The 72,089-nt window shown below is 36.8% G+C and overlaps 2 protein-coding genes across 3 annotated transcripts; one reads left to right on the plus strand and one right to left on the minus strand.

Annotated features, from left to right (window-relative positions):
• Positions 1-14,474: 14,474 nt before the first annotated feature.
• Positions 14,475-43,152, plus strand: LOC149822640 (dihydroceramide fatty acyl 2-hydroxylase FAH1-like). 2 transcript variants are annotated; one of them, XM_089981182.1, is made up of 9 exons: positions 14,475-14,638; positions 17,293-17,364; positions 40,541-40,633; positions 41,077-41,273; positions 41,354-41,459; positions 41,551-41,697; positions 42,244-42,359; positions 42,764-42,896; positions 43,000-43,152. In XM_089981182.1, the coding sequence occupies exons 2-9, from the start codon at positions 17,314-17,316 to the stop codon at positions 43,051-43,053; spliced, it is 897 nt and encodes a 298-aa protein (XP_089837308.1). In that variant the 5' UTR covers positions 14,475-14,638; positions 17,293-17,313; the 3' UTR covers positions 43,054-43,152. The 2 variants fall into 2 exon arrangements, 1 of the variants encoding a protein (XP_089837308.1); XR_016426081.1 differs by lacking the exon at positions 43,000-43,152 and having other exon boundaries at positions 42,244-42,413; positions 42,764-42,893.
• A 3,396-nt stretch (positions 43,153-46,548) lies between these two features.
• Positions 46,549-51,185, minus strand: LOC149822641 (tubulin beta-7 chain-like). Its single transcript, XM_089979938.1, has 3 exons — positions 50,702-51,185; positions 48,193-48,462; positions 46,549-47,390 (listed from the first exon to the last, which is right to left on the minus strand). The coding sequence occupies exons 1-3, from the start codon at positions 51,093-51,095 to the stop codon at positions 46,711-46,713; spliced, it is 1,344 nt and encodes a 447-aa protein (XP_089836064.1). The 5' UTR covers positions 51,096-51,185; the 3' UTR covers positions 46,549-46,710.
• Between the last annotated feature and the right edge of the window lie 20,904 nt (positions 51,186-72,089).

Consider the following 72,089-nt stretch of genomic DNA (forward strand, 5'->3'; position numbering starts at 1 on the left):
ATCAAAGGCTCGTGAAAACCTCAATGAATTTGCCGATTAGTTAAATCATCGAACATTTGGTATGCAGCATGCAACACCAAGCAAACTACAACAAAATTATGAGATGCCGACAGAACTGAAAATTTGTGGTTTTGGACAATGGGAGCATTTCAAAAATTATGGGATGTTTCGAGAAACACATCATTTTTGTTGTAAAGTACGGTCATTTTTTATTAAAAAAAAACCCTCCAAGTTCGGCTTATAACCTATTTGAACAAAAAAAATAAAAATTTCAATTATTACATGCAAGATCCTGCTTTTTCCTAATCCATTCTAAATACTGCTTAAAATTAAATATATCATTGCTTATTTGCCCTTCATCCGCAGAATAATACATCTTATGCTTTTTGGAGAAGAAATAGTTGTTGAAAACAATCAAATGCACGTTTTGAGGATCAAGCATGTGACTGAGGCAAACGTGCCGACAGTTAATAAAAAAATGTAATAACAATACCGTTAGTGGTTTGAATGATAGTTAAGCAGTTTTATCTAATCTAACATATTTTAATTAAAAAAATACATATTTATTACTTTTTTCAGCTGTCATAGGAACTACGTCACAAAGATATGCGGACACCAGAATGCGTGACACGGGTTTGACTCGTAAATTCAATTTTTTTTGGAAATAGGTCACAAGTACAATATTTTTTATTTTTAATCAATAAAAACTATTTGATATTTTAATATTTAGAATGCACTTTTATTGAAAAAATTAAAACATTAAAATAACACTAAAATATTAATTCTACATGTCAGCATTCGTGTCCATGTGTTCTAGAGTGTCTGCTCGTGTCACCTAGGACACACTACACCACCAAAATAAAGTGTCCCTGTATGTCACAGGAACCCACCATTTTGGGTCCTGTGTCTAGAGGACACCACACAACACGTGGACATGTACGTGACACATTATGACACGAATTTTGTACATAAAAAAACCAATGCCCTCTTGTCCGATTTTTAGAAAAATTGTCTTTACCTTGTAATGAAGTAGGCCTCAGTTCGTATTCGTGTCTATGTGACATAGCTGTTCAAAAGATATCAGTATATAAACGTTCAACTGACCGTTGAAATGGATCTTCTTTTTACAAACAAGACAAGAGCTAAGTTGGAGCCTTTACCCCCAACTCACACCAGACATGGGCTCCAAACAACATTGAAAACTCAAAAATTGGCAAGCTTCTTAGGATACTGTGGTCATAAACTTTCATGCAACATATAACGGACTGTCTGTTCAGTAACAACTATATTAAGGTCAACGTTTGTTTCGACTGTTCAAGAAGTGGTGTCAACCTTGTCTGCGGCAAGATAAACGCACATTGATAATGGGTCGAATAACTTTATTTTGGATCTGATGACTCCATCCACCCAACCATATGAGTGTTTTAACATGTTCATTATGGATTTTAGCCCCAGATATGGATCTCAAATTGGATTTAAAAATTAAAAAATATTTAAAATTTGAGTAATTCAAGAAAAAAATAAGAATTTATGATTTAATCAATGTCATATTACACCTAATTATGAAAGTTTATCATAACCCATAAAATTAAATAAAAAGGCCCTAATTCAAACCCTAATAAAAAAAAATAGTTATAATCAAATACAATAAAAGCCTTAATCAAATTAACTATAAAAAGCTTTAATTAAAAATTTTGATTCAAAACCCTCATTATAAAAAACCCTAATCAAATTAACTATAAATTTAAGAAAATTGATTTGAAGCTCTAATCATAAAAAATCAAATAAAAAATCGTAATCAAATTAATTACAAAAGCCCTAATTTAAGAAAATTAATTCAAAGCCTTAATCATAAAAAATCAAATAAAAAATCCTAATTAAATTAACTACAAAAAGCCCTATCACCAGTGTCGTCTAAGCCCATCACCGATCGCCGATGGTCACTTCGGCCGCTAGTAGCCTCGCCCCGCCGTTGCACAGGGGTGAGAGAGAAGGTCGGGGGGTAGACTCCCCCTTTTTTTTATTTCATCTTTCCCCAATCATGTTCTTTTCGTAACAAAGGGGGTGAAAAAATGCTCTGGATATACAATTTCAACAAGCGTTCCAACCATCCTAAATTGGGCAGGGGACGGTGGATCAAACGTACACTAAATGAACAGTATTGTGGCAATGTTTTCTAATAAAAAAATTTATTTTATAGAGTGAAATAGTAGGTCAAGCACCCTCTTGATATACTTATAGCATTTATGGCTATTAACACATAGTTGTTTTTTTAATTTTATAAACTGTTTTATTTTCTCCTTCAATAATGATTAATATCCTTCGCATTTTTTTCACAAGATCATGTTTCCACAACTTTGCATGAAGTGATTTGTCCGAGTCTTGGTTAAATCCAGGGTTAATCATACGTGAAAAGACTACTCTTCATCTAGGCTATTGACCATGTTTGATAAACCTAGGGTAGGTTGTAACTCGACTAAGTCATCTTGTATCGAGCATCCCAGCCAGTCAAAAGCTAAGGTTGACTTGGTTTTTCTAAGACTTGGGCAAGTTTCTACATTTGTTTCACTGGTCTTAGACTTAACCCATGACTCAGCTAAGTCTTGTCAAAACACACACTCACATATGGAGAGAGAGAGAAAGAGAGCTTAGACATTCCGAGTCAAAGTTTAAGGGGGGCGTTTGAATGGCATACAACAGAAGACAGGTCAGTAAATCCTATCCTATACTATCCACAGACAAGACAGGATAAGACGTGATGTGCCACTCTGTCCATGCACCTTAAAATGCTTTTTGTGTCCATCCTCTACTGTTCAGCGGACGGAACAACGACATGACGCGTATTGCCTTGGACCGGGTGCAGTGTCTGGTGTCCTTTGTAACCCCCTGGACCCGATTCCAGTATGGACTAGGTCAGGGTGGGCTCCTCTAGTCGTTCAATCGCATGGCCTGCGTATCCTCTTTCCATTGCCGCAAGCTATATATATTAGGATAATAAAAGTTTTCAGAAATTTTTTGGATATTTCATGTTTTGGTGGTGGCTCGAGCGTTCTGTATACATTGTCCAACAGCCCTGGTTTGGACACTTGGCACAGTCAGTGCCTTGTCTAGACACATGGTCGGTGGCCTTATGGGCCACAATAGGTGTTTTGGGTTTTATCGGCACATCGTGCCTTGTGCTTGACACAATCGGGTAGCCGGATGTGTGTTGGGCCCGGTGCAAACCCCGTGGCCCTCCGCTGTCCCGTCTTGGCAGCGTTAGTGTGAGTTGTTGGGTGAGCAGTACACTGCCCACACGTATATAGAACTTTTTCTTCGTCTTAGGTTTTCGACAGTTTCATAAAAAACCATCATTTTGGCATTGTTGGTTTCTGCAAGCGCGACGATCAACCGTGGAAATGCTAATGTAATTTCCATACGTATGGAAATATTCTAGATTTCAATCTCAACACATGAGTGTATCGAAATCATGGATCTTTCTTATGAAAGTGGTCTCGCTATGCGAGAATTTGCCAATATATGACATTTGAGGTCTATTTGCTTGGAATTTTAGTTATGGCTCACACTCAAAAACATGCAATACTTGACAATTTTGATATATATGAAATTATGATGAAGTTAGGCTTTGTGAGTTTCGTATCACTTAAGAATGTGAATTGGTACACTCACTCGCACACTGTCACTTGTTGAAATGTGTTTTTCATAGTTATGCATATGTACCTTGCCTCTGTATCATTACTTGTGTGAAGGACTTGAGAAAATGTGGCATTTAGCTTCGTATATGCATATAGCACATCTTGACGCATGTACTATTTAGTACGTACCTCGAGATGTACACTTTGGTCTCGTGCTTGAGGCATAGATGAGTGCACGAAGTGCACATTGCACATGTGATTTAAAGAATGACAAAAACTTGAACACCATAGGGTATGAGCAATACACTTGTGATTTTTTTACTCTGCTGGAGTCTTTGGATCATGACTCCATGTTTGTGAGTGGGCTCATATATGTCTATACCCGAGAATGAAAATGATAAAATGGTGTTGTATCGCCTTCACATGCGATGTGCTCTTTGTTGGCCGTGTGAGGCCGAGCACGTGAATGGGCATGCTAAGTCCTCGTTTGGGTACCCTGCGGGGACCACGAAGCATATATACGTCGATAGGAGATATGTTGTCAAACGAAGCTTAAGAAAGATAAACCGCTGCACCTTATTCATAAAACGGTTCACCTTAGAGAGGGTGAATGGTACAACCCTGAGTGACTAGTCGTTACTACGACACATGTTTTTATAGGAGCTGAAGCATCCTTTGACCTCCAGTCACTCAAAGTTAAGGAGGTCGAGGTGACCTTTTTAAGGTACCTCACTACTGCAGTAGTATGGATTACAATCCTTTACTTATGCATGAGTTTTCTCTCAGTTGTGGCTGCCCACATGAGGTTTGACTCAGTCTGTAGCATTCTCAATTACACACTCAAATTTTGAATAACAGACGTCGGGTGCATGTCTCACAGAATGTGAGGTTCTTTCGTGTACCCGAAGGAGTAATCAGAAGAACATAAATACTAACCAATCGCAACTAACTTACTTTAGTAGTTCCTTTACTTGCTCACTTTGTTATCGTTCTCGTACTGCTTTGCTTGTTGCTACTTAGTTACTTGTCGTTCAGTGGTTGTTTAGTTCCTTGTTCTGTTACTACAATCTGTTGCACTTGTTACATTCTTGTACTTAGACTTATAGCACGTGCACTTACCTGACACATGCACATATATATGATGCTTCACATGTTTCCATGCTACATGCTTTTCCCTTAAGAAATGGATATATGATGTTTTTATTCTTCACTATCTCGCAAGAGTTCTGACCCCATTTTATGGGGATGTAGGTGAAGAGTAGGCACAACTGTGATGCGATGGCGCACGGTTTGGAGGCTTGGGGACCCACACTTAGCTGCAGATTCTGACTCCTTTTGGGTTTTGGTGTTTAAGAGGATTTTCCCCTCTTATTTTGAGAGACTGTGAGGATGGATGTATATTGTCTTATTTTGTAAAATTGAAACACTTGAGTTTTGTACATTTTGGACTTTGATGTATATGTATCACTTGTTGTGGCCCGCTCAGACTTGCGGCCTTTTTACCCTTGTTTACCCCTTTTATTTGTCTTTCCGCTGTTTGTCATAAAACTGACTTTCTAGAAAAAAACTTCAAAAATCAAAGGTTTTTTTCAAGGTCGAAGTTTGGGGGGCCACAATCACCATCAATCAGAACATTAGGAATCATCACCTAATGTTGGGATATTAATGAAATCATCATCCATTGGCGTCACTTTCTTAGTATACCAATAACTACAATTGAGACAACACCACCTGCAGGCAAAGTGACTGAAAGTAGTCTAGAACCATAGCCGAGAACACAAACTATACATCAGGATCTTGGGATAACAAATACACACAGTATTTAGTATCCTTAATGTTCTCCACAACCGCCATCCATGGTTCTTAACCTTTCAGAGGAACACTAAAAAAAAAAAATTATTACACAATTTAGTCTCTTTTACCATCTTAATTAATTAAAAGTCCTTTATACAAGAACAACTATGCACATCATCATGCAATAACAAATTTGTGCCCTTGCCCTATCAATTTTAAAGTGTAATTATTTTAAAAGCAATACCAAAATAGCTTTGCAATGCATTTTATAATTTACTATTGTATGAGCAACACATGCACTTGGCCTCTAAAAGCCCATATGTGATTCACACGTAACTACCATGCAAATTAAATAGCATTGCACATCTCACAGTAGCAACAATTATCTATAGACGAAAACAATTTAATGTTCACAGTTCATAAGACATGATACCAAAGTGTATTCATGGCCAGCGAGCGAATGCAAACACAATCAGATCTATCATATTGGTCTAGAATCCAAACTCTTTGAGACCGACCAATTTCAACACTTATTAGGTTTAGATTCAATAAAATATCCATGACCAACCAGATTTCATGATTTCAAAAGAAATCAGATTTTTTGGATAACATAAGTAAAATTTTAGTTTTTTCAAAAACCCCCTTCAAATCTTATTTCTAATTCATTCAACAAAACGATAAGGAAGCATACCTTATACATAAAACAAATCATCATATATGCAATGCCACAATTACTATAGTCATATTTCTAAAGGCATGACATACAAAAATACTAAAATCAAATTTGTAACACAATAATTCACATGATTAAATTTGAGCATGCCAAGACCAAAACAGAAAGTTAAACATGTTATTCATAACCAAATTATTGGATAAAGAATCATACATCAAAAGTTTTTTGCATGTATTAACTGCAACACTTTACACATATACACATATATAAGTATATATATACACTTGTTGATGTGTGCATAATATATGAAAATATATATGTCTAGATTAGTATACATGCTGGTATATATATATTTCAGTTTGTTATATATATATATATATATATGTGTGTGTGTGTGTGTGTGTGTGTGTGCGGAATAATGTATGGAAATATATATACCAGATCAGGGTACATATAGCAGTTTAAGCACACGCAATGCCATATCTTTATTATGAGATTAGCGTTAGACTGTTTTCTTTATACAAACTGACACATGTTGGTCAAAACAAAAAACAGAGTTTAAATTTTCAGATTTACACTATGATTCAATCGTACTCAATCAAGTATGTAAAAATATGATAGCAAAAACAAAATATGCATAGGATTTTTTAATCATCATCAACAAGGCAATAAACATATATAATTTTTTTAGATACAAGGCCTTCAAAGTAAAATATATGTCATGATTCCAAATTAAAATAAAATGCAGTTTTAATCATGAAATATGTATCGACTTTGACTGTAAGGTTGTCATGATATCGGAGAATCAATTTGGTTTTATGCCTGGAAGATCAACTATGGAAGCTATACATCTTCTTAGACAACTTATTGAAAGATATAGAGAGAGGAACAAAGATTTGCATATGGTTTTTATTGATTTAGAGAAGGCATACGATAGAGTACCTAGGGACGTTCTCTGGTGGACATTGATGAAGAAAGGTGTTTCTCTCAAGTACATTAGTATAATTAAAGATATGTATGAAGGAGTAGTAACCAATGTCCGCACTTGTGGAGGGGTGACAACCAATTTCCCGATAACGGTTGGGTTACATCAAGGATCTGCTTTAAGCCCTTTCCTATTTGCGATAGTGATGGATGAGCTTACGAGATCAATTCAAGAAAATGTACCGTGGTGTATGTTGTTTGCTGATGATATTGTTTTGATTGATGAGTCTAGAGCTGGGGTTAATGCTAAGTTAGAATTATGGAGACAAACATTGGAAGCTAGAGGTTTTAAGTTGAGTAAGAGTAAGACTGAATATATGGAATGTCGGTTTAGTAAGCAACGAAGTAGTGATGGGAGTGTAGTAAAGCTTGGTGAGCAAGATATACCGGTGAATGATTATTTCAAATATTTGGGATCCATCATTCAAAAGTATGGAGAAATTGATGGAGATGTAAATCATAGGATAAAGGTTGGGTGGATGAAATGGAAAAGTGCTACTGGAGTGCTGTGCGATCGTAGAATGCCATTGCGGTTGAAGGGAAAGTTTTATAGGACGACTATTAGACCCGCTTTACTATATGGTACAGAATGTTGGGCTGCCAAGAGACATCATATTCAAAAAATGAGTGTAGCTGAGATGCGGATGCTTAGATGGATGTGTGGAAATACAATAAAAGATAAGATTCGGAACGAAGAGATACGTAAGAAGGTAGGTGTTGCACCCATTGAAAATAAGATGTGAGAGAATCGTTTACGGTGGTTTGGACATATTCGGCGAAGGCCTAATGATGCTCCAGTTAGAAGGTTGGAGAAATGGGAAAATATATTAGTTAAAAGAGGTCGGGGTAGGCCTAGGAAGACTTGGATGGAGATGATAGGAAAGGATATGAATGCTTTGAACCTCACCGAGGACATGGCGTTGGATAGAAATGATTGGAGGAAAAGGATTCATGTGGAAGACCCAAAATGAATTTCTTTTTTGGTTCATATCGCTGACCCCAATTGTTTTGGGATGAAGGCGTAGTTGTTGTTGTTGTTGTTGTACATAAGCACTTATCCAACAAATCGAGCTTCAATCAGTGTGTACCTCATTCAAGAAAAGAGACAAACTATATTTAAAAAAATAGAACTCAGGTCTGTTTAAGTGTAACCGCAAACCCTCTTATCAAAACTCGAGTTCCCTTATCACATTAGAAATTTGTTTGCATGTTGCTTGATCAAATCCTTTGTCAAACCTAACACCAGTCCAAAACAGATTGTAATCGTACCTTTATTTTTCTTAAACTGAAAAAGAAATTGACTTTAAAATAGCTACACATATTAAATTAATGTCAATTTTTAACGGTGAATAAAAGTCATATTTATAAGCATTAGTTAACAAGTCATAAAACCTCTATCTTGAACTCGATTTAATAACACAGATTTAAAATAAAATTGTGTTTATGCTAACTGGGAAAAAACATCATTTAGAACTAACAACATATATATATATAGGTTGAAGGAAAAATTGACTCCATCATAGTTCCCGATTTGATAAAATTGATAAATCTATATAAACATATACAAATTTAATTTCTCTTTCAAACCCATACTTGATCCAGTCCATGCAAATCCCTCTACTCATCGAAATAGAGAGAGAATCTTGTATCTTGTTCTTCGGATTATAAAAACGTAGAGGAGGGAGGAAACATAGAAATACTCTTATCTCTCTCTTTTCTTTCCTCTTTCTCTCTTTCTCTCTAATTTTTTTTTAGCTTGATGTTTTTTAGAGAGGTTTAACGTCTCTGTTTTTATAATGAGAGAAGCTTCCACATTAGGTGGTGACCCATGATCCAACCTCTCTCTTCTAGATAGGTATTGTGTGGGGGTAGAGTTCTACTAAAGGTAAAACCCTACCCTATCATAACCTCTCTTATATAATTATTTATATAACTATACACACACACACACACACACACACACACACACACACACACATATATATATATATATATATGTATTTTGAAGTTTTAGATTTATTTTGTTTTAAAAGGTATGGATGGAGTATGGGTCCGAATTGGACCCATGATCCAAATCCATTTGAATTTTAGCTCATTTCTGGTACTAGTCAATATGGATCCTGGACTAAGTCCATATTCATATTGATGTCAACCCAAATGTAAATAAAGCGAGTTGACTTTGATCTAAATAAAAAAAAGACCCAAAATAGAGGTTAGTTTAATTAGAAAAATGCATTTTCTGAACCAACCCATGTCCAAAATTGCCAAATCAGATCTCCTACATGATCTACATTCCATAATGGATCTAACTATGGTCCTAGATCCATTTAACTCATGATTTTGTTTGAATTTAACCTGATTTTAACCTAAATTTCAATAGAATTTAAGAGTTAAAAATAATAAAAATTTGTAGGTGTTACATATCATATATAGATATCTTCAATGGCCCCTGAACTAGGTCCAAACTCCCATTGACGTTAGCTATATTTATTATTTTTCAATAATTTTTTATATTAAATATGACTATTTAATTAAAAATTATATTTTTAAGCTTAAAAATATAAAAAAAAGTATGAGATATTACATCTCTATGCCCTTAAAAAAATTTTGTCCATGAAATTTAGTACTTACTCGAATAAGTAAGCATACCTTAGGTTCCCATATACGTTCCTCAATACCTTGTTATTTGATTTGGGTTGAACATGCTGATAAAATCCTCCATTAATTTCTAGACTTCTTTAAGCTATTTCTATATTTTGTCGAGTACATAGGTTATCAATATTTATATATAACCTAAAGGGTTATAAATAAATGGGTTACACCACGCTTCCGCTGCACACTCTGATAAAATAATTTATCCTCAAAGATCAAGCCTACCCTCTAATGATTGATCTCGTTAAAGTAATACAATCATATCAAGCATACAATTTAAATCATCACACATTCATTTAAGTATAACTATCTATACAATCAGAAATGATTTTTTTATAATTTTAAGATAATAACAAAAAAAATTACAAGATACCCTTTACCAGTGATGTAGAGGCTGCTTTTGAAAAATGAGTTATGATTGTTATGGTGGTGGTTCTGATTAGCTCTAATACCAACTCTGTAACGACCTTAAATTGACCCTAAAAAAATGCAGATTTTTTTTAAACAATTGTAGAAAACCTCTCAAGAACTAGGAACACATTATAGATTTAATATTCACAACCTATCCACCATTTCACACATAGAATAAATTTAAACCATGCACTGAAATTTATTTATTTAATCAAATATTGTCAATAAAGTTCATAAACTCAAAAATCAACTCTAGACAATCCTGTGCACATTAGAACCTAGGCCACTAAACCATAAACCTCGAGTCCTCCAGTTAGACAGTCCTAACATCACAGAGCCTTAGTGCCTAAAAAACACTTTTAGAAAATGAGTAAAAACTGAAGTTCTCGTACGGTATCCTCTAACTTTCCAACAGTAAGAAAATTAGCATGAAGTAAATCAAGCATAAGTTTAAGAGAAATCATATGCAACATATCATTAGAACAACTTACCATCTAAGCAATTCAAGCAAGCATTCAACAATTTCATACTAAATCAAACACATCAAACATTTAGGGATGCATGAAATTAATGTTAAACATTTAGGGATGTATGAATCAATGCAACATACATGAATAACTTTTAAGTTAAATTATCAGAATTGCTTTTGCATGCATATCCCTATTTAATGCACAAAAATTTAATTTTCACTTTCTTACAAACTCATGGATACTCAAAATGGGAAAAGTTCTCAAGGTTAAAGACAGTTACTAGTTGTAGCTTAACACATAATTTGTATTTTAATTATTGGGTTCTACACTTATTTCTCCGACCGATATCAAGAATCATCACCATTAATTAGAACATTAGGAATCACCTAATGTTAGGATATTAATGAAATCATCATCCATTAGTGTCACTTTCTTGGTATACCAATAACTATAATTGAGTCAACAACATCACTCCAAGACAAAGTAAGTGAAAGTTTCCTACAATCATAGTCAGAAACACGAACCACACATCAGGTTCTTGGAACAACAAATACACATTGTGTTTAATATTCTCACGGTCCCCTATGACCAACATTCAAGGTTTCCACCTTTTCATAAGAACACCAGAGAAGAAAATTATAACACTGTTTAGTTTTTTTTACCATCTTAATTAATTAAAAGTTCTTTACACAAGAACATTTATGCAAATCATCATACAATAACAAATTTGAGCCCTTGCTCTATCAATTTCAAAAGTATAATTATTTTAAGAGAAATATCAAAATAGCTTTGCAATTTATTTTACAATTTATTATTATATGAGCAACACATGCCCTTGTCCTCCAAAAGCCTATCTATAATTCACACATAACAACCACATAAATTAAATAACATTGAACATCTCATCGTAGCAACAATTATCTATAGACGAAAACAATTTAATGTTCATAGTTCTTAAGACATGATACTTAAGTGTATTCATGGCCAATGAGCGAATGCAAACACAATCGGATCCATCATATTGGTCTAGAATCCAAACTCTTTGAGACCGACTAGTTTCAATACTCATTAGGTTTAGATTCAATAAAATGTCTATGACCAACCAGATTTCATGATTCCAAAAGAAATTAGATTTTTGAGATAACATAAGTAAAATCTCAGTTTTTTCAAAAACCCTTTTCAGATCTGATTTCTAATACATTCAACAAAACAAATTACTCATATTTAAGAAAGCAAACCTCATACATAAAATAAATCATCATGCATGCAATGTCATAATTACTATAGTAGTATTTCTAAAGGCATGACATACAAAAATATTAAAATCAGATTTGCAACACAATAATTCACATGATTGAATTTGAGCATGCAAGACCAAAACAAGAAGTTAAACATGGTATTCATTACAAAATCATTAGATAAAGAATCATATATCAAAAGTTTCTTGCATGTATTAATTGTAGTACTTTACACACACACATATATATATATCAGTCTTGTTGTGGATACATATATATATGTACTGCATAATCTATGAAAATATATATACCAGCATATAGCAGTTTAAGCACACAAAATGCATTATGTTTATTATCAGATCAACAATAGACTGCTTTCTTCATGTAGACTCACACATGTTGGTCAAAACAAAAAATATAAGCTAAATTTTTAGATTTACATTGATTCAATCGTACTCTGCAAATAAAAAGATCGGATGATTATTGGATCAAACCTGTGCTTTATATACATATTATCTTAAGAAATAAATTCTAATACCAAGAATCCAATGGTGACTATAAATTTATAAGCACCAGGAACTCTCACACAACACATTGTAAAGGACTCGTGTCTAGGGGACACAACCAGACACACTACAACAACACTGGGCATGTAAGAATATCATTTTATTATGTTTAATAGTTTTTTTAACAAACCAAAGTGACAAAAAAAACAAAATCTGCACAGGATTTGTAAATCATCATCAACCAGACAATAAACATATATAATTTTTTTCCTGCTGGAACGTCAGATACATGGCCTTCAAAGTAAAATACATATCATGATTTCAAATTAAAATAAAATATAGTTTTAATCACGAAATATGTATCGACTTTGACTGCATAATAGGATTTGTTTTTATGAATAGAAGTAATGATCCAACAAATCGAACTTCAATCAACGTCTACCTTATTCAAGAAAAGAGACAAACTATATTTAAAAAAAATAGAACTTGGGTTTGTTTAAGTGTAATCATAGACCCTCTTAACAAAACCCAAGTTCCCTAATCACGTTAGAAATTTGTTTGCATGCTGCTAGATCAAATCCTTTGACAAATCTAACACCAGTCCAAAACAAATTGTAATCATACATTTTTTTTTAAATTGGAAATAAAATTGACTTTAGAATAACTACATAAATTAAATCAATGTCGATTTTTAACGGTAAATAAAAGTCAGATTTATAGGTATCATTAGTTAACAAGTCATAAAACCTTCATCTTGAACTCGATTCAATAACACACATATTTAAAAAAAAACTGTTTATGCTAACTGAAAAAAATTTGTCAGTTAAAACTAACAATATATATATATATATAGGCTAAAAGGAAAATCGACTTCATCAACATAGTTTCAGATTTGATAACATTGATAAATCTGTATAAACATATACATATTTGATTTCTCTTTCAAACTCATACTTGATTCAGTCCACGCAAATCCCTCTACTCATCGGAATAAAGAGAAAATCCCATACCTTGCTGTTCGAATTGTGAAAACGTAGAGGAAGAAGAAGGAAATATAGAAGATACTCTTTTGTTTCCTCTTTCTCTGTCTATAAATTTTTTTCAGCTTGATGATTTTGAGAGAGGTTTAACCTCTCTCTTTCCTAATGAGAGAAGCTTCAACATTAGGGGGTAACACCCCCTTCTAGATAGGTATTGTGTGTGGTAGAATTCTACCAAAGGTAGAACTCTACCCTATCATAACCTTTTTTATATAATTATTTATATAACTATATACATATATATATATACATATATATATGTTTTTTAAAGTTTTAAATTTTCTTTGTTTTAAAAGGTATGGATTGAGTATGAGCCCGAGTTAGACACATTATCCAAATCTATATCCATTTAGATTATAGCCAATTCCTAACACTAGTCAATATAGATCGATATTGACGTCAACCCAAGTGTAAATAGAGAAGGTCAATTATGATCTAAATCGAAAAAAGATAAATAAATAGAGCTAGTCTAATTAAAAAAATGCATTTTCTAAACAAACCCATATTCAAAATCCCAAATCTTTTACGAGATTTACATTCCATAATAGATCTAACTATGATCCTAGATTCATTTAACTCTTAAATTTTGCCTGAATTTAATATGATTTTAACTTGATTTTTTCTTGAATTTAAAAGTTAAAAATAATAAAATTTTGTAGGTATTAAATATGATACTTGTTATCTTCAACCCATTAATGTCAGCCATATCTATTATTTTTCAATAATTTTAGATATTAAATATAATTATTTAATTAAAAATATAAAAAAAATTATGAAATAATATATTATATGTCTCTTTTTGTATGGATTGGTCATGTCGGCGTCTGCTGCCAAAGGAAAGAAAAAAAAACAAGAGGGCATTTCCATAAATAAAGGCGTTTTGGTAACTTAGTGAAAATAAAAAATGAAAATAATCATTAAGCGTTTTCGTAAGTAAGGTTGTTCTGGTAATTTTCTCACAATAAATGAATAAATCATTTGAGGAACATTCATCATTTCAAACAAAGAAAGGAGCGTTTTCGTAATTTAAAAAAGTTATGTATATATGGAAGGCAAGGACAGCTTTCCAGAGGAAGGCGCCCTTCGTTCTCCTTCATTCGATTTTTCCTCTCCTTCGGTGGAGCTCGGAGGGAGGAAGAAGAAGAGAGAAGGCCACGTCTCTCTGTTTTTCAAGGGTTTCCTTCCTCAGGTCTGCGGGATTTCGTACGTTTTGCGAGAAGAAACTCGTCTTCTAGGTCAGTAGTCTCTCTGCATTGCTCGTCTTTCTTCTTTTCTTTTTTTGCTTCTTTTCTGGGGTTTTGGCGTTAGAATCCCGGAGATCTGTGTTTTTTCTCCCATTTCGGTGGTCTCGCGAGTTGAAATTAGGTTTTCTTGTGAAATTTGGTTGCCTTCTGGGATTTTAGTCGCAGATCGATTTCTTTCCTAAAATATGCGTGTTTTTGTTAATGATCGAAGCTTTGTTTGGAGATCGATCGTTTCTGGCTTTGTTTTGTGTTTTGGTGGTTTATCTTGAGCGGATTTGGTGTTTTGGGTTTGGTTTTTGGTGTATTTCGACAATGTGGATGGTTTTGTTCGTTTTTATGTGAGGATTTAGGGTGAGAAGCTTCATGTAAAATCAGAGTGTGCAAATCTTAAATATACGATTCATATTTTGTAGTGATTTTGTTGTTCGCGTGAACCTTCTCTCACGTGCCCACCATAAAAGGAAGAAAGAAAGGAAGATAGAAAGGAAAACGCGTTGCATCTTAGAATTTTGGTGAAAGAGGCGGCATTTACTTTTGGTTATTATATCTATTATTAAATGGTATATGTTGGGTAATATTGGCGTCAAATGTAGAGAATACGAAAGTCGAGCATTTGGTAGGTTTCTCTTTTGATGGAAGCTGCTGTAGTATGAAAGTCAATTGATTTCTATGCGTGGAAATAGCTGGTTCAGGTCCAATAGTGTGTGGTCTTGATATTAACATCGTGCTCAGCTATTTTGTGAATTTGTTGTGAGGTGATTCCGGAAGTGGGTACATGTGCATGTGGTCCACCTTGACAGACCAGCTGTACCGTCCAACAAGAAAGGGCCCGGTTTGTTTCAATTTCTACCGAGTATTTTATTGGTAGCTTCTGTAATATCTTAGGGCCATAGCTAGGCCCACTTGGTCGTTGACACTTTAGAATGGACACAGCTTATCTGCTTGGGCAACAGTGGACATTATGAAGGACTGGGTTTCCTACCATCATAGAAAGATGTGTCACCATACGTGAACACGCAGGGAGTCATATGCACACGAAGAGTACTATTGTTGCAGGACACCTTCATCTACATTAACAGAACACACCACATGCCACAGAGAGAGATATGACTCTTGGAATGCAACCTACAGATTTCCTTTATCTGGTAGGCTTGTGTGGAGTCAGTTAGGATGGGAGGTCCATTGCTGGGAAGGGGACAACAATGCAGGCATGTTTGGTTTGCTGGGCCACATGTGCCTCCAAATCAAATTTGATTCGGAGTCATATGAATCAGAATCACAAGAGACCCCTTGTGGTTCTGATTCTCATGTAAATTAGAAAATGACTCATTTGCAAAAGCAAATGAGAGTTGGTTTCTCACCACTCAGTTTCTGCCAATGCCAATAAGATTTGTTCTCTCATTTTCATGAGTATGAATCTCATTGAATAATTTGTGTTGATTACTTGATCTATCTAGTTGAACAGGGTACTTCACCATTGTATAACCCTTCTTTGACCAGCTATTTTTCTTGGGAACATTTAAGACAGATAACTTTGATAACTAGGGAAACTTTGCAAAGCATTTTCTTTTGAGTGTAAAGCATGACCGTTGCCACCTGGGAGATCAATATAGAGTTATATGATCCATTTTTAGACCAATGCAACATGCAAGCATCCTTACACGAAGAAAATTAAACCTTGCTTCAAATCTAGATCTTTGATTTTGTTACCTTGTACCTTGTTCTCTATGAAGGAAAATATATCATTAGATATCAAAAGTATCATCCCTAATAACTCAAAAAGTATATGTCCCTTGTGAATATGTGTAACCTAACCATGCAGTGTATGTTAGTTAAATCCTTACACGTGGACATGCATCCCGATAAATCTGGATTTTTTTTTCCAGAAAATTCCTTCAAAGGACAGTGACAATCACCCATCATCATTTCCATATTATCTGTAACAATGACATGCCATTACCTGTAAAGTATCTTATCTGATGTTTATTTCTATGTCATATACTTGTGTATATGGATACATCTATTTGTTGCTCAATATGAAGGAAGGACCAATTTTAAGAAAATGCCATTGAGAACCAAGTTAATAGTATCAAATATCGGCAGAGAGTCGTCTTCGTCATTATGAGCATAAAAAGCAAACTGTTAGATACTTCATCCATTCATCATTAGATGTTGAGTACGCATGGGATTGTTCCTAAGTGTTTACATTGATAAATAGCATCACATTTCCTTTGGCATCCATTCACTTATCATGAACATGAAAATATCCTGTTTTTAGTGGATCATGTTCCCTATAGGTGGTAAGCTTAGGCATCTGCTCAGTACTATGTAATTAATTCACTTGAAAATAGTGTGGCATCCTTTTTCCAATTTTCACAGATTTTATGTTCATAAGTTTGTCCTACCATTTCTGATCTATCATTCTTGTTGTATATGATTCTACTCCTATTAATTGTGTTCATCACTTTGGTCAAAAGAATGTTTTCTGCTCTAAAAAATGATCTGGTGTTGCGATGTTCTTGATGTGTTGCATGGTGTGTTTGTGCAGCAGCTTTGTGTCATCTGCTTTTATGTTGTTTATTTGTATTGGATATGTGCTATCCTCTTCATTTATAACTATGCCAAGATCTTTTACATGGTTACAGAAACATAATAAGGCATACAGTATGGTCGTGCAGGGATTTACTGTTGATTTGGATAAGCCTCTGGTTTTTCAGGTAAGAAAACATTAGCAATCTGACTTTAGATGTGCTCTTTGCAGAGACTTTTCTAGACTGACTTGATGGTTGAAAATAAAAAAGAAACAAAACTAATGAAGACTGAAGTTTAAAATCTTTGTGCAAATACAATTTCTTAGTGTAGCTAATTTGTTTAAATGGATAATTCATCACTTGCCAGTTTTTAACATATATTTGCCTTCTTATTTCATGTAACGGGTGTTTGACTTTTCTCTCCTACAAGATTATGTTCCATATTTTCTCTTTGTTAATCCCGTGAACTGTAAACAATAGTTGTCTCCATAGTTTACCAATGTCTAAGTTGACTTTTTCTTATATTGGTGTGTTTCTTCCTTTTGATATATGCCACATGTATGACCGTGGATACAGGGATACAATCATTTTTATGAAGATTCTAATATGACTTGTGTTGAGGAAATGCCATAGTACAAATCTGTGTGATACCCCTTTTTCTATCAAGTATCTTGTACATACAATTCTTATATAGGGGTGTTTCTGTAAAATAGCATGTACACTTTAATAGTTTTGTCTTTTTGTGTGCTTTATGGGGGTCAACTCCTCCTTTTATGTAGTAACCCTATTTGGTTTACCTAATGAAGTTCATCTTCTCCTCTTTGCTTCTTCTTCTTGTTGAACATGGTATCGGAGCCATGGATGCAAGCTAAAGAGGAGATTTGAGTATGCTGGTGTGAGGAAGAAGGCTTTGCTGGAACTCGTGCACAGTCCTTGTTGACGTCATCTTTGAAGGCTTGGGTTGTATGGTCAATTGGGTTTATGATTTTAGATGTATGAATAAAAAATCGTGTTCATCGATTGAGTTTTGGATTTATTTTGAGTTTTCTTAGAATGTTTGGATATTGTGGTGAATAGTGTCCAGATTCAAGAAAACTATTGATTTTGCCCTTATTGATGGTTTTTTTGTTACAGATTGCCCCATATCCATTCACGAGGATCCAAATCTGCCCAAGAGACCCAGTCTGACAAGGACCAGAGGACGTCCTTTTCTATTTGGATTCTTATTTTCCTGGACTCTTATTTCTTTTAGGACTCTTTGATAGACTATATAAATAAGTGTTATAATTCTTGATTAATTGTAAATGAAATTAGTAGATTGATTCTTTTTTTATCCTGTACATGAAACCCTAGTCTTAAAGGGAACACCTTTTCCCCCTCTCCTCTTCCACATATTCCTCAATAGTAGTCCACCCAGAGGTATCAATATTCTCCCTCTGCCCTATTGTTGCCCCTATCTAACGCATAACCTAGCCAAATCGAGAACAAATTTCTTTCTTTTCCGACTTTTACCTGCACTAGAGCCTTCCTGAGGCTGGATTTGTAGAAACCTTCCCCCATAAGGCTAAGTTTCTAACAGTGGTATTAGAGAGGCTTTCCTGTAGAACCAAGAACGATGATTGAACATGGGTTTTCACATCATCAAGGGCTCACACCCCTCTCAAATTCGTCCAGGTTTTCTTTAATCATGTTGATCGAATTGTTGAATAGTCTGAAATTCGTTCAAGCAATGGAGGAGATTAACGAGCACATCTACAATCTTAAAAGCAACGTGGATCGTCTCGAGAGCATGATATATGGAGGGTTTGTGAATAAAATGAGCACTTGCAAGGATGCTTGAAAGAAAAGGAAAAAAAATTGAGTTACATGTGTCGAATCACCGAGCTCTCTTCGACAACCACCATCATCTACCCCCACCATCGCCGACCCTCTCTCTACGTCCGACCACCCTCCCAGCAACCTGGTTGTCAGACGACAAATTTGCATTTTTGGAGACAAATCTGATAGAGGCTGTCGCAACAAGGGCCCATGCCCTTCTCGAACCCTTGCAGCCACCAGGTTGGAGCAAGCCTCGGTCGATTGTCGGACTGACGTTGGCGACCATCGAGGAGAGAGAACCACGTCAGAGATCGAGTCACCGACTCTCTCCTTCTCTCTTTCGCCTCTCTCAGCTGTCACACTACCCACGCTGCAGAGGTTCCTACCGGAGTTCCCCTCTCCCTCTCGTCCTCGTTGCCCGACCTTGCAGGGTATCCTTCTCTTCCTTTGAACACATTTGACCATTGGAGGATGGGGATTAGATGTCGGAGGGGTGGCGATGGTAGGAACCATCGACCTTCTCTCTCTTTTAGGCGAAGCGGCCAACCACCATTCAGTGGCTTGAGCACTGATTGGGGAATGACCAATGAACCATTGTCGGTCTTCCCTAGCTAGTGATAACCATGGTCGCTGGCAGTTGTTAGGGTGTTGTGGCTTTGTCTTGCCACAAAAGACATTGGGACTGCTTAGAGTCCCTCTCTTATATTACTAAGGAAACCCCAAATAGAGTCCTTTTCCTATGTTACCTAAAGGAAACCCCAAATAGAGTCCTTTTCCTATGTTACCTAAAGGAAACCACAAATAGAGTCTTTCTCTTATGTTACCAAGGAAACTTCATTGACGGTTTCCCTTTTTGTTTTGAAAACTTAGTGTGAGACCTCTATATAAAGAGGTATAGAGGGTTGTTCCAAGGTGTGAATTTTAAGAGAGGTTCTTTGAGGGTTCTTGTTCACAAGGGTGAAGGACCGCTTGTTCAGATTGTAACAAGGGAGGAAAAAGAATGTGGTGTAGATTTTGGTTTCAACTTGTAGGGTCGAGTTTATCCATATTGGTTGTATATTAGTGTATTTCTTCTTGTTCTTGAGAGCCCTGTAATATCTTATACTTGCCAGTTTCAATAAAGTTTTCTCTCGTAATCTCTTCGTGGACATAGGCAATTTTGTCGAACCACGTAAATTCAGCATCTTGTATGCTTGATTACTTGTTCTTTCATTGCATCGTGTGTTTGCATGCTTCCTGAGCCGTCAAACTAGTATCAGAGCATGACCCAATCTTAGGGCCTGTTCATGATGGCAACAAAAGGATCAAACATGAAGTATGAGATTGAAAAATTTAATGGGAAGATGAACTTTGGGTTATGGTAACATAGAGTGAAAGATCTTTTGACCCAACAAGGGCTGGTTAAATCCATTTATGGGAAAAGAAAGAAACCCAAGGATATGTCTGATGATTATTGGGATGACATATGTGAAAGAGCGGTTAGTGCTATTCGGCTTAATCTTGCGGATGATGTCTTCTATAATGTCATTAATATAGACTCTGCCCCAGACCTATGGTTGAAATTAGAAAGCTTATACTTGACAAAATCGTTGACTAATAAACTTTATTTGAAAAAGAAAATATATGCTCTTTAGATGGTTGACTAGAATTTGCAGAATCACTTGAATGTCTTTAATATGATCTTGACTCAATTGTTGAGTTTTGAAGTAAAGATTAAAAAGAAGATCGAGCTTTGTTGCTTTTGGCCTCTTTACCTCCATCCTACGATCACCTAGTGACCATTCTCTTATTCGGAAAGGAGACTCTTGAGTTGGATGAGGTTACTACGACTCTTTTATCGAATGAGATAAGGAAAATTCCCGGCATCGATCGGCCTCAAGGAGGACTTCCGACAAGAAGTGATTTGGGTTAAGAAAGTTTGATAAAAGTCATGGGGTCTTGAAAATAGGAACCAGGCAAAGTCGAGAGGAAAAACACTCTTACTTGTTATTACTACAAGAAAAAGGAACACTCGAAGAGGGACCGCAGGAAGCACAAAGAGGACATCGAGAAGAAAGAGAAAAATGGCAAGAGCTCAAAACAAGCAAGTGTGGCAACTGACATAAATGAAGGTGATGGTGCAAATCATATTTCAATTTTTGCAGGCATTGAGATTGGTTTGATACATGATGGTGGTTCTGTTCTTATGGGTAATAGTGCTTTGCGTAAGCACACGTGAATAGGAACAATAAAATCAAGATATTTGATGGGGTCATAAGAACCTTGACTGATATGAGATGACTACTCAAGAAAAGTTTGGGTCTGCGTCATAAAGAATAAAGCAGAGGCATTCATGAAATTCAAGTAGTGGAAGACAGAGGTAGACACAAGTAGGAAAAAGGATAAAATACTTGAAGTCAGATAATGGGGGGGGGGATTATAAGTTTAATGAGTTTATATAGTTTTGTAGGAACGAGGGAATAACTCATCACTTTACCACACCAGAGACACCTCAACAAAATGGTTCGGCAGAAAAGATGAACAAGACTCTTATAGAAATAGCTCACAATATGAGATTGAATGTAGGATTGAAGAAAAGTTTCTGGGCAGAAGCAATTAACATGGCTTGCTTTATTATCAATAGGTCACCATCTAAAGGAATTGATTGCAAGACTCCAGAGGAGATATGGACCGGTAAGCCAATTGATTATTCTATTTGAAAGTCTTTGGATGTTCATGTGGATAGTGGACAACGTTCCAAGTTAGATGCTAAGCCTAAACCATGCATCTTTCTCGGATATGAGAAGGGGTACAAGTTATGGGGTCCTAATTCCCATAAGGTCATCATAAGTAGAGGGACGTGTTTGATGAAGATCATAGGATGAAGGCAAATAAGAAGGATTACATGCAATAGAAAGATGGTGAAAAGAAATTGACAGTTGAGGTGGAGGTAAATGAGACTAATCCACCAACAAGGAAATATGTGATTTCTTCTCAAGAAACTCACGATTCAAGAGCAAGAACAACCCTATAGCTTTACAAGAAACAATGAAGGACCCACAAAACTTCAGTAAGGTATAGTTTTCTTTGCTCTAATTGTTGGTGTAGGTGATTCATCATGCTATAAAGATGCCATCAACTCAAATGATAGCAATAAGTGGATGTTGGCTATAACAAAAGAAATGGAGTCAATCTATAAGAATAAAACTTAGGACTTGGTGGAGTTACCCAAGCGCAAGAAAGCTATACGGTGCAAGTGGGTGTTCAGGAAGAAAGAGGTTGCATTAGAAAAAGATGGTAAGTTCAGGCATTCCCTGGACTTGGTTAATGTTTCAGGTTAGAAGCATAGGCCCCAGTGAGAGGGTGCATTTAAAGTGAGATTTTTTTTAGCATGGGTGATGGCAAGCCAAACCTAATTTGGAGATTGTTGGGGTGACGTGGCTTTGTCTTGCCACATAAGACATGGGGTCACTTAGAGGTCTTCTCCTATATTACTAAGGAAACCCCAAATAGAGTCCTCCTATGTTACCTACGAAACCTCGGGTTTCCTTCTTTGTTTTGGAAACTGTGCGAGACCTCTATATAAAGAGGTATAGAGGGTGGTTCCAAGGTGAATTTCAAGAGAGGTTCTTGTTCACAAGGGTGAAGGGCTGCCTATTCAGATTGCATCAAGGGAGGAGAAAGAAGGTGGTGCAGATTTCGGTTTCGACTTGTAGGGTCGAGGTCAGTGTTGTGAAAAGTGTTGAGGCGTAGTGAGGTGGTCCACCAAAAATCGAGGCGAGGCGTAAGCCTTGAAGCGCAAAGCGCCTCGAGGCATAAAGCGTAAGACTCAAAATGTTTTGTTGAAAACTTTAAAAAAATTATAAAAAAATTATATAAAAATACAAATAAATAAAGAAATACTTTATTAATGAAATAACAACCAATAAGAATTAGAAAATCTCAAATAAGTACTAAAAAATATGAGATTAACATGTAAAAGTAACTAAAAACTGATTACATAATTGGAAAATATATGAGATTAACCAACAAAAGTTAAAATATACTAAGAAACTGACTATTGAAATAACTGCAAAATATATAAGATTAACCTACAAAAGTTATAATATATGAGATTATTCTGAAAAATATGAGATTAACGTATAAAAGTAACTAAAAACTGATTACATAACTGGAAAATATATGAGATTAACCAACAAAAGTTAAAATATACTAAGGAACTGATTACATAACTGAAATAATTGGAAAGTATATGAGATTAATCTACAAAAGTTAAAATATATGAGATTATTCTAAAAAATATGAGATTAACATATAAAAGTAACTAAAAAACAAAAACTGATTACATAACTGAAAAATATATTAAGAAACTAATTACATAAATGAAATAACTGAAAAATATATGAGATCAACCAACAAAAGTTAAAATATACTAAGAAACTTATTACATAACTGAAATAACTGGAAAATATATGAGATTAACCTACAAAAATCTTGTTGATTATGTCTCAAAAATCTTTTTGTAAATTTTTTTTTGTGCCTCTGGCTTGCGCCTTGAGGCACTGAGGGCCGTGCCTCAAGGTGAGGCGCACTTTTTGTGCCTCAAGGCACGTTTTTGATAACACTAGTCGAAGTAATCTGTATTGACTGCATGTTAGTGTATTTCTTCTTGTTCTTGAGAGCCATGTAACATTGCATATTTGCTGGTTTTAATAAAGATTTATCTCGTACTCTCCCCTTGGACGTAGGCGGTTTTGCCGAACCACGTAAATTTGATGTCTTGTGTGCTTGATTACTTTCTTGTTCTTTCATTGCATCGTGTGTTTGCATGCCTCTCGTGCCCTCACCGATTGCCACCCCTGACGGGGGACCACCATGGGAGGTGGGTGAAGGGTTTCTTAACCCTAACTTCACCCTGCCTCCCCTTTCCCATTGTGAGAGACCCACTTATGATGGGTTGGTGGGAACCGGTTTTCACTACCCGATTCACCTCACAACCTCAAATTTCCCTTTATTTAGACTTAGAAACCAGTTCTGTTAGCCAGACCCAGTTCCCAACTCTCACTCCCAGTCCCAAACACTTTTTTCAAGTCCAAATCTGACCCAAGTTACCCAAAACTCTTTTTAAACCAAATGGATCCTACATATACCCATCTATCTACTTACCAAGTCCAATTGGTTCCTATCCAAAACCATTCCCCTACCTATCCTAGCTCCAACTCACTCCAGGATCCAAACTGGACCCTAACCTTAACCCCATCTAGTTCATGTCCAAGCCAAGACTGGACTCAAACTTTACATGTCCCAAGACCTAATCCTATCAAGGCACGCAAGAAAACCCCTGCTTCAGAGCCTTTCCAAGGTCGGATTTGTAGAAACCATTGTTAAAATGTATACTCAAAAAGCATTATTGTAAGTATAAATATATATACTTATATACATAGAGATACGTATACATATGTTATATGTATATGTATCTCTATATATAAGTATATATATTTATACATTTTTCTCTTTTTACCCGAAAAGGGTATTTTAGTCTTTTTACATTTTGCGAATATTCCATTTGGAATATGCTGTATTTTTTTCCTTTTTATTTTTGTAATTCTTTTTATTTTTATTTTTTCCTTTTTGCTATTCAAAAAGGTGCATTGGGGTCTCCCCAATAGAGTCGTTGGGGAGCCCCCAACGGTCACAATTGTGACCGTTGGGAGCTCCCCAACGACTCCTTTGGTGAGCCCCCTCTTGCACCTCTCCTTTCTTGTATAAATAGGGGTGTTCCCCCTTGTTGTAGGATAAGCTTGAGAGTCTGAAGCACTTGCTTCCTTTCTATGAAATACATGCATTATTGCATGTTTATTATTTATACGCTTTTTGCGTATTGTGTTCAAGTGTTGTGAGAGTGCCTTCGTGCACTTCTTTTTTAAGTATTTATGCTTGTATGCGTATTGTCTCTTCGTAGACAATTTCACATGGTATCAGAGCTCGGTTGGTGATTAAGAATCGTGGGATTATTCTTTTTTCGAGTGCCTCGAAAATCGTGCCTTCGGATTCTTAGAAGTTGAAGGGGTGGATCTTGCTTCTCAAATATTTTAGAAGGATCTTGTGCAAGCTAGAAGTTGAAGCATTGTGTTGGTACGCCTCCTTCTCCTTTTCTTTACTCCTTAATGGGTGAAAAAGAGTCTCACTTCACTCTTGGCTTCAAGTTGAATGGGTCCAACTACCATATTTGGGCCGGGAACATGGAGGCTCACATAAAAGGTAAAGGATTATGGGGCTATGTGCAAGGCACAATTCCGGAACCGGAACCCAAAATAACCATGATGGACGGAAATGAAATCAAGATTTTTGAGGGAGAGGAAAGGATCAAAGCTCTTGAAGAATACTCCAAGAAGCACGACGAATGGGAAATGAAGAACTTCAAGATTCTTTCTTGGTTCTTCGCATCCGTCGAAACGAAGATTAATGCCAACATTATCAAGTTCAAGAAAGCATCGGAAGCTTGGCATTATCTTGAGAAAATGTATACATCAAGAGACCTATCCCATAAGTATTACCTTCAAAAGAAGGCTCTCTCCCTTACTCAAGGTGAAATGTCCATTAGGGAATGTTATGCCGACCTCTCTTCCATTTGGGATGAGCTTTCCATGCTTGAACCAAAATGGAGTGGAGAGGCAATTGAACTCCGCCACAAGCAAATTGAAGAAGATCGGTTCTTCAACTTTTTGAATGGGTTAAGACCGAAATTTGAGCAAATAAGGTCATCACTTCTATCCTCATTTACTCCTCCATCTCTTGAAGATATTCTCACCAAATTAAGTGGTGAGGAGACTCGTATGAGTTTATGTAAACAAGGATCAAATGTTCTTGTGGTTCCTTGTAATCATGAAGAAAACAATGAGGTCAATGCCGTATCTAGACCCGGAAATAATGTAAAGACCTATCGTCCTCCTCATTTCAAATTCCAAAATCAAGGAGGAGATGGTGGACAAAGAGGGACTATAGCAAGACTATTTGTCACTTTTATAAGGAACCGGGGCATATCAAGCCCGTATGTCCCAAATGGAAGAGGTTTCTCACTATGGCCACCATCGGTGTACCACAGAAGGAAGATGCGTCATCAAGTGGGTCACTCTCGTTGAATCAAATAGTGGAAGCCCTTCAACCTCTTCTCAAGGGAGCTACATCCGGTGCCGCCGTGTCTACCTCTTCCATTCCAGGTAAAGTCTCTTGGCTTTTGGACTCAGGTGCATTTTTTCATATGTCCCCAAACATGTTTTCACTTTCCGATTTTTCAAAAAATGTTTCTCGATCCTTTGTTTCTACTGCGGATGGAACCTCTCTTGAAATTAAAGGAATAGGTAATTTTGAAACTCAAGATTTTTCCATTCCAAAAATTAGATTTATACCTAAACTTAACTTAAACCTTCTCTCTGTTTCTCAACTCTCGGACCATGGATGCGATATTAAATTTTCATGTGACAAATGTTTAATACAGGATCGCCGGTCCGGGAAATTGATTGGGGAAGGCTTTAGAAAAGGAGACTTATACTATATGGAGTCTCTCCAAGTTCCAAAATCATTTTGTAATGTTGCCCAGAACAAAGATATAAACATATGGCACAAAAGACTTGGTCATCCTAATGTCACCAAGTTATCTTATTTACATTTTGTAAAGGATCTATGTAAAAATTCATTTTCCTGTAATGATTGTATTCTCGGAAAAATGCAAAGTTTACCTTTTGAGCAAAGAACTATGTTCTCATCTAAAACCTTCGAAATTGTTCATTCCGATGTTTGGGGACCCGCACCTGTTGTTTCAAAAGGAGGCTTTTCTTACTATGTTATTTTTGTGGATGATTTCTCCAGGTATTCATGGATCTATTTCTTAAAGTACAAACATGAAGTTTTTACATGTTTTAAAACCTTCCACTCAATGATCAAGAATCAATTCAACAGTAATATAAAGATTTTTAGAAGTGATTCTGGAGGAGAATATCTCTCCAACCAATTTAAAACATATCTTGAGGATCACAGAATTATTCACCAAAGGTCTTGTCCTAAAACCCCTCAACAGAATGGATTGGCCGAAAGAAAACATAGGCACATCATTGAGACCACTAGGACTGCTTATTTCTCAAAACATTCCTAAGAACTTTTGGGCTGAAGCAGCCCTCGCTTCTGTTTATCTGATAAACCGCTTACCATCTAGGATATTAGGAAAAATATCCCCTTTTGAGATCTTATATAAACTTGAACCTGATTATAATAGGTTACGTGTTTTGGGTGTAAATGTTTTATACTTACGGATAAAAATGACAAGCTCTCTCCCAAAGCTATCCCCTGCCCCTTTCTTGGGTATTTCGAAACTCAAAAAGGGTTTCGTTGCTATGATCTTCGAGATGATAAGTTATATGTTTCTAGAAATGTAACGTTTTTAGAAAATGAGAGTGGATTTGAAAAAAATGTTTGATTACTCATTTTGATTACTCATTCATTTTTTATTTATTGGCTAGTAATGATGATATATCTAGTGATGATGATATATTTGTTAAAATGTAAAACTGTACATATATGTATATATAATAATATTATATTATTATATATATATAAATACATTTTTCATTTCTTTCTTTTTTGTAATTTTTTTCCTTTATTTTTATTTTTTGTCTTTATGTCATCTAGTTCAGTTTGAACTAGAATGACGGTTGCTAGTCAAGTATTGTCCAGACTTGACTAGCAATAGAGCTGTTGGACTGTGTCCAACAGCTCTAAATAGAGCTGTTGGACTGTGTCCAACAGCTCTATTGAGTCCTCTTTCAGCTGTGTATATAAAGGGGTGCAGCCCCTCTTGTATTTTATTCCAATGCTTCTTAAGCAATTGGTTTTTCATATCAATAAAGAATACATTTTTATTTTTATTTTGTTTCCAGTTATACCCTTTTTAAGGGTTATGCTTTAGTGTCATTCTTGACACTTGCCCTTGTTAATCTAAGCTCGTGTTTCGAAGATCCCCGTTTCATTTCATGGTATCAGAGCCGCGGAAGTACTAAATCTTGAGGAAAAGCTGCTTCGGTTTCCGTGCCCGTTTGCAAAAGTGTTCGCCACTTGAAGAGAAGTGTTTTATCACTTCATTGGAGAAGATTTCACATCTTGTTGTATTGTTTTTTTTCTTTCTTTTTTATTTTCCTTCTTGTTTCTCTTATATCCCTATTCTTTCTCTCCTTGTAATCGATGGATGACAATGATAAAGTCACCATCATGCCTATGAAACTAAGCGATACGAACTATGTAACATGGGCTTCAATCATGAAGCAACATATATGGGGAAAAGGCTTATGATGGATTGTGGATGGTTCCGATTCGGAACCTAAGCTATCTCTTACTAAAAAGGAGGGAGATAAAGAGGTCCCTCTATCGGAAGAAGAGAAAATCAAGGTTATTGCCTCATACGAGAAGAAATGGAAAGAATGGAGAATATCTCATGCGAAGATAATGTCATGGCTTATCAATAGCGTTGACATTAAAAAATGCTCAAGTCTTGCCAAATTTGATCATGCCGATAAGGCATGGGAATACCTTAAGAATATGTATTCCCTTAAAGATATTGCACACGTGTGCAACCTCCAAGAAAAAGTTCGAATGATGACACAAGGAGACAAAACTATTCGTGAATATTACAATGGGTTGTCCGAACTTTGGGAAGAACTTTCCCTTTTAGAACCAAAGTGGCATTGTGCCAAAGACATCGAGCTTCGTCAGAAACAACTCGATGCTGAACATTTTTACCAGTTTATCACTGAATTAAGGCCGGAATTTGAAACCACTAAATCGGTCCTACTTCACCGGGGAAAAATTCCTTCTATTGTTGAAACTATTGAAGAGTTAACAATGGAAGAAAATCGTCTCCGGAAAGGTTCTTTAAAAATTGAAGATGATTCCGTTTTAGCCGTGTCTAGACCAGGGAATCATGTTCGATCATATAGGCCTCCTCACTTTAACCGACAAAATGGTGACTATGATAAGAAGAAAGTTATTTGTCATCACTGTCATGAACCGGGACACTACAGGCCACAATGTCCCAAACTTAAGGAGCTGAGAGAAAAAAGAGCTGCAATTGCTGGATCGGAGCCTAAAGATCAGGATGCACCAGTTTCCCTGGCCCAACTAATGAAGATTCTTCAGCCTCTCATCAAAGGTGCCTCTTCCCCATCTGAAGCTTCAACCGGCGCAGCAGCCTCATCTTTTTCTGATCTAGGTAAAATTTCTTGGCTTCTTGACTCTGGTGCATCTTTTCATATGACCCCAAATAATCAAAGTCTATCCAAATGTGTTAAAAATAAAACAAGTGTGTCAAAGGTCTTTACTGCCGATGAGACTTCTCTTGAAATAGAAGGAATAGGAAATTTTGAAAAAATTTATAAAACAAATTTTTTTATTCCAGAAATTAGACATGTTCCCAAATTAAATTTAAATCTTTTATCTGTATCTCAAATTTCTGATTATGAGTGTAATATTTCTTTTTCTTCTCATGGTTGTTGGGTACATGATCGCCAGTCCGGCAAGCTGATTGGGGAAGGCCATAGAGAAGGAGGACTCTATTACATGGATTTTTTGGAAATGCCGAAGAAAGCTTTTTGTTATAATATTCAAAAAATAGAGTTGGAACTGTGGCATAAGAGACTTGGTCACCACATATAGCCAAAATCCAACATTTTCCAAATCTAGGGAAATTTTGTAACTCTGAATCATTTGATTGTAAAGATTGTATTCTCGGCAAAATGAAAAGATTACCATTTCAGAACAGAACCTTTTTCTCTTCAAGACCACTTGAATTAATACACTCGGATGTTTGGGGTCCTGCACCAGTAATTTCTAAAGGAGGATTTGTTTACTATGTTATTTTTGTCGATGATTTCTCCCGACATATGTGGATGTACTTTCTCAAACATAAGTCTGAAGTATTTTCATACTTTCAAACTTTTCATAATATGGTTAAAAACAAGTTTCAAAATGATATTACTATTTTTCGCACAGATTCAGGGGGAGAGTTTTTATCCACAGATTTTCAAAATTATCTTAAATTGCATGGCATCACACATCAAAGATCTTGTCCTTATACACCTCAACAAAATGGACTGGCAGAACGAAAACATCGCCATATTATAGAAACCACTAGGACTTTATTAATAACAAATCAAGTCCCGAAAGACTTTTGGGCAGAAGCTGCCTTAACTGCCACCTATCTCATTAATAGGATGCCATCTTCTTCGTTACAAAATATCACTCCCATTGAAAAACTTATGAACATTTCTCCAGACTACTCTAGACTAAGAATATTTGGGTGCAAATGTTTCATATTTACTGACAAAAATGATAAACTTTCCCCTCGTGCGATTCCTTGTGCCTTTTTAGGATATGCTGAAAACCAGAAAGGTTATAGATGTTTTGACTTCAAAAATAATAAACTATATGTGTCTAGAAATGTTTCCTTTCTTGAAAAGGAGAGCTTCTTTGATTTTAGAAAATTAAAAGACGTCACTGAGTACTCCTTTTTGCTAGATCTAACATCAACATCTGATGAATATGACCTTGACTGTAACTTTGATGATGATCAAAGAATTATTGATCTTAATGTTGAAAATAAAGAAGTTCATAGAGATACTAGTATTCAATATTCCAGGCGACAAGAGTCTAATCCTCCATGTGCACTTGAGAAATATTCTAACATTCCAACTAGACAATCATCCCGAATCTCGAGGCCTCCAGGAAAGTTTGTATCATACGAGTCTTTCTCACCCACATATAGGGCAGTTATTGCATTAATTCACTCATATGAAGAACCATCCACATATTTTCAAGCAAAAAATGATATCAAATGGATAGAAGCCATGAAAGCTGAATTAGATGCACTTGAAAAGGCTTCTACATGGAATATTCAAGATCTTCCTCCAGGGAAGAAAACTATAGGATGTCGATGGGTTTATAAAATTAAAACCAAGAGTGATGGTACTCTTGAAAGATATAAAGCCCGTTTAGTAGCCAAAGGTTATGCCCAAGAATATGAGATTGATTATGAAGAAACCTTTGCTCCGGTGGCTCGTATGACTACTGTCCGAACCTTAATTGCCTTAGCTTCTATCAAAAAATAGTCTATTTTTCAAATGGATGTCAAAAATGCTTTTTTAAATGGAAAGCTAGTTGAAGAAGTATATATGAAACCCCCTCCTGGTCTAAGTATTCCTAAGGGTAAAGTCCTTCACTTAGAAAAAGCTCTTTATGGACTTAAACAAGCACCAAAAGCTTGGTATGATAGGTTTAGTCGTGTTATGATTGATATTGGTTTTCAATTCTGTTTAACTGACACTGCTTTGTTTATTAAGAATTCTGATGCAGGGATCATTGTGCTTCTTCTCTATGTGGATGATATGATCATCACCGGAAGCGATAAACAGGGAGTTGAAACAATCAAAACACTTCTTAAATCTCATTTTGAAATGACTGATTTGGGCTTGTTGAGATACTTTTTAGGCATTGAAGTTGCTTATTCTCCTAGAGGATATTTATTATCTCAGACTAAATTTGCTTTTGATATTGTTTTCAGGTCTGGTATTACTGATGATAAGAAAGTTGACACTCCAGAAGTTGTTAATGTTAAAATGAAGATTGATGATGGAGAACTTCTTGCAGACCCTATTCCTTACAGACAGCTTGTCGGGGCACTTTCCTATCTATCCATTACCCGACCAGATATAGCACATGTTGTTCATACAGCAAGTCAATTTCAACATGCTCCTACTTCTGTTCATATGGGAGCAGTCATGCGTATTATCAGATACATCAAGTCTTCTCTTTCACGAGGACTTTTCTTATCTTCCTCCTCTTCTCTTGATTTAATTGCATATACTGATGCTGATTGGGGAGGTGATCCTAATAACAGACACTCAACCACTGACTTTTGTGTCTTTTTAGGGGAATCATTGATCTCGTGGAGGTGTAAAAAGCAGCAGAAGGTATCTCTCTCATCCACCGAAGCTGAATATAGAGCCATGGCAACCACGACCATGGAAGTAGTTTGGCTCCGACGACTGCTTGCTGACATGGGAGCTGAAGCAACAAAGGCTTCACAAATGTGTTGTGACAACAAAAGTGCGATCTACATTGCCAGTAACAGAACATTCCACGAATGCACCAAACACATCGAAATGGATTGTCACTACGTCAGAGAGGAATATCTACACGGGATAATTGATCTGCCATATGTCACTTCAGAATATCAGTTAGCAGACTTCTTTACAAAGCCTCTCGCTGCTCCCCGATTTCACTTTCTCTTAGACAAACTTTGCTCATTGTACCGTAAGTTTGAGGGGGAGTGTTAAAATGTACATATATGTATATATAATATTATATATATATATAAATACATTTTTCATTTCTTTCTTTTTTGTAATTTTTTTCCTTTATTTTTATTTTTTGTCTTTATGTCATCTAGTTCAGTTTGAACTAGAATGACTGTTGCTAGTCAAGTCCTGTCCAGACTTGACTAGCAATAGAGCTGTTGGACTGACACAGTCCAACAACTCTTAATACAGCTGTTGGACTGACACATTCCAACAGCTCTAAATAGAGTTGTTGGACTGTGTCCAACAGCTCTATTGAGTCCTCTTTCAGCTGTGTATATAAAGGGGTGCAGCCCCTCTTGTATTTTATTCCAATGCTTCTTAAGCAATTGGTTTTTCATATCAATAAAGAATACATTTTTATTTTTATTTTGTTTCCAGTTATACCTTTTTTAAGGGTTATGCTTTAGTGTCATTCTTGACACTTGCCCTTGTTAATCTAAGCTCGTGTTTCGAAGATTCCCGTTTCATTTCATCAAATCACGATGAGGAAAATGATGGTGATGTTGAAGAACATAACTCTCTCAATGATCAAGAAAACATGATTTCAAGTGATCCGATAACCTACTCCCGTAGAAACCAAGACACCTTTAGAAGTGCCATTGACCAATATAGTGAGCTTGTACCTACTCTCGATCACCGAAGATCTGAGAGGAATAGGAGACCGCCAACTCGTTTTGTCTATTTTGACTCTTTTTCACCCCGGTATAGGGCTTGTCTTAGTGCCATTCACTCTTATTTTGAGCCAAGGAATTTTGAAGAAGCTAAAAACTGTATAGAATGGCAAGAATCCATGCAAAAATGAACTTAGTGCTCTCAAAAGGGCTGAAACTTGGGATTTCCAAACTCTACCCATAGGAAAGAAAACTATAGGTTGTCGATGAGTTTTTAAAGTTAAAACTAAAAGCGATGGATCCCTGGAAAGGTATAAAGCTCGATTAGTTGCAAAAGGGTATCACACTTGCGGTTATCACATCGTAAAGTTAAAACTAAAGCTCTCTGTTCGCCTAGATTTCATTTCCTTCTTGACAAACTTGCGGTTATCACACCGTAAGTTTGAGGGGGGGTGTTAAAATGTATACTCAAAAAGCATTATTGTAAGTATAAATATATATACTTATATACATAGAGATACGTATACATATGTTATATGTATACGTATCTCTATATATAAGTATATATATTTATACATTTTTCTCTTTTTACCTGAAAAGGGTATTTCAGTCTTTTTACATTTTGCGCATATTCCATTTGGAATATGTTGTATTTTTTTCCTTTTTATTTTTGTAATTCTTTTTATTTTTATTTTTTCCTTTTTGCTATTCAAAAAGGTGCATTGGGGTCTCCCCAATAGAGTCGTTGGGGAGCCCCCAACGGTCACAATTGTGACCGTTGGGAGCTCCCCAACGACTCCTTTGGGGAGCCCCCTCTTGCACCTCTCCTTTCTTGTATAAATAGGGGTGTTCCCCCTTGTTGTAGGATAAGCTTGAGAGTCTCAAGCACTTGCTTCCTTTCTATGAAATACATGCATTATTGCATGTTTATTATTTATACGCTTTTTGCGTATTGTGTTCAATTGTTGTGAGAGTGCCTTCGTGCACTTCTTTTTTAAGTATTTATGCTTGTATGTGTATTGTCTCTTCGTAGACAATTTCACAACCATCCCCCCATAGGGTCGGGTTTCTAACATTTTTGTTGGTTGGATTTGTTCCTAATCTGGTCATTTTTTCCTTGGAGAGGGATTGCAATCAGTTTTGGGTGTCATCTTTGTGTTTTTGGTGACATTCTCTTCATATTTTCATGACCTATTTATGGCGGTAATGGTCTTTGGACAGTTTGAAGCATGGGCATTGTTGGATATGCATTATTTTTGCTGAAATTGGTGTTGGGTCATCTTTGTTATTGCAATCATGATATCTAATTGTGATTTCTCTAGTTTTATTAAGGTTTGATAGAATATTTCACTCGTGTGTGGTTTCGGCTAAGTGTTTTAGCCCCTTGTTTAAAATTGATATTGGTTTAATACATATTGCTCTGAGTATCTGGTATTGGTGTTTGATTGGTGTAATTGTTATATTGTAATTGAGGGTCGTATAAGTATGGAGAAGGGAGATATTATTCAGCTGACAGTAAAACTGGATGGGACCAACTACTCATTTTGATTTAAGTTCATGGTGGCTATTGTGGATGGCAAGGTGCTATCCTTGATGGGATTGTGGTGAAGCCCTAACTTGGAGACCAAAACTATGAGAATGCAGTAAAGGAGTGAAAAATGAATAATGCCAAAGTTAAGTCATGGATTCTTGGCTCTATTGCTATGAATATCTCAAAATTTGTAGACACTAAAGATTTGGGTTACCTCAAGCAGGTCTATATGCAAGAGAATTAGGCAAGCAAATCAGTTGAAGAATATCATTATGAAATGCTGCTGATCAGGAACTCTTTAACTTTAATAGACAATAATAAGTATGAAAAGTGTAAGGATTGCAAGGCATGTATGGAAGAAGAAGTGCAATTTAAGGAGAAAGTGAGAGTGATTGAGTTTCTTATGGGATTGCGTTATGAGTTTGATAATGTTAGGAGTGCTATCATTCACTGGACATTTCTTCCTCAAGTTACTCAGGCCCTTTTTGAAATTAGTGCTGAGGAGACTAAGATGAAATCGCTTCAGTCTTACTCCTCTAGTGACTCAGTCATGGTGGCAGCTAAGTAGTTCAACTATGGTGGGGCAAAGATGGGAGGGTGTGCAACAATGTCAGGGATTGCTGTGGGAGAAAGTAGTGTTGAGAAGGAAGAAAATCATGTCACAACTGCGGCTTCAACCTCCATTGCCTCTTCTGATGCTCAGGCTTCTGTTACCTCTAGACTTGACCAGCTGGCGCAGCAAGTCCAACATCTTCTCTCCTTATCTACCTCCTCTAGCCTGCCTGCTCCCACTGGTACATCTGGTTGTGCCTATACATGTGTTCCTAACTTGACTTCGGGTTGGTTGATAGACTCATAAGCATCATGTCATATGACTGCAAATAAGTCTATATCAACCAATTGTAAACCATGTTGTGGCGCCTTCTGCACTGCGAATGACTCCTTGATGACTATTTCAAAAGTTGGCTATGTTACAATTTAGTCCAACCCATGTAAAAAACTTAATGTTCTCGAAGTATTTATGTTCCTTTTCTTGCCATGAACTTACTTTCTGTTGGTAAAATTACCCAGTATAACTTTGATGTAACCTTCACCCTTAATGGTTGTTACGTGCAAGTTCGTTCGTCAAGGAGGAGAATTGGGAATGAGCATAGGCGTGGTCATCTTTACTTTTTGGATCAGAGTCCGGAAGATGCTGGTGGGTGTAGAGTTGGTGCTGCACTTTTGGATCCTTCGGTATTGTGGCATCAATGTTTGGGTCATGTATCTAGTTCTAAGCTTCAATTTATGTATTCCTTTGGTTTACTTGGAAGTATTTGTAAGCATGGTGTCTCTAGTGATGTCAAGTGTTGTGAGAGTTGTAGGTTGTCCAAAAGTCATGCTCTCTTATTTAGTTCTAAGGAAATTGAGTTTGTACGTCCTTTTGAGATAATTATGTATGGGGTCCTTTGTCTGTAGTCTCCAAAGGAGGGTGTGACATTTATTGATGATCTTATTAGATATACATGGATATATTTTATGAGAAATCAAAGTGAATTGTTTGATATTTTAAAAAGACGATATATATGTTGAGACCTAGTTTGCAGCTAAAATAAAAATCCTACAATTTGACTCAGGGAGAGAGTATATAAGTATGAGCTGCATGAATTTGTATTTGAAAAAAGGGATTGTGCACCAGTGGTCCTGGCCTTACACTCCGGAGCAAAATGGGGTGGTAGAGAGGAAGGATAGACACATGTTGGAAACCATTAAAGCATTGCTATTCAACAGTGGAATATCTAAGGAGTTTTGTGCAAAAGCAGTGAGCATAGTTGTGCACTTGATAAATCGAATGCCCTCCAAGGTGGTTGGAAAAGTCTCTCCTTATAAAAGACAACATAAAAAAGAACCTGATCAGTATTTGGGAGTACATGCTTTGTTTAGTTCTTCAACAATTTAGAGATAAATTGTCTCCTTAGATTATGAAATGCTGTTTTATAGGATATCATGAAGGACAAAAAGGTTCTAAATGCTTTGATCCAGTGAGCAGGAACATCAAGACATGTGGAGTTCTGGGAACATGTGCCATGATTTTACAGTCATAATGATTTATGGGAGAACATGAAGTCTACTTTGTCCTTCTTGATAATACCTTTATCAGAGGCCTCAGAAAAAGGCAATGACAAGGAATGGATTACATATTGTAGGAGAGACCATTGGAGGTTCCTACACAGTCATTCCTTGATCAACATGATCCAGAGGAAGAGTCCTTGCTTGAGTCAAGTCCCGATGTCTCTCAGATCGATCCTATGAGCTAACACCTTCATCTTCTCATTGTTTCTCAGGTGCGTAGAAGTTCTAGACCCTCTATTCCTCCCTCTGGATTTGTTTTTTATGAAACCTTTTCTACTACCCATCAAGCTTTCATAGCCATGATTCAATCTTATTATCAACCAAAATCCTATGTTGAAGTTGAATCAGATCCAAAGTGACAAAAGACAATGACAGAAGAATTGGAGGCTTTGGAAAAGATGAAAGCATGGGAACTAGTTAAACTACTAGATGTGAAAAATGTTGTTGGATGCAGGTGAGTGTATAAAATGAAGACAAGGGCAGATGGATCTATCGAAAGATATAAGTCTCGTCTTGTAGCGAAAGGTTATAGTCTACTTAATGGGATAGACTTCACTGAGACCTTTGCACCAGTAGCTACGGGACTACTATTAGAACCCTGTTGGCATTGGCTGCAGTCAGGACATGGGACTTATGACAGATGAATGTTTAAAATGTCTTTTTATGGGACTTAGAGGAAGAAGTGTATATAGAGTTACCTCAAGGGGTTGTTGACAATGAGGTCATAGTGTGCAAATTGAAGAGGGCTTCGTATGGGTTGAAGCAAGCCCCAAGGGCTTGGTTTGAAAAATTCAGTACAACAATGGTGAGCTCGGGATTTAGACATAGCTATCATGAGTCTGCTTTGTTTGTGACATCTTTTGATAGGGGTGTCTTCTTTTGTTGTATGTAGATGATATGATCATCGTTGGAGATGACAGAGAAATGATTGCCAAAGTGAAGACACAATTAACTCAAAATTTTGAGATGAAAGACTTGGTTAAATTAAAATATTTTTTAGGTCTTTAAGTTGCATATTCCAAGCGAGGATATTTGTTGACCCAACACAAGTATGCAGCAAATTTGATTAGTAAAACATGACTTGCAGATGATAGAATCATAGAAAGCAATTGAACACTTCTATGGAAGCTAACTGTAAATTAAAACACACTTGTGGTGAATTACTCAGCGATCTAGACCGCTAGTTGGGAGTTTGATTTATTTGACTCTCACTACCAAACATTACTTTTGCAGTTCACATGGTCTGCTGGTTTATGAGTACTCTTAAGCTATGTCACAGGGACTCGGCCAACCGGGTGCCGCACCCACGTCGACACGATGCGACCCGGTACGGTCAAGTGGACCCTGGGTGCGGTCAATGCACCTAGGGTCATTTGTGTCCAATTTTTGGACAAAAAAACGCCCGATCAAAAGGGTTTAGGGGAGGAGGATTAGGGCAAATTTTTTTGCCCTAATTTTCCTCCTGCCCGAGTTTTTCTCCCGACGCCGACGAGGACCCCGACGCCGATGCCTTTCGACCTCTCCTCCTCACTCCTTGGGTACTCGCTCTCTCTTCTCTCTCTCTCTCTCACTCTCACTCGCTCTCCGTCTCTCTCACTCGCTCGCTCTCCGTCTCTCACTCTCACTGTCTCTTCTCTCTCTCTCTCTCACTCGACCTCTGTCTCTCACTCTCTCTCTCTCTCTCTCACTTTTTAAAAATTTCATAGCCTATTTTCATATATTATGGAGAAGATGAATGATGAAGCCTGCAATGCTTTTCCATAGTCTCTCTTCAAACAGACTGATCAATCCCATCAAAATCTGCCATTCTCTGCAATGTTACACAGATTTTAAAATTCTTCTGTGAGATGGGAATTTACAAATTATTTTGTATATGCTCGTTTTTTCCCGACCCGCTGAAATTAGGCATGAAATTCTTTTTTCTTTCATCCCTACCATCATCAATACACCCTTGTGAAAATCATTCTCTCAATTTTTGAGAGGATGATTCCCAGGGCACCCATTCTCTCACGTGACTGCAAACGTGAGAAATGATTCCCCAACTCAGAGAGAAAGGGAGCCACGGGGTTGGGACTGATTCTCGGAGTGGTTCAAAATCACATTTGCACAGTGCTTGAAGATGTGTCCTAAGGATCTGAATTGCTTTTCTCATGAGTTATTAATGTTCATCGAAACTTGCAATCTACACGATCTCTGTTTTACTCTTCCATAATAGAAATTTTACTTAGATTCTTATTTTTACACGACTCTCTTTTGCTCAATTTCCTTCCTTTGTGGAGGTCTCTTAGAGTGATTCTCTTTGCTTTTTTGCGTTGTGTTTTCTTTTTCTCTTTTTTTTTTCTTTTTTACATTTGCGCTTGATGTTAGTTGCGAATGATGAATCCCTAAGAAATTTCTCAATTGTCTTCACGAGTTATTTGTGCTTCTGCTTCGAACTGTTTGGCCTAAAAGTTTCAATCCTCCACACTTTGAACATTTTAACCTGCATGTTGTTTTTTATTTCATTAGTGTTACTGTTGTTAACTGATAAAACTTCAAAATTATATATATATATATATATATATATATATATAAAATTTTTATATTATTTTTCCCTCCCGCACCCCCCACAACCAAGGTTTTTTAAAGTGCTGCATCCCCACACCCGCACCCATGTGACATAGCTCCTAAGTCATCTCACTTGGCAGCTGTTATGAGAATTATCGGATATATTAGGGATATCTATGCATTATGTATTGTTCTTTTCCGCTACATCATCATTGGAGTTGAAAGCTTACTGTGATGTAAATTTGGTAGGGGGTGGGGGGCGCTTCTCATGATACACATTCTACTTCTGAATTTTGTGTATTCATAGTTGAATCTTTGATATCATGAAAAAGCAAGAAACAATAAAGGATTGCTCTATCCACTACTAAGCCATAATACTGTGCTATGGCTCAAGTGCCTGCAGAGGTTATTTGGTTGAGGTGGTTGCTGCAGGATATGGGAATGCAACTGCAACTACCTTGCATTGTGACAATCAAATTGCTATCAATATTGCCAAAAACCCATAATTCTATGAGAGAATTAAGCATATTTTAATAGATCGTTACTTTACTCATCAAGCATATCAAGATGGAGTCATATCTTTTGTATATATTGGGACTCACAGTCCTATTGCTGATTGTTTTACAAAAAAATTTGCCTTTAAAGGCTTTTCAATCATTTCTTTTCAAGCTTGGGTTGATTGTGTTCTCATCACCTCAAGTTTGAGGAGTGTTGAGGAAATACCATATTCCAAATCTGTGTGATACCCCTTTTTCTATTAAGTATCTTGTACATGCAATTCTTATATAGGGGTATTTCTGTAAAATATCATGTACATTTTCATAGTTGTCTTTTTGTGTGCTTTATGGAGGCCGACTCCTGTAGTAACCATATTTGGTTTACCTAATGAAGTTCATCTTCTAGTCTTTGCTTTTCTTCTTCTTATTGAACAACTTGTATATCAAGGGATACAAAACGGGAGTCAAAATGGAGTATCCGTGTAACATAGCTTCTGATCTTATGATTCCACAAGCCCTGTCATAGCCTTTCAACCTGCTCTGCTACACCTTCACTATCTATGTTAACTGTGACACATACACACACTTTCTGGCTTCATCAGTACATTTGAATCAGTAAAGCCTGCATTTCACCTCTCATCATGACTATTTGCTTCCAAATGGGTTCATTTCTTTTGAGATTAATTATGGTTCACAGATAACTCTCTGTTTCTTTGTTTGGCTAGATGTCAAGTCCTTTGTATTTGGCCATGAAAGATTCATACAGCATCTTGTTTGTATACATCCTTCTTTAGTTATTTTTTATGCTTAAAGATCTTACCTATCATCCTTACACTGATTTACTCACCCTTTCATCTTTTGTAGGTTGGCCATCTTGGAGATGCTTACCAGGAGTGGGTCCACCGGCCAATTGTTTGCAAAGAAGGGCCCCGGTTTTTTGAAAGTGATGTCCTGGAGGTACATCTCTCTCTCTCTCTATATATATATATAATATGAGGTTATCTAACTTTAAATTAATTATGTTAATTTTAGCAGCATTCAACTAACTGAAATGACCAAAACACTTTTAAAAGCTGTTCCTGATTTGGGGTTTAAAATTTTGCTTTTTAAATTCTAATTATTACAATACACCTTGTTACTTTTTGAAAACTTTATTTAACGTGTTTGGCTTTAAATAAAAGAATTGCTTAAAAAACTACATATTTTAGAAAATGTCATTACTTTTAAGAGCGTTTTAGTCAATTCAACTAGTTGAACACTTCTAAGGTTAACATAACTAGTTTAAAGTTTGATAATGCTGTGTCATACACATGCACGTGTGTGTGTCCATGTGCATGCATGCACAAGTTTGACTTTTTAATTGCCTAATGTTTCATTAATGTATTGGCAATCCAACACAGTTCTTAACAAAGACCGCATGGTGGGTGATTCCAGTTACCTGGCTTCCATTCGTGTGTTATTTTATAATGAAATCGATTTGGATGGGTCATAGACCATCACAAGTAGCTTTGATGGTGGTTACTGGAATCTTTATATGGACTTTGGTAGAGTATACACTGCACCGCTTCCTTTTCCACGTCAAGACAAGAAGCTATTGGTGAGCATTGTTCTGTTCATCATGCAATGGCTTAGGATTTCAACTGTGATCCAATTTTTTGAAATTTATTCTGCACACAGGGGAAATACTATGCATTATCTTCTGCATGGTTGCCATCATAAGCACCCCATGGATGGTCTTCGCCTTGTTTTCCCTCCAGCAGCAACAGCTATTCTACTTTTCCCAGTATACTTTTTTCCCTTCCCTACTTTCTGTTATTTATTTGCTTTTAATTTTATAATATTTCCTCACTAAACTACTTGCGGTTGTTTCTTAGTTCTGGAACCTGGTTAAACTTATATCAACTCCTACTACTCTTCCTGGCTTATTTGGAGGTGGTCTCTTGGGCTATGTCATGTATGATATCACTCACCATTATCTGCACCATGGACAGCCTTCTCAGGAGACGCTAAAAAATTTGAAGGTAAATAGTTAACTGATTGTAGATTTTGGTTGACAAAATTCTTACCTGACGGAATTGATTTTAGTAACTAGACCTGATTGGAGACTGAATTACTAAAGCCATATAGTAACTGTAGCTTGTTTCTTGTTTCACCCTTGATTTCTACCAACTCAAGTTGTTTTGGTGCCTCGAGAACTAAATGATTCAGAATCATTTGCCTAACTGTTCATGATTTTGGTCTCAGAATCAGTCATCAGTTTTTTAATTCCTCAAGTCCGTACTTGGGGAACCAATTCCTAGCCATGGGTTTGGCTTTTCTTGTTTTTCTTTCCATTTTGCTTTTTCTGATTTATTGAGCAAATGGAAACACTCTTATTATAGGCTTTACCAACCTTTCTAGTTGATATTTTGATATGCAGCCTAGGCCAACATTAAACAATCTTGATCATGGTCCATTTCCCCAAAACTTGGCATTTTCTTGATTAACACTTCTCTATTTCAACAAAACATAAAAAAGAAAAAAAGGAAAAATTATGTTGCTCTGACAATTGGCTTGTTGGGTTGCAGAAATATCATTTGAATCATCATTTTAGAATTCAGAACCGGGGTTTTGGAATCACTTCTTCCTTGTGGGACAAGGTCTTTGGAACTTTGCCTTCAACAAAATCTGCAGGCAATCTGAGGTGATCAATTATGAAATTCTGGCAAGTGATCAGCTTTCATGATGACAACTCAAGGTCTTATCCAGCTGGATTTTTCCTTTTCCTTTTTTTAGTTTGTGTTCATTCCTTCTTCTCATATATCACTTTCCATGAGATTTCTCAGATTATTCTGGGTGAGATTTTCATATGTGCAGTGGGTTGAATGGGTTGTGTTGTAGGAGACTTTCCTTATAGTGAATCATATATTTATTTGTTGGCACAATCAGTTTCTTGTTTTTGGGCGGTCAGCTGCATTTCTTTCCAAATGATTCTCATAGTGAATATTAGCGGGAAAAAAAAGGGGCCTCTTGGCCTTTCTCTCCACATGGTTTCCGTTTCAGGATTATGCAGTCTTCAGTGACAAGTTCTGTCTCTCTAAATTTCAGTGCCACCACAAGCTTGGAAGCTTGTTGGTTGAGAAGCATAAACTGTTTTCTGGCCTACACACATGGATTGGAGCAGCATGTCTCATTTTTATCATTACTTTCAGCAGTGTTCAACTGGCTGGTTGATTATCAGGTGTGCTTTTGCATTTCAAATAATGGTTTCTGAACTTGTTTCAACTGCTGATTAGCATCTACTTTTTTTTGTTTTTTACTCGGAGAAACCGCTCCAAGTGCAGAGACCTAGCCGTGCTGGCTCAGCCTGCCATGTCCATGTCAGCATAAAACTCTGAAGGCTTACCCCCCCTCCCGAGGGAGTCACCAAGCTTCGGCTTACACGGGGTTGACGCCCATGGGATTTGAACCTAGACTGCCGTCATACGGTCTAGCCCCCCATCCCACTACTTCAAACCCCTTTCTGATTAGCATCTACTTGCTGATGCTTCACATGTAAGATATGGCCATCTGAGGCACCATTATTTTAGAAATTATTGATGTTATTTATCACGAGTGGTGCCCTTTCCCTTTCGCGTGAACAAATCATGAGGACCGTTATTTAACTCCCACTGGGACCATACTTCATTGTCTTGTGGGAGTTCTTTTTGCCTCTCCATCCAAACACGGCTGAGGGTACGTTTTAAGTGGTTAAAGTATAGTGGAATTCCGAGAAAATGCACAAAAATTATAGCCCTTTTCATGCCATCTCAAATGAGGAAACCTTTCTTTTTGTACGACTTTCCCAGCTATCCATGAGAAAATTTTCTCCTTGTTAATGAGGTTTCTCTTGGACTAATTTGCTTACACATGCAGTCTTTCAGCCCTTCACTTCACACATTTTATACGACTGTTCTATTTTTTCATGAATTTTCTTGCCATTTCGAAACCTGTCCTTAGGCCTTGGAAATGAGATGAGCCGCTCTTGGTTCAGCTCATGCTTGGTTTGTAGGAAGAAGCTCCTTTTGACTCGCAAAAAGAGTCTCAGTAAGCCAAAGGTCAGCTTGTTGTACATGATCGTTAAGCATATGGTAATAAATATATTTTAAATCACATAATGTAGTATAAAATAGTCATAGTGTTTCACTTGTAAGAAATAGGTTTATTAGATCTTAACGAGTATGCTTTAGCTTGGCTCGATAGCTCTAGTGTTCAAATCCTATTGCTTTCAACTATGAAACTTTTTTTTTTTTATAATAATCGAGCCAGCCTCAAATCAGCTTGTTTAGTCAAGCTCGGCTCAACTTTTCAGAAAAAAAAACCGAGCTTGAACCTCTGTCGTTGGGCCAATATACCAGCCCTATCCGTACTAGGAATTTCCTTGTTAGGGTTACATTTGACTGCAGCTTGTTTTTGATATGTAAATTCTATTGGACTTTTTGTCGAATTTTCACCAACTCGGATTCGAACCTTGATCAGGGAAGAAGTCGAAAACTATTAAATATGTTACGCTGAGTTGATCATCCAAGAGCATTTGATAATGAATGGGACACCATTCAATTATATATTTTTTTTTCAGGGACAATTCTTACGTGTTTTATACAACGAATCTGCATTAAGGCAATTAAACAGGAAATGAGCGATACTTGGACCAAAAGAAAAGGAGGCCACTTGGAGTCATGGTGACAAATTTAAAATGGGAAAAAACTGGCCAGAATAGATTTTTTTTGAAAAACTCATGGTTTTTGCAAAATATCGGCAATAGCAAACAAATAGAAAAATTTAAAAAGTTTATGAAGAAATACAAATAAAATATATTTAAAAATAAAAACACATGATTTTCAGGATAAATAGCTCTTAAAAACATAAATATCACATTTAAAACACAATATTTAAGATTTTACAAAAACCCGCACTATTTGTCACACTGGTTCTAGTTGAAGCAAGAAAGATACTGGGGAATGGATAGCTTGCAAAATTAATTGAAACCAAAAAGGTCCGGGAATGAGTGATTTTTTTTCATGTAAAATTAATTGTGTAATTAGTTTACTTTTATTTTAAAAATTTTAAATTTTAATTTTTTTGAGAATTTATTTTGTTTTTTAATATTTTTTTTAAGATGGCAAAAAAACTCGAAAAATATTCAGAAAGTTGAAAATCTCTTGCGGTTTTAAACTTTTGTCAATGCGGGAGGACCCCAAACAGTTCTACCAACCATGTGATGTAAAAAGTTGGTTGAAAAACACATCAGTCACGCGTGTATTATCCCTCATGCACAACTGTCTTAATTTGCCTCGTAACAATTACCTTTTAATAAATGATGTGATGGAATTGTGATGCAGGTCGGACCGAATTCGGATTTTACTTTAATATCCAGATTCCGAATCCATTCGAGAAATTTCACATCCAAGTTTGAAACCGAATCTGTTAAAGAAAAATCCGATTAATCAGATTTGGTATCATACATTCGAACAGAACACAACCTGTATACGTCCCATGAAGATTGAGTTGGAGGACACAAATCAAGTTGAGGAATATATTCAAGGATTTGCAGTACTGTGGATGGAAAATTGTGCTATGAATGGGCAGGTCCATGTCAACCCAGACCCGGCATTGACCTGAAGTGTTGACAGCCCTACCCCCTCTTGTTAATGAACCCCGTAGTTGAAACTCATAAGGGGAAGATTGTTTTCATCATATCTCACCTCATAGATGTCTTAGAGTATGGACAAAATAGTAGAAAATGTTGCTTCGATCATAGTTTTTCAACATAAAAATATGTTGTTTTGAGGTTTGAAAATTTGGTACATTGTAAGCCGCTCATTTTGCAACTCATATAAAATCCGACAAAAACATGATCCAAAGGTCAATTTTTAAATATTTTTATTGGTATTTTCTCATAAAAGTTGATTTTTTTAAACTTTTAATTTGTTTATTATTGATGATATTTTGCAAAAAAAAAACGCAAGTTTTTCTTTTTCAAAAATTTTCTACTTCTCGTGAGTTTTTGGCTGCCGTTATGAATGTTTGTCACTGTGATTTCAAGGAAATGTGGTGAGTTATAGTTGGATCTGGTTTGGAATTGGGTAAACAAATATGTTTGGGTTGGGACTGGGATTTTCATATGAAGTTCAATGAATTTATTCATTTCCAGTATGACAGTAGTCAGTTCATATAATTTATAACTGAATCTGGCCGTTTACTAAGAGATCTAAGTCAGACACAGATACATAACCAGATCCCATTATTCAACAGTCAGCCCCTTTGTCCCTATTCAGCTTATACTGAAAAGTTGGAAAAGCTTGTTCCCACCTTGTCCACATTTTAGTCTCAACCGTCCATTTGCTCCGATTCATCTATCCCTGACGAGGGCGACCTACATTTGCAGAATAATTTAACGTTTGAATTATTTAAAAAAATTTGGATTCATCAACTTGTTGGAAAAAATAAATAAATTCATCAACAGTTTTTCTTCTTTGCTAACTTCCAAATTTCAACCACCGTCACAATTTTTCACGATAAATAATCGTTAAAACATAAATATAGCGTTTAAAATGTTTCAGGTAATTTCTCATGATTTTTCATAAATATCACGATATTTGTCACACTGCTGGTGACTATCGCTCGAGACACCTGAGGCCGTGACAATGATTCAACAAGTACTGGGAAGCCCACATCGATGAGCACCATAAGCCTTGAAATGAAATGCATCCTCACAGAGGATGCAACAACTGCTCTTGTAGTGTAACAACCCAGTAAAAAGGTCAAAAAGCTGTGAAGGGTTGATAATACGGGATCTGTTGAAAACCAACTCAACAAACGCGACGACATCTTTAGACAATCACGGAGAGGTAGAAACACAACATTGAAGAGGCCTCCCTAAAATCAGAAACCCATCATCTCAAGTCTGCAATCCCAATCTACACAAATAAAATAAATAAGACAGACAAAGTAGACTCTGAAATCGTTGATGCACAATAACAGGAAAACAAAAGCATGTAGAATACCATGCAGACTCAGGCATCCACCTCCTCCTCATCCTCCAGCTCCTCTTCCTCATACTCTTCATCTGCGGTGGCGTCCTGGTACTGTTGGTACTCTGAGACCAAGTCGTTCATGTTGCTCTCTGCCTCTGTGAACTCCATTTCGTCCATACCCTCACCAGTGTACCAGTGCAAGAAAGCCTTCCTCCTGAACATAGCTGTGAATTGCTCGCTCACTCGGCGGAACATCTCTTGGATCGAGGTGGAGTTGCCAATGAAGGTCGAAGCCATCTTCAGACCCTTTGGTGGGATGTCACAGACACTGGACTTCACGTTGTTGGGGATCCACTCAACAAAGTAGGATGAATTCTTGTTCTGAATGTTGATCATCTGTTCATCTACTTCCTTGGTGCTCATTTTCCCCCTGAACATGGTTGAGGCAGTGAGGTAGCGGCCATGACGAGGATCAGCAGCGCACATCATGTTCTTGGCATCCCACATCTGCTGGGTAAGCTCAGGGACAGTGAGGGCACGGTACTGCTGGGATCCATGGGATGTGAGTGGGGCAAAACCGACCATGAAGAAGTGGAGACGTGGGAAGGGGATGAGGTTCACAGCAAGCTTGCGGAGGTCGGAGTTGAGCTGGCCAGGGAAACGGAGGCAGCAGGTGACACCGCTCATGGTTGCTGAGATGAGGTGGTTGAGATCTCCAACTGTACATTCATTAGCAAAGGAAAAGTTTGTCACTAATCAACAAAAGGAAACCATGCTGAGAACAATGCATGCCTTAGATGCAAAATAGACAGAATGGAGTTGCATAGCAACAATGGCGAATGCCCCAAAATATGCATGTTGGGAGAGTTCATCATTTGCATCATTATAGCGACTCCATCATCTCTTTGCATCTACTTCATAAAAGGAATGTAAATGTTTCAGTTAGCAACCCAGCCGAAAGAACTCTACCTTGGCAGGCGAAGAGGTAATTAGCAGAGTTGAATGGAGACTGAGAATAAGCACCATGAATGCATTTCATAATTTATCGCATGATAATGAACAATTGCTTTTTGACTGTCTAGACTTTGGAAAAGTTCTTGGTGAAGACAATACAAATTGCAAAACCAGAAGCAAGTTTTATATTTGTTTGGAAGGTAATCATGTCAATATGTAGGCAATTGCACAGATTTGGAGAAAAGGCAAGGGTTAGGGCATCAATATGAAACAAAGTCTTTGATAACTGAGACAAAGTTTGAGCACATGATGAGCATTGCACGTAGAATTGCTACAAAATGTCATCAAATGTAAAATATAGATACACAAACACAACACAAGGCTTTGAAGATACCTCCCTGTTGCCAAAACGTAATGGGAATGCAAAGGTGCTGATCAATATTAAATAGGAAAAACATTGGTTGGATGCCCGTAGTAGCTCAGAAATATCAAGCTCAAGGCTTCTACTTTTCACTTTCTGAACAACTAAAAGGAAAAAGAAAAAACGAGGTCTATAAATTCACTTACAAGTGGGTGTGGAAAGCTTCAGAGTCCGGAAGCAGATGTCATAAAGGGCCTCATTGTCAAGAACCATGCACTCATCTGCATTTTCTACAAGCTGATGAACGGAAAGAGTTGCGTTGTATGGCTCAACAACTGTATCTGAGACCTTGGGTGAGGGGAAGACAGAGAAGGTAAGCATCATGCGATCAGGGTATTCCTCCCGAATTTTAGAGATTAGAAGTGTGCCCATGCCAGATCCAGTCCCACCACCCAAGGAATGGCACACCTGGAATCCTATAAGATAAACAAAAAAACAAATCAAAAAGCAATTCAAATAACAATAAAATAACAAAAGCAAATTACCATTGGAATATGTAGAAGACAACTATGTTATCCATGTCCAACAAAGAATGAAATAAAATGAGACGAGGAAAACAGGATCTACACAGCACTTCCACAGGTGCATATGTGTGTTTATCAGCAAGCATTCTAGAATGTGAATCCGGAAGCAGAACACAGAGAAAATAGAGAAATATATCTACTGGAGATCCTTTGCAAATCATCAATTATGCATTCCATTGTTAGAATCAGCATGTTTCTAAGTCTGCCTCTGAATCTGATAGAGTTGATCTTCTTTATACACTTATGGAACACAACTTAACACTGGTGTAACTTGGATTGATTTTAAACTGATAGAAAGTACTGTGTGCCTTCAATTGTTATTGTTGTCAAATAACATAGCTCCTTAGAAATTACATCCATGCATAATCTTGCCCATCCACTGTTGATTCCCTCAGATATTTTTCCGCTTTATATTAACCAAGTCCCTATCTGCTGCTGGCTTTAGGGATCATCAGGTTATTTAGTTTAGACCTATGTCACATGGGTACGGGGGTACGGGTACGGGTACGAGTATGGATACAGAGGGTACGACGCAGTAATTCCAAAAAATGTGGGTACCGAGACACGGCTATATATATATATATATATATATATATTAAATATCACATAAATACAAAATAAATTCAAAACAAACTGAATATAATCTAAATGTATATGCTATATCTAAAATATATATTATATACTGAAAATATAAAATTATAAACTGAAAATATAATTATAAATTATAAATTGAATACAAACTTGTATGTATGGAGGGTAAAATAGCGTGTGTCCAGGTATCAACGTGTATTGACACGGGTACAGAGGACAAAATGGAGTGTACGTGACATAGTTTTAGACATGACACTTAATTCCATGTTGACTGCAATTTAAAATGAATCAATATAATGTTGCAACGCGCAAATTCCATATTTGTGACTTAAATGTGACTTGTTGGAACTTGAATCTGCAACTTCCAGATTAATCTATAGGAAGAGTGCTATATAGTGAAGGACATTAAACATCTACTAGAAGAAAAAAGTTTGAAAATTGCAATAAGGATACTTGAAGGAAAATTTGCACATCTATTGCATTCTAAAAAGTACATTTTGACTTCTTGGCGATGGTTTAACTCCATTAGTAGGCTTACAATCTTACCGGTCTGGTCATCCAAAAATAACATCGAGAAATCCATTTTTTCATCATAACAAAGAGTAAAGCCGGATCAGTTTTATACATTAAATAGTAATAAAGTTTCACATTGCCAAACTTAAAAAAAAAAGATTGGTAGTCAAATAGTTCCAAATTTCAATACCGCAGGTGCATCCCTAAAGTTAAGATTTACTAAATCATTCCGTTTTTCACAAGATTTGCTGATTACTCTTACATATTGAATTTTGGAAAGAATATTGCTTGAAAATTAATGGACACTCTAAAACTACTCTTGTAAAAATATGTGAAAAACCATGCACTATTCCTCGATTAACTGCAGCTTACTCCAGTTCATATATTCACCGTCATAACCAAGCAGCATTCATCATCTACATAATAACATAAGCAGAGAAAGATCTTGAATCAAAACTTAAAACTTAAAACTTAAAACCTAAAACCTTTTCTTTTTTATGACTTTGAAGAATAAAATTCTTTTCATTCCTCATATCCACATGACAGATAGATCTGTCGTACAAACACGGATAGGCACACACATTTTGCCTTCATGACCGTGTGTCCAAATTATCAAATATGTCCATAAATTCATCATTTCCAGTCATCTTTTCCAATCCGATAGACATGACATAAAGTCTTTGCTTAATGAGTTAAGCAGGTTATAGATCTGATAAATCTAACAGTCAAATGTATGTAACCATTTTTCTTTTCGTGCAAATATCAAAACGAAATATATATGCCTACGATATCACTGTAGCATCAAAATAAGCCTATACCTTTTTTCATGAAAACGAAAAATCTCCAAAGAACATTTTGTCAAAGATGACAGATCTGTCAGACGATGAACATTATCTCCAGACATTCAAAATAATTAAAGAAGAATTGTCATCATCCCATAACCATCACGATCACAACCAGTATATTTCTCCACATGCAAACTACCTTACAACGGAAGATAAGCGAAGAGAGGGAGACAGATCTATACCTTGCAGGCAGTCGCAGTTCTCAGCCTCCTTCCGGACGACGTCGAGGACGGCATCGATGAGCTCAGCACCCTCGGTGTAGTGGCCCTTGGCCCAGTTGTTTCCAGCACCGGACTGCCCAAAAACGAAGTTATCCGGCCGGAAGATCTGGCCGAAGGGCCCGGATCTAACGCTATCCATCGTGCCGGGCTCCAGATCCATGAGGACGGCCCTCGGAACGTACCTCCCTCCGCTCGCCTCATTGTAGTACACATTGATCCTCTCGAGTTGCAGATCGGAGTCTCCGCTATACTTTCCGGTGTGGTCAATGCCGTGCTCGTCGCAAATGACCTCCCAAAACTTCGCTCCGATCTGGTTGCCGCATTGGCCGCCCTGGATGTGGAGGATCTCACGCATTTTCGATCGCCGGAGAGATGAGGGGATCCGACAAGAGAACGACGAGGGAGAGGACGGAAAAGGACGAGAGGGGAGGGACGAAATGAGGTCGCCTAAGGTTGGTTCGGGGTGTCTGCGTGGCTATTTATGAGGGGTGGAAAACCGGAAACCGTCAGCGGTTTTCATTGCAAGATGATCTGGCTAAGCGAGGGATTTCGTGGGCAGATTTGTAAAACAGGTCGTTGTTTCAAACGCTAAAGGCTAGGGATGGCAGTGGGGCGGGGGACAAGGTTTCCACCCCCGCCCCGCCTCAAGATTTTATCCTCCACCCCCGCCCCGCCTCCCTGGCGGGGATGGATTTTATCCTCCACCCCCGCCTTCATCCCCGTTTCATGTCCTCCATCCCCGGTTCAAACGGGGATGAGGCGGGGCGGGGAAAAGTGGTTGGGGCGGGGATGTGGCGGGGACGGGGCGGGGAAAAGTGCACGTCCATCCCGCCTCCACCCCTGGACGGGGATGGATTTTAACCTTCGTCCCCGCTTCCATCCCCGTTTCATACCCTTCATCCCCTGTCCACTCCGATTGTGATGCATAAACATGATTTTTTAAGTCTTGAAAAAACGATGGCTTTGAATTTTGATAAATATTCAAGCATCTAAAAATTGTATTTTTTATCGAAAAAAAAAAACATAATCTAACGGTCAGTTCTTAGTAAATGAACCAGCTGAATGCATCTGCAGTGTTGCAAAAAAAAAAGCATTAAATATTGCTTAGTTCACACTATAGTTCTCATATTTTAAGAGACTGAGTACTTGGTATGGGTATGGAGTGTTGGAACTGGTATACATAAGCCTAAAAGAGTTTATGATACTGTTTTATTTAAAGCATTAGTTTTCCAAAAAAAAAAAAATATACTTGATACTAGCTAGTGTTCCTAACATTAATATAATATACTAAAAAAGTGAGTATAAATTATCCCTCATTATATTTTTCTAACACGTGGATTGGATTTTCTAGGGGTTAAAAAATCATCTGCCTAAGATATGACTAATTGTCACTCAAATTGTTGCTTTTTTATGTCAAACAAATATGATGCATGTAATGATTCCTACACCCCAAGCGGGGTTGGCATAGTGGGGGTGAGCCTTGGCTATATCATACAGGTGGTCAAGCTTCAATCCCTGTGGGCGTCACCTTCCTGCACAAGCAGACACCCAACATAGGCCCTAGAGGCGAGGGTCCTAGCCACAGAGTTTTTCCTTATGGGATTTACCCATGTAACTAAATAAAAAAAAAGGTAACGATTCCTACTATTTTGAGTATACCGTCCCTATGGATTCCAACCAGGAGGTTCAAAACCTACAAGTGTAGCTAATATTTCCCAGAAAACATTTGTATGATTATGGACAAAAAGTAATATCTATGAGTTAGTAAAGATAGTGACATTATTTTTTCATAAAAAAATTAATAATCAGAGTAAATTTCATCCACAAACTAAACAAATTCAAATAAATTTATAAGTAAAATAGTTTATCGTTTCATATTGAAAAAACAAGAAAATGAGATTTATTATATATAAGAGAATGCAAATACCTTCATACTTTTGAAGTACATAACTCATGTTCCATTAACATTTTTTATTAAGTAGCAACCCTTTTTAAGCTTAAAATCATAATTCGAATGGGTAATATAAGTCATTAATAACTATTATTCTATCATGTTCTATTGTGAACTTATCACTAGAACTCCATGATATACAGAGTATCTAGGTTTGAACCTTCTTGAATTACATCAAAGACTAAACTTAAAAGAGAATTCTGGAAAAAATACACACGATGAAATCACAAGTTCGCATCCCTTGCTATGATGCTAAAGTTGTGTACTTTGGTGGCACAAGGCTGACTTGGAATTTTTTTACACTAATGAGCTCACGAGTGAGTGAGGTGGTTTTCTTTGATTATCTAAAAAGGATTTACTAATTTATCACTGTATGTTATTCTTAATAAAAGTCGATAAAGCTTGAACCGATGAATTCCATCTCAATAGTTTCATGCCTTCAACAGCACCAAATGTTAACCCATATATATATATAAAAGGTAAATATTGGCTACTAATGAAGATAAGAAACTAATGACAAGAAATCTCTTTTTTTCTTTAAAAAAATTTTCAATTTTTTGTAGATAAAGTTCTACATATATAATATACGTGGATTGTTTAGTAGGAAACTTGCTTTGAATAATGTGATTATGAAAAGTAATTAGGCTTCTAAAGTGGTCCAAAAATCAATAGCCCTCAATGTGCCAAAATTTCATAACTCACAATATCATATTTTTACATCAAAAAAGCATGATTCAAGGCTTGATTGTTAGACATTTGGGTTTGGGTCCAACCCATAGTGTGACTCAATTTGACACTAATGAGAGGTTAATGGGCCGTTTGTGAGCAATTAGTAGGATTTAGTAGGGTAGATGTTACGAGAATGTGAAGGAGTTCACATTCTGTAAACACACCCCCCCCCCCCACCCCACCCCCACACACACACACACACACTTATCCTCCACTATAAATATGGGGCTTGGCAGCATGATGAGAGCAGCTGGAGCCTATTGCTTATGTCCTTGTAATTTTTATTTGGGTTCAAGGTTCTTCTCACCATCGACTTGAAAGCCTGGGATCATCGTGGGCGTCGATAGGCTGAAGAGAACGTCGAGCACCCACACGTCACATCGACTATGGTGTCTACTCGTATATGTTGAATTAGCATTCCGGTTTTAATTTTGAAGCATACACCAACATTGGGAGGATCAATTCTAATTGGATCTAGATCCATATTAGATCAGATTAGATTCGAAACGGGGCTTGTTTACTATTTACACCTAAATCGGTTCTGTGATTGATACAAAACTTTTTGGGACCGGTTTAGAGCCATTTTTGATCGGTTCCTATCAGTTTTTAACCGGTTCTGAGATATAGAAACTCTGTTTTCATGAATTCACGAAAGGACAAAGATTTTCTCATTCGGTTATAGGGTTTTATGAGTTTTTGTTCATGTTTTACACCAATTCATTAGTTTCAGAATTGATTCAGACCCTTAGATGATCGGTTCAAGGCCATTTCAGACCGGTTCAGGGTATTTTTAGATCGGTTTTAGCTTAAGGACCTTAGGTTTTACTCATAAGAGTATGTTTTTGTTAATTTTCATGCTTTATAAGTATTTATTGTTAAGAAAGTATGACTTATGCATGTTTAATACATGTATTTTATGTTGTTTAAGTTATGCGTAATGTTTTTAAGCATGAATTATGACTAAATTCATGACATTTTTTAATGTGATATCATCAAAATTAGTTTATGCATATAAGTTGAATCATGAACTTGTATTTTGATAATATAATGCATATTTCATCAAGAATATATATGCATTAACATGTGTGCATGAGCATGCCCTATAATACGAATATGATTTCAGTAAAAGATCTTGATTGACTGACTCATGCAATCATCAAAGTGATCTGAGTTGCGTTGATTAAAGATTCTTTGGATTGTGTTAAGATTCAATATTATGATTGCGTGTGACTTTATGAAACAACGATTCTACCCAAAGGTAGGTCATTGTGTTACAAATTCACATAGAGTGTAATAGTAGATGTCTATACCAGCTTATGAAGCATGTTTATACCCAAGATACACTGCTAAATTACCTCTGATTACACGATCTGCTAATTTCATCAATTGAAGTTAATTCCTTATGAATTGATAAGATGAAACAACTATGAGTATCATCGTTTTCACCAAAGTGGAACGATAATGACTCAATTATGTTTGTCTCAAAAAAGGTGAATAATAAATAATCTCATATTTATCTTTTCAATATAAATCTCGTATAGAGCGATTAATCTCTCACTCATACAGAGAATAGAACAACCGTTTTGAAGTCTGTCTATGAGAAGTAGGAGCGCTTAAAGGGATGTCCATGAGAAGTGAGAGTGTTCGAATATTCTTAGCCTATTGCTTTTGCAATTATGAATGACTCAAAATATTTGAGGTGTCATTTCTCACTGCAGGACAATGATTTTTTTTTTGAAATTTATTGGGACATAAATTATTGATTTTATACGAGATTTTATCTCAGGCCATATGGATTATAAGCTTCATTATAGATCTTGGTATAATGGTTTCTATTGGGAGGCCAGTAAAGATCTTATGTGATAATGAAGCTAATATGTCTTTCTTGAATAACAACAAGAGCTCAACCTTGTGTCGACACATGTACTTAAAGTACTTTGTTGTTAAAGAAATGACTGAGAATCATTTAGTATGTATTGATATAATAAGTACGAAGAAAATGACTATGGTTTTCCTTACTAAAAGGCTAGCACTAAGATTGTATTCTCAACATGTAAAGGGGAGAGGTCTGTTTGATTCCTTCTGATGTATGACAATGCATTATAGTAATATGTGATCATATTTGTGAAGCTAAATTGATTCTCTATGACTTTATATATTGTTAATTCTTTATAAAAGATCTCTCATTTGGTTAGAGAAAATAATAGAATAACAATATTAAAGGACCAATAGAATAGGTTAGAGACCAACCTATTCATAAAGATAATCCTAACATGCTAAAACAGTGAAAATGAATTATATTGTACTACATAAAAATATAATATTTCATAAAGAAGTGATCATCTCCATGACACATGATTTATTTTTGTGATACAGGATAGCATGTGAACTCACATGAAGAATTAAGTCGAGATAACGATATAAACCTTGGTTTTGTATCCTTTTAGTGTCAATGGGTCAAGTGGGAGAATGCTGGATATTTGGGTTTGGGTCCAACCCATAGTGTGACCCAGTTTGACACTAATGAGGGGTTAATGGGCTATTAGTAAGCAATTAGTGGGATTTAGTAGGGTAGAGGTTACGAGAATGTGAAGGGGTCATATTCTGTAACCCCTCTGCCCCTTATCCTCCACTATAAATACAGAGCTTGGTTGTACGATGAGAGTAACTGAAGCCTATTGTTTGTGTCCTCGTAATTCTCATTTGGGTTCAGGGTACTGCTCACCATCAACTTGAAGGCCTGGGCTCATCGTGGGCGTCGATAGATCGAGGAGAACACATAGCAACCACACATCGCATCAACTATGGCATCTACTGGTATGTGTTGATTCTGGTTTTAATTTTGGAGCATATGCTAACATTGATCCCTAGCAAACAAACCATGTTGAACACATCTATATGGTAAGATTTAGTCGAGACAAGTTTAACCTATGATTTTTAGCTCATTAATTCCTTTACCTTCATTAGTAGATTTTTTTTTTCATATATATATAATGAATTTCAATTGTATTTAGTATAAGCTTTGGAGTTTGTTTGAGATGGGTTTCTTCAGCATTTGGTGTGCTTGTGTGTGATTCTTTAGGCAATTTTTGGTACCTTGTGTAAGTGCTCTTGGTACACGATAAACAAGGGTATATCAAGCACCAAAGCAACTATGGTTCGAATGTATCTTGCCTTGGGCAAGAGGCTGCAAATGAATCAGGTTTTGACCTTCAATCCGAATTTGATGCTTTATCTTTTAAGGCAAATCTTTAAAATAAGGCAAACAACTATTCCCATCAGACTAGTATATTTTCAAATTCATATTAGATTTGGACCAATATGTTATGTTGGATGTATGTTTACATTCAGATCAAATGCAATCAAATTTTTTTATGTAAACAAAAACCTACTTTTTAGTCCTCTTTTGTAAGATCAGCATTATAATGCATTTTTTCAAATACACATTCAACTTTGCTTCATCAATTCATATTCAGACTATGTACAAGAGCATGCCACTTTTGTGGTGTGTCCCTGATGACACAGCTAGACATGCTCAAACACGATTATATGGACATTGACACATACTAATATTATTTTAATATTTTAATCATTTCAAACAATATTTCATTAAAAATGGTTTTTTATGTATTAAATTTAACATTCAACATTTTAGCAAGTTATCCTATTTTAACATTTCTATTTACTTAAAAAAGAATAAATTGCTAAAAAGTTTCAAAACTTATTAGTTATTTACAAAATAACATGAAGCAATTAGGGCCTTGGTCTAGTTTAATCAAATCTCTATTATATAAAAAGCACCAACAAAAGTGGTTCAAACCCAAAGCTGGGAAATATGAATTGGCAACTTGTCATTGGCCACAAGCTCAAATCCAAACCTAGCTTTGTTCATACATAGTTCTTTAAAAAATGGTATCTCTCTATGTGTGTGTTATGTTTCGGCAAGATTAGGTCCATCTATTTGCTAAAGTTCGCTATTATAGACACCCTGATTTTGATCAATCGTAATCTCATGGATTTTGTCTAAATATTTGGTTTATTAAAAACACCAATGTCTTTTGTCTAGAATTATTGATCCAATTCAAATACATTTTGACCTTAAAATGATCTTTTCAAACTTTATCCAAAAGAAAAATTAAAGAGGACATCGTATACTTTCCAAGCACCAAAAATCACCGCCAAAAACAAAGTTTTTAGTATGTTTGGATTTAGTTCTGGATTCATATCCATTCTAACTTGTTGCCCAAACTCAATTGTCATTTCTACATTGTTGTTTGAATCCACTTGTCATTCTAACTATTTGGATTTGGACCCTACTTGTTGTTCCAAGTTTGGATATGGATACAACTTGTTATTTGAACTGAATGGATCTAGATCAAGTCTAGTTCAGTTGTTCGCTCTTACTATTTGGATCTAGATAAGATCCATGCTCACTTGTCATCCAAGCTACATTGTCGCTCTTATTGTTTATATCTTGATAAGATCTAGTTTGAGTTAGCACCTGTACAAACTGAGTTGTCATCTCAGGGAATGGATACAGACTCATTTTGTTTAGACAACAACCTAGGTTGTATCCCTTACTCGGATGACAACATAGGTTGTTGCCTAAGCAGCCACGGTAATGCCTAAGTCAAAACATGCTATTTTGGGCTTAGTTCACACTTGGAAGGTGCTTTGGACCCTAGAGCTTGCCAAACCCCCCAGTATTAGCCCCCCTAGACCTTCCAAAACCCTAGCATAAGCCCCCCTCAGCTTGCCAAATCAAACAATAGGATTGTGCCACCCCCATATCTTTGTCCACTCAGATTCAGGCACCTGCATGACATCTGAATCTGGTTTCTATGGCTCAGAATCTACTAGACCTAGGTCTAGGATCCAATCTTACAAATATAAATAGTGGCCATATCCCCCATTTTAGGCCATCTATGATCAAGATTTATGATCTATCTCCTGGTCGCCTCCTTTCACAACCTACGTTCCGATGAACCCTACAACCAGACTTTGCTAAACTTATGCTGGCCTAGTTCACACATATCCATAACCTACCAGAGCCTGGACCTTCCTAGTCTAGATTTTGATCCTTCCTGCCTTGAAGACTCTTCCTTGTCAATGATTTGTTTGTCTATTATCATGCTCATCATCATTGTTGTATAAATTAAGGGCTACCTAAGACCGAGGTCAGACTCTATTTTCCACACTTTCTCAGCTTTTATTTGCTTATTTGACTTAATTAAGTGTGGATTTGTATACTTTTGTGTTTTGATTTTTTTTTACCCTTGAGTGTTCCTACACCATCAAGCTTATTTTTCTTGGCACTTCATGCTAAAGTTTGAATCAAAGGAAGGTTGAAGTTTCTATCAAGGTTGATCCCTTCTCAGCAGAGATGAAAAGACACTCAACTTACAAGTGGGGATCCCACATCTCCTTTAATAAAATTCAGATCCATTTCAAAACCAAAACTTTTCCAAACCTCATTGGATCTACTGTTCATAGAATTGGCATGCCTGCTTCCTCAATTGAGGCACCTCAAGATTCTAGGATTAGCATGGTTCATGTCGTATTTCTTGTTGTTTGTGTCTTTGGATTCAGATCTACCTGAGATCCAAAATCCAATTTTGTCTTGTCTTGATTGTGCACACTTCGTACAATCCTATCTCCATGTTTAGGTATTTGTTTTTTTTTGTTCTAGGTGCTATTAGAAAGCTTATTTATCGTATTTTCTCTGTCTTTTTGTGCTAAGTCGGGTTCTTGCTTTAAGATGCCTAAAATTGCATGAAAACTAGAAAACACACACAAAAACTATGTTGTTTTTTTCTGATAGTTTTTATTATTCGGCATGTATCTCTGCTTTCATTTATTTTGCATTCATGTTTTATACCTCTTTGGAAAGCTCTCTTCTGGCAAATTCTTTGTTCTTTTGAGTGTTTTCCTAAAATCCGTCGTTTTACCCTTGTTTTTTGCACCTAAAGACAACAACATTTTTTCCTCTATTTATGTCACAACAGAAGAATCTGCCTTTTGACCCTCTATCTAGGTGATCCCTTGACAAAATTTGTTGATTCTTGTCTTGTTGGAAAGTTGAGATATATATCATTTTCTTATTTTTGTTGTTTTTCTTGATTCTCCCTCTAGATAGTTGTTTTTCTATCTTTTTTTGACACGAAAAAGCATTATGTTGCATTCATTTTTTATTTTTAGACACATAAACAAAGACATATTTCTATCCCTTTTTGTTATCTTTTCATGAGCCTGATGTCATTAGAAAGATCAGAGAGTTGTCTTTCTCTATTTTTTTTGAGCGGTTCGTCAGATTTTTGTCTCTTTTAACATGAAACTATTATGAACAATTTGCTATTAGTTTTTGGAATGTAGAAATTATTTTGTAACAGTCATCTTTTCATGACAAAATCTATCTATTGTCCACCATAATTCAGTGATTCCAATGTTGTCTGAAAGTTGATTCTGATCTTGGCAGTTTTTATTTTTGGTTCTTTCTGTGATTCCTTCTTGTTGCTGCGTGAAATCACTTCCCAATTTAAAAAATAGGTTTTGATTTAGGAAACATAGTAGGCCCACTTTCCTAAGATTGACTACGAGTTCCCTTAGTCATGAAAGGAAAGTTTATGTTAAAAAGTTATATTTTTTTCTTAAAATTTTTAGTTGTAAAAAACAAAAAGGCAAGTTTTGTGTGGTGCTTTACTTGTCATTTCAGGTAGAACCCTAGATAAGAAATTGATTGTTTGCATGCTAGAAATTTCCTATGGAAATAAATTGAGAATTTAAAAACCTTTATTGGAAAATTTCATGTCACATAACATTTAAGGAAAGTTCAACTTCCAATAAGTTATGTTTATACTTTGATTGAGACCTTGCATGCTTCATTTATATTCATTTTTTATTTATCCTCAATATCTTAGGACTTTGATTGTAGAGCCTTTTGGTTTTTTATATGGATTTTAGAAAACATTACCTAAGTCCTATATTTGGATCTCCCCCACCAATACCAAGAACATAAGTATGGTATATTGGTAGTGGACAAAGGAAGTCAGATATCCACTCACACGTACTGTAAACATAAGTCTGAGTTGGTGGGCCTGAAAGCGAGCCTTGACTCGGTAGAACCCAATAAATGACCTCACTCAATTCATGAAGCATTCAAAGAGATTTAGGAAGCCTATTTTCAAAATCTAATCTTGTGTGCAAGGTGAATTATTTGGGCTCTTTCTTGCATTAGAGGCCCAGACCGATGGCTATAGACTTAAAGAAAGATTCTCATATGGATCCACATAAGAATACTAGCCATTAAAAGCCGAATTTGAATCCAAGCCTTTTGGATAAAAAATAGATTGACTCAAACTGGACCCACCATTAAGCTGTGACTAGCTGCCATGGGAAAAAAGACCTAAGATCTAGTAGATGATCCAAACAGACAGTAGGTACTAGAGTTACCATCTCAGTTAAATAGATTTGGATTTGTTGAAAGACATAGAAACTGATCTCAAGAATGATAGAGACGAGATCCAATTCATCCTAGTACCCACTCAAAAAGGAAAGGCAGTTGTGTCAGTGTCCACAAGCAGATCCATTTATCAAGAATTGGAGGGTGAGAATATTGCTTCAAGAGATCCAACAAAGATTTATAGAGAATGTAAATAAGTTCAAAGCTCTAGAGAAACAGTAGGATCAAAGGCAAGTTCGTCATAAAATCTTGGTTCAATGAGTATTGTCAGTTCAAGTCATTCCTAATCAAGAGAGTATAGTCTCTCAAATCTAGACTCTCTCCCTCAAGCTCAATCCAATGAGTATGAGGATCAGGTCCATAGTTTGGAAGAGGAGTTAAAGAACATCAACTATCATGTCCAAAGTATGAAGAGTGAGAAAAGGCCCTATGAGATCCAAGATTTTGTCCTACGTCGAAGCAATGAACCTTTGAAAACCACTCATAAAGAAATTCATAAAGTTTAATGAACCTAAAAACCCAGAAACCACATTACGTTTGTTTCTAAATGGAGGATTGCCAAAATAATGAGATACCTTAGCACATCTACCAAATTAGGAAAGTTAAAACCATGATGAATCTATTAATAGAGAATTTCAGGTACAAGATTGATGCCTTGCCCACAGTCAACCAACTATATGATCTAAAGCAAAGGAAAGATGAGGATGCTCAGGAATTAATAAACCATTGGAGAGAAGTCTATTATCGAATAAAGGACCTGATATGTGTTTCATGTGTTCACCATCATCATGAACAACTTTGGTCAACCTCTCAAAGGCCTCTTGGCCACCCATAAGCAAGAATCCTTTGTTTAGTTTTATTTAATCTACTTCTTGGATGGAGTCCAACCTAAAGAGAGGCATGTATGGAGGATTAATTGTCAAGGATAATAGTGGAGGCAAAGATTATAGCTCCAAAAAATCTAATTTGAAGAATTAAGTAAACCTGATCAATTATTAAGGGTTCCACAAAGGCAATAACCTATCAAGTTCATTACAAAACTATGTTTAGCAAAAGCACACACATCCACCCAGGCAACAAGGTGGGACAAAATCAACTTGGAACTTAAATTTGACCCAAGGAAGAAGTTTCACTAGGTTTTTCTAGTCGTTAACATAATGCTTGAAACCCTAGTTTCTTCAAGCATGATCAAGTTGCTAGAGGTATTGAACCCTCCTCCAGTAAAGGGTAAGGACCCAACCAAGTTCTATAAACATCACAAGACAGACGGTCATGACATTAAGCAGTGCATTATTCTGAGACATATCATCGAAGACTATCTAGATAAAGGCGAGCTTGAGCTTACCGGAGGAGACTAGTGAGAAATGAGGATCTAGGAATTTACCAAAACTCATTTCCCAGGCAATAAGAAGCCAAACAATGTTGAAGCAGTTGAGGACATGAATGTTGTGTGGCAAAAGGTTCCCCAACTGATCATGCACTCAAATATGGTAGTCATACCACCTATCTGTGTGGAGCCCCAAGTTAAGCAGAAGCTCCATATGACTCCAAATTAGACCAAGATCCTGATTGTTACAGTGGAGTTTAGGGTACAAGAATATTTAGCTAGTCAACCAGAGCAACTCAACATCATTTACCTTAACTAATGAATTGGAGAAGTCTCTAGGCTCCCCAATCCAGGAAAGTCATCATCGTCAAATTAGAAGTTATTGTCTATCATCTTTTTGTCATCTAATTGTACCCTAACTATAGGGGTGGGTCATATTACATGATTTTGATGTGTCTACCAACCCAAACGCCTTTGAAAGGATGTTCCTCTACTCTCTCACCAAATGGGGTCATAAGCTCGACCCACTTAGGAAAAAGAGGTATTAGTAGCTGCAGTTAGAGAAGATCATGTCAAGAAAGGTCAAGAGTCACTTGGCAAAGTTGTCTGCCAACATATCAATTTTGGAGTTGATCAAGAGTCTTAAAAAAAGAACATTAAGAGGCAGTGAAGGAGATCTTGAATAAAGTCACAGTTCCATAAGCCACCGAGCCAACCAGTCCAATGGCACTGGTGTCACAAATAATGAACTAAATGCCCAAATTTGTTCTTAAAAGATGACGCTCCAAGACCATTGTTCTCCCACACCAAGGCACTCCATAATATAACATAGATCAAGGGTTTCCCAGTGTCCAATTGTCTTGTCAATGGGGGAGGATGCATAAATATTTGTATGCTATGACAACGAGAAAGCTGGATGTGACATGCAGTTAGAATTAGGTGACCACATGATTTAGATAAGTGGTTACAATGGTAACCTCACCATGTTAATAGAAACCATCATCCTAGATATTGGAGTGGGACCCATCCTCCATAAAATCATGTTCCACACGGTGGACATTGAAGTCTCTTATAACTTGTTGTTGTAACGTCCATGGGTCCATGACTTAGAATGCTTATGCATAGTCAATCCTAACTTCATTATACTAATTGAATGTTAGTGCACAATCAACCCTAACCTCGTTACCCCAAGACAAAACAATCAAATATTAAATAAAAGACAAGTAAATTAACATAAACAATATATATATATATATATATATATGAAAAAAATCCTAAACAAAAAATCTTGTTCAAAATATTAAATAAAACATAAGCAAACATACATAAATCATCCACGATAATAACCAAACACAAATACTATAAGGCTATTAAATATATATATATATATATATATATATATATATATAGTCACAAGAATATGAGAACTGAAATATAAGAACTAGAAATATGGGCATTTTCAACACTTTTTTTTTTTAAATCCAACCATGTGGATGTGCTTGGCATGGAGAATTTGCTAAGAATCAAACATTGGAATGCGATTTTTCAAGAAAAAATATGTTTTTTGAATGTTTGAATATTTATGAAGTTTTTGAGCCATTGATTTTAAAGCCTTAAAAAATATCATTTATGCATCCAAATTGGAAGATTCAAGAGAAGCGTTTTATAAAACCAAGGATGTAGATCACTTCCTCATGGTTAGATTCAAGAGAAAAGAACAAAAATCCATGCAAATTGTGGTTCACACATTAGTTCTCATATTTCCGGTTCTCATATTCTAGTGACTATATATATAAACTCACCTTTCAACCTAACTGAAAGATGATGAAGTTGACCAAAATGATGCCGTATGTAACGCCCCAACTTTTTATAGTAAAAATTTTGGAGTAAATTTTTTTTTTTTTGAAATAGCGGAAGTGACAAGTTCAAGCGTCGGGCGAGTTACAGGTAAGCCAGAGAGGTACTGAAATTATTTCATTCATTTATTAAAGCATTAAGTACATCTCATAAATGAAAATACAAATCTAACTATTCAGAGTTTAAACAGGAAACACTGAAAAACTGAGATCTCTTGACTATTTCCAAATAAGACACCACGATGCTCCAATTATGCGTTACCTGAAAAATTTTAATGCAGAAGGGTCAGACTCCCCTGTCTGTGTAAGAAGTATTATATTTATACGTTGTGCTCAGTGTCCTGTGTACAATTATGTGCAACATTTGCAGATATCATAATTGTAAAGTTCTAGGCAATATAACTTCCTAAGAAGGAAAAATTCCACTGAAATAGGCATGCTTTCTACTTTGCTATGAAACAAGAAAAATACCAGGTGTGTGTTCATTCTTACACGCATTATATGATTTTAGCATTTACAAGATCCACTACAAGGATTACAACATAAAATACTCATAAACATCTACGAGAACAATGTAAACTTTTTATGTTTATCTTTCTATTTCTCTATGGGTACACACAAGCATTCAACATCGTATCCGACCCTCTCCAAGGTAGACCATGGGTCCGGTAACATACACCGTCTCTCAGGTGTACCCAGAGCTCGAAGAATCCAGTAACATACACCTTCTTCCAGGTGTACCTAGAACCTTGAAACTTTATGATGTTGCATACATTTTTTTATTTTTTGTTTATTTTTCTGTGCGAGCCATCACACCACTGGGATTTCCAAAATCCTAAACCCGATTTGGGTTCACATACTTGTATGCATTTTAAGATTCAGGTGCCATAAGCACCATTAACATAGCATTTCTCGAAACATGGCTTGACTTGGAGCCCACAATTTCATACTTGTTTACGAGCTATGGCGTACACGTTTGTACCCATAAACTAAGCCCCATTTGCGGCAAGCTTTATTTATCTTATATATTCACATTTCTTTATTTATGTACACACAGATTGAAGTCACATGGACTTCATGCCACATCGGGCTGCCCTAAGCACACTCGAGTCGTGGTCGTGTAGCCGCCACCTCAAGGTAATGCCAAACAACAAGGGATACTAATTGTTGCTTGTGCTCGAGGAGAAACCCATCCTCCACTTATGCGTGCAAGGCCCAACGAGCACCCGAATGGGGTTACCCACTCACTGTTGTTTCTACATTAATGGTGCAACACAACTGTTTAATCCAGCAGGTCACGACAGACCCCTATGGTTGACCTTCCATTACGAGCAATGGCCAGTGCCATTGCCACAACATTCCTGAACCCCAAGGCTAGAGAGAGATGAAACCCCTCAATCCAACCAACTAGGTTTGCACGAAGGCAGCCCCTGCTATTGTTTGACCAGAGGGAGCCTACTGGCCTCAACCGGTTCCCAGTAGATCCATGGAGTACCGCCCGGGACCACGACTTTAAAGCTGCAGTCACACGACACCAGCAAGGTCTGTAGCCCACGTCAGACCCGTGGTGCCCTGCTGGATCAACGAGATGCTGGTCTGGACAACATACATCGAGCCATACTAGGTGCAGGTCCAGCGTGCTCAATCTGCATGCTGACGTTAGTGAAATTTCCAGTCCGTCGATGGACTGCTGCCAGAAGTGGCAGGGTAGTCCAGCTAGGGGTCAGTGAGGCACCCACTTCCATTGACGTGGTTCATCCCACCGAGTGTGTCATACTGAGTAAAACTCTTTCATATATATATATATATATATATATATATATATATATATATATATTGGCCTAACAAGAATTACATGAGTATGTTCGGTCCATTTTCCAGTCTCATACTTGGTTTAGATGACGCCCAAACAAACTAATACAACATTTAAATTGTATAAACAATGAAACTGAACCCATAATATTCTTGTGCTATATATAGAAAATTCATATTTAAACGGAACAAGCCTCACGTCCAATATTATATGAATCTGATTTGGATGTGGTTTAGCATTGGCAAAGACTCAAGTTAGATTAGAATCACGTTTAACAACTACCAGCTGAGAGGCCTTGTGAAAACGGTTGGAGTCATTACTGAGTTTTGATCCAGTATATACCATTGAATCGTTAATGAATTCATTGATCTTGACGCTACAATGAAACAATCACCTTATTGAACTAGGTCCAACCGATAGTGAGAATACATATTTCTATAACTACTTATTAGTTTTGATATGCATATACAAATCTGTGAATAAAATGGTATTACTTCTCATGAAATGACTGAATCCTCTTAAAAGGAAGACTCCATCATGCCTACCTAGGTATGTTAAAATTTCAAGACCTCAACCAACGTAAAATGACTGCTTTCACAATACCCAGTTTAATAATGGGTTTCCATTTTATTTTTTTTTTCAATCTGATAATGTCCAGCATGGGTTGGACGTTTAGTGAAAAGAATACCCAACGTCTTTGCTGGTGGAGACCCTAGTTAGTGCATCCCCACTCATACCTACCGTACTATTATATTATGTTTATTTTTTTTTCCTTGAACTACTATGGTATAGGTAGGTACAGATGGTTTGTGTACTCAGCAAGCTCTCCACACATGATCATGGAATCATGGGTTAATGTTTCAAGTATCAATCAACTTACCTATGTCCAGGTTTTAAAAGAAAAAATAAAACTGAAAAGAAGAGAATGAGCATGACGTTACAGGACCAGATTACAAAGAAATTTTGTTTCAGCTACAACATGGTTATGCAGGTAACGTATATGCATATTTTTATCAACCAGCCGAACATTTAGAATGCATTGGGATGATGCATTTGCATATAATATAACTAGATAATACTATAGCTATGTAAAAAGTATTTGTAAAACATAAACTATGTTGTCAAGTTCTCATTTTTAAGCAAGTTATGTAGGTCTGATATACCCAGCCATACCCAGCCGATGGTCTCAAATTCATGTATGATAAATAAACTAACTAACATGAGTTGTACATGGTCCTTCTCTTAGATTTTTTTTGAGCATTCAATACATGTGTAATCTGGTAACCTCCATGAATTCCTCTAATACATTAATTGAGTAATAAGAAAGAATAAACCATCATTGACTATTCACAAGTAAACCACCATCAACGTCAACCATGCATGCCATGTAGTTGTCTTTGGAAATGGTTCATCTTCCTATATTTTTCCTTGTTTGTGCTAAAAAAAATATGACGCACATACTAGTACCACTAGACATTGATCACGTACATATGAAAATAATGCCCCTTACCTTTGTTTTTTTTTTAAGCTTTTACCAGCGTTAATGGTGTCTCTTGTGTTTCTTCTTCTCACGTTGCAGCACACTTGGTCACGAAGAAGAAAACTTTCACCTTCCAACAATGGTGGTTGTGCACAAGAGAGAGAGAGAGAGAGAGAGAGAGAGTTACACGGTTTCCCTTGAGCCCCTCCTTTAACTCCTCTTAATTAGGGGAGTTATAAACTTTAAAACTTCAAAGCTCCATCCCCATCCCACGTTTTTGGTGGGTGCACCGATTTTCCAGAATTGCCCCCCATTCTCCTTTGGCAAGAATTTCTCTAACCTCCCATTTGATTGCTTTATGGGTACCCTTTTCCCTTTTTGGTGGGATTCCCCATCAATGTTGGTAAAGTGAGCTGAAAAGGCCTAAGAAGTAGGCTTGGCCAAGATCCCACGTTTTTACCATCTTCTTTATTTTATTATTTTTTTTTCACCAAAGTAAAAATTATCACTTTTCTTGTGCAAAAAGGAAAAATCCGTGCAGAAGGCATTTTGAACCAAGGTCTTCAACCTATGGGGTAACGAGCCCAACCACTTGTGCTACATTATTTTTCGTTACAAAGTGTGGATTAAATTGTATTTAACCCTATTCGTCTTGTTTCGGATTTCATGAAAAAAAATATAATGTTTTTCAATTCTACGTGGGCGCACCATGAGTTTTGAACTTGGGTTATGGCTCCACACAACTGTGTGCTCTACCACTACACCACACCACTGCTTGTTGTTTACTTTTGCAAAAAAATTTCCTTTATGTCTTATTGAGACGTTTACCTCCGTTGGTAGATTTCTCTCGTTACTACATGGATTTTTCTCCCGTTTGTTTCAACCTTGCACCCTCTCACCTTAAATGTGCTTCGGATCTCACGCTATTATCTCGAAACCATCGGGTTTCCCATTGGGCCCCGTGAACCAGGTCGAATCATCGGATCTTACTAAAGTCCGGATCCAAGTACCCTTTCTAGTATTCGTTACCGGGTTCGCTCTACTGGCCCGCAAGCCTCAAAATCATATTGAATATTTCATAAACCATATTATTTCACATAAACACACATTTTTATTTCATTGAAAAATTCTTAAAATTCATGGGTTTTACACCATAACCTCGTCAGAATACTGCAAGATGAATTTTACAGGAATCGTCGCAAAGAAAAGAGGGAAAATGGTTAGGGTTCTAACAAGAAATAAACAGAAAAACAAAAAAAGAACCACAATGACTTTATATATGAATCGAAAAGCATGAAAATGTAAAAACATTCACAAAACGATATTAAGAATGATTTGCAAAGGTCAAACCATATTTGCAGACGTATGTCAAAAGTATTTAGTTAAAGAAAGTTTACACATTTTAGAGACATTCACACACATACTTTATGAAGGGTGTACTATATTTGCAGACATGCGTCATGAGTATTTAGTTAAAAGAGGTTTGCACATTTTAAGGACAATATAAAAAATGATTTGCGAATGTTGTATTGTATTTGTGAATGTTGTATTGTATTTGCATATGTATGTTGAGAGTATTTTGTTAAAGGAGATTCACATATTTTGGGTGACATTCACAAATATGATTTGTGAAGGTCGTACTATATTTGTGAAAGGGTAAAAATATATTAAAAAAATCGAGAATCAAACATTTTGGATATGGGTGATTTTGGCAAATTTTTAAACATTTTGGAGAACATACCATTTTACAAGGATAATAGGATCATTTGAATGGCTGATACAAAAACAAATATGATGGTGATTTGGCTGCCATTTATCTCATGGATGAACGATATCCAAGCTTTGATGCACTCTCATTTATATAAGGTTAGTTGCATTTTTTTTTTAAAAAGAGAAATATATTTATGAATTAAATGTCAAGATGGAAAGAATTGCATTAAAGATTCTAAGTGATGAGATATCACTCATGATGAGATGTTGATTACAATGCTCACTCATCCCATCAATAAAAAACCAACAAGATGGAGATTAGAAAGGTAGATTAAGCACATCTTGAGGTCCTACTCCTTGAACACCTTAGGCAGTTTACTTGTAGTTCACAAAGGCATCTCGATTTCAAACATTTTTGGCCTACACACCCTTTTAGTGCTCTGGAGCACTAACTTGATATGGGGCATGGGAGAAATGTTGGTGCAACAAGTTTGGGCATCACAAAACGTCTGTGCAAAGGTACTACGAGTCTCATTAATCAATGGTAAAAAGATCATGTTTGAAGGTAATGGAGCAAGGTCATGCAAAAGATCCCTGCTAAAAACCTTAGCCACTATCTGAACCCCTTGCTTATTAAGATGATAAAAGCCTGGAGGAGAAGTAGGGTCAAAATAAAAAAGGTTGCCACAAAAAGTCTCTTCAATGATATCTTTTGTGGTGTGAACCGACGTAAAGAAAAGAAAAGTTGGGCTATTAGTATCTTGGGCATAGAGGCAAGCATCAACTTCTTTCTCTGCAACAAAACAACCATCAATCTAAACAACATAATGAACATGTTGCTTCTTAGGATGAGAAGCACCATCAAGAGTAACAACATCCTCAATTTGTTAAAATGGGGGAACAACATCCTCTTCCTCTTCCTTATTGTCCTCAAGAGTCTTAAAAGAAGTTGAGACTTTTGAGACCCATACCTTTTTGGCTTTGCGCTTCTACTACTGCCTCTAAATGCAAAGACCAGTGCCTTAGATATTGGATTCTTGCATGAGCAATTGACAGTGGCATGCGATCTTACCTTACATACCTCACAATTTTGCGTGCTCGATTCAACTTCAATATGAAGGTCTCCATTATAGAACCCACCCAAGACAATGAGATCGAATTAGAGATCTCTAAATTAGATTGATCTTCTACGAGAATCCTTGCAAAGCGTAAGCAAGCTTGGGTAGAGGTCTTTTCATCAATAGCAACCAACTTACCATCTAAAGCATCTGCTATCAAACAAAAGACGTCATTGCATCAATAAGAGGATGAAAGACCATGCACTCTAATCCATAATAGAATAGACCTTAAGCTCTGAAATTTAAGCATGCCACATCTGTGACAAGTTTTGATAAGCAAGGTATACCCAACAACCATCCACTATCCTCTTCATAGAACAAATATCAGATCTTCTTGCGATGAAAAACAGACTAGAAACTCACTGTCTGGAAGCACAAAAAAAATTGAATTAGCTAGAAGCTTTCATCACTTACAAAGCTCACGAACATAAAACTCTCATTCCATTACCCTGGTGTCCCACTTACTGACCAGACAATGGCCGAAAGCCTTTTGTTTCTCAACACAAAAGGATTGTTTGTTTCTCAACACAAAAGGATTGTGGAAGAAGAATAGTGTGTTTCTTGCCAATCAATGAGGGCCTTAAAAGGTTTTCATTAGGTGAAATCGAAAAGCAACCTACCACTTGGACCCAAGAGCAAGAAGCATCGAGACCACAATAAAAAATACCACTAGTCGCATCAAGAACAACAAGAGTTGTTGCACACAACTCCTCTAATCTCTTTGCCTAACTGACGTAAGACATGTGGATTGGCGCAACTTCTGGGTCGGAAGAGAATCGTTGGATTTCCCACAACTGGATCTAGACCTGCAAGAGTGATCCAAGTACTATTTGGGAAACCCGACCCACTTGGCATGATAGCCAAGCTCAGAGGGATGAACAATTCCCTCTCAACCAGGTTAGCTTTCGTGTAACCATAAGGGGCAGGGACCAAGACAGCAACAGGACTGATGCCGCCCATTGCATGCATGCAGGAAAGGCATCCTAGTTATGGAAGAAGCTTTGTATGCAGTGGTTGACTGAGTTAGCGACTCCCTCATCATAGAGCCTCAGGCCAGAATGGGTGGTTGCAACTGCGTTGGAGTTCTGCAGCCAATCGACGTCTCATTGACGGGGTTCTTGGGAGCAGCCAAGTGATGCCTCTCCCTCTCCCTCATTCTACAATCCCTGTTGCTATGTTGAGGTTGCCTCGCTCAACCATAAAGAAGCAGTACCGGTTGGCATGCCCTCGGCAAGGACCCTCCAATCCTGTTCACCATGGGTTGCCCACTCTGAGCTTGTCTTCATGCCCGGGGTGCCATGATCCCCTGTGCCACTTATGATGCCCATAGAGGCAAACTCCACAATCCAACATGATCCATCATGTTCAAATGAAACAGAGGGCAATGAAAAAAAAAAGGTGGTGTGTAAGGGCTTTACAACATCGGAGAGAGGCTCACACTGCAAGAAAGGGGGCTGCATGCAAGGGGAACCACAACATGGTGGCCCAAACCACAGCCGAAAGGGGTGCCTCTAGGCTATTGCTGAGGGCTGGGGCGTCACTGGAGACTCCAGGAAGGGAGAGTCAAGAGGAGAGAAGGGTGACCTTGGAGTGGTTGAGTGTCATCGTGGATGATATTGGAGTGGATGGGCCGGTCGGGTCTTGGAGAATGACCACTAGTACTGCAGAGGAAGCCTCTCGTAATCGCCGATGGTGGTTGTGGTTGTCGTGGAATGGTGGAAGGAGATGGAGAAGGTAGAGTTTTCAACAGGAGGGTGTTGTGTGTTCTCCCCCAAAGATGCATTGTTTGCTACAATGCATGTTTGAGGGTATGAATGAGCGCTATATACATAAGCACATGGGGCTTGCATCCCCGTGTGTGTCGACGTCACTTAGCATCAGAGTTCGGTGCGGTTGCAAAGAGTTA

The sequence above is a fragment of the Nuphar pumila genome, chromosome 11 (assembly GCF_984573655.1).
Source record: "Nuphar pumila chromosome 11, dmNupPumi1.hap1.1, whole genome shotgun sequence".
Lineage (NCBI taxonomy): Eukaryota > Viridiplantae > Streptophyta > Magnoliopsida > Nymphaeales > Nymphaeaceae > Nuphar > Nuphar pumila.

Coding starts and splice junctions, on each gene's coding strand:
- LOC149822641 (XM_089979938.1), bottom strand. CDS start 51,095: ATGCGTGAGATCCTCCACATCCAGGGCGGCCAATGCGGCAACCAGATC. Junction 48,463..50,701: donor GAACTGCGACTGCCTGCAAG/GTATAGATCTGT, acceptor TTTATCTTATAG/GATTCCAGGTGTGCCATTCC. Junction 47,391..48,192: donor GAAGCTTTCCACACCCACTT/GTAAGTGAATTT, acceptor ATGAATGTACAG/TTGGAGATCTCAACCACCTC.
- LOC149822640 (XM_089981182.1), top strand. CDS start 17,314: ATGGTCGTGCAGGGATTTACTGTTGATTTGGATAAGCCTCTGGTTTTT. Junction 40,634..41,076: donor TTGAAAGTGATGTCCTGGAG/GTACATCTCTCT, acceptor AATCCAACACAG/TTCTTAACAAAGACCGCATG. Junction 41,460..41,550: donor CAGCTATTCTACTTTTCCCA/GTATACTTTTTT, acceptor GTTGTTTCTTAG/TTCTGGAACCTGGTTAAACT.